A 51898-nucleotide genomic window follows, 5' to 3' on the forward strand; every position below is an offset into this window, starting at 1 on the left:
GTAATGGTAAATGACTTGATGTGGAATTGTTAGTGAGCCCAGAAGCTTGTGTCCTCTCCATCTCCTCCTACATCCCATCTGCAGTGCGTGTCCACAGTGTTGGTGAGTGCAGGAGCTGCGGGGGTGAAGAGGAATTATTGTGGAAAAATGATAAGAAAACTTGTGATGTAACGGTCTGAGTTGCACCTCTGCTGTCCAGGCCAAGACACAGAGTGAGAAGAGAGGAATTCTAGTGTAGGGGTATACAGTACAGTATATTCTGTGACATCAGAAGGTGGCCTGAGGTGTTTTAATCTGGTAAAACCTTGGCAGACTACTGAGGGTACCTCATGCCAGGAGAGGTGAGGGGAACAATGGAGAGGAGCACTGAGGAGTATTTTTAGGGTGGTCTGTTATCTGAGGAGCAGGGTCACATCGCTGAGGGGAGAACACGGTCCAGGCTCTCCGCCAAGACACGAGATAAGGAGGAGTGGAACAATGAAAGTCCTCACACACATACACGCACACACACTTGTACCACCACAAAGACAGTCTCAGAAGCACAGGAAGCCAAGCGCAAACTCCACTCATACACATCGTCTCAGAGATACACTAATGGCCCGTTTGCACTATAAGCAGCACAGTTACAATATGTTGAGTATGCTTCCATATGTGTGTAACCCATACCATTTTGATGAGGATCTGGATAAAGGTGTAGCTACAGAAATCAATTTTCACTTATCGCTGTTTTGAGTCAAAATGGGTTTTTGCTCCTTCCGCTGAATGCCAATGAAGTCCGTCTATTCCTGTCGACTAACTTCACCCTTATGTACTGTTTATTTTTCATGCCCACATAGTATATTCCAGGTCAATTTTGACCCGAACCAAAAATATCCTCATAATAATTGTCTATATCAAATTATTTGTCAATTTACAATGCCTAGAAAATATATCAAATAGCTTTGTTTTTACGATCATCTTTAATTTATATGATAACATGTCACCTCATTTTAAATATAAAATAAAAATTTTAAAATATAAAAATGAAAACACAGATAAATACGTTGTCTAGCATGCACGTAAAATATAAAATGTATTTTTATATGCATACAATACATACAATAAATAATGATAAATGCATAAATTAGACCAATGAGGACACTGAATGAGTTGATTTTCCCTCTATTAACTGGACATCGCTTTACCTTTAAATCTATGTTAGCTTTTCCATTTTAAAAGTTAATAGTATTAAGTCGGTTTAAAATATTTATAGTATATTGAAGGTAAAAAAAACAACATTTTTTAAAATCCTGATTTTAGTGGTACCCCACGGAGGCATTTGCATTTATTGACTAATGGGCAATATATGCTCCATATCTGCTTCAGGTCGGCTTCCTCCGACAATCCAAAACAAACTACTACTACAAAAAAAAAAAACATGCAGGTTCGGTAATTGATTTTTTTGTATTAGGTTAAATTCTTTGGAGGACTGCAATATGCAAAATTGCCTTGGATGTCATATTAGTTGCGTGTCAGCATCCACATTGTGAAAATGAAACAAGTCAGATCCAACTTAATGGTTCCAAACTGTACCGTTGTGAACCTAACTGAATCTAGGGACACTTCACTGATCAGTCAATTAGTCCTAATTCTTCATCTTTAATAGGAAAAATGTGGTCTAGTTTCCAATTGAGAGAAGGCCTTTTTTCATTCCAGAATAACTGTGCCTCAGTGTATAAAGCAAGGTCCATTAAGGCATCCTTGAATTACTTAGGTACTTTATGTAAGAACTTGATCAACACCCTGAACCAGAGATTGTGGCCCAACATCAGTGACCTCTCTGACCTCACAAATGTTTGTCTGCATACATGGACAAAACGTCACACAGGCACACTCCAAAATCATGTAGAAAGTCTTCCAGAAGAGTGAAAGTTGAAAAAGGTAACAACTCCATAGCTTCTTTAATTTTCACTTCCGGTATGCCAGCTGTCCTCATACTTTTGTTCTTAAGATGTACAGATCTACACAGGTGACTTAAGAGTGTTTTCCCCTCACTTGACTGTTTATCTTGACTGTGCGCTTTGTCCCTCTGTTGTTTCCCTCGGAAGACGGAAATGGCAGCTGAACAGATGGAGGGAGATGGGAGAGAATATCTATTCACTCTGACTCCGTGTTTATCGAATCATGCACACAGACGCACACACAAATGCACGCACACACACACAGAAATCCTGTACTATATATTTTTTCTAAAATATATGACTTTTTACCTTGAAAATATACGTTAATCTCAAATATATGATTTATTTTGTTGAAAATTATGACTGTTCTCATTAAATTACTACATTAATCTAAGAAATGTACATATTTTCTTCACAAAAATATGCAACTTTTTGTCGAAAAACATAAAAGCATTTTTCAAATTGTCCTGGTTTTTAACCATTCCACAAAATGAAAGACTGACTTGATCTCAGATTATCAAGTCTTGACACCAGGCAGGTGTGGTGAAGGACCCAACTGCAAAACACCGAACTACCAGAAAGGTTGGAAACGATTTGAATAATCAATTCAAGTTCAGTGATAGTTCAGTTCAAAGCCAGGATACAGAGTAGCTCATGTCACTGTCGAGAGGGTCAGGCTTGGAAGATTTGAGAGGGAATTTGTCTAGGGCCAAAGTGATGCAATGTTCCGTAATCCACAGATACCAGGTCAGGAAATGCTCAGATTTCACGATTGTCTTCATCCACGATTCAAAAGAGGAGGAACAGGGAATCTCACACAAACTTGATGTGACAGAGCTTCCGGTCGTAGACGGAAAGCTGAGTGGATTCACGGGGTAGCGTTGTATTGTCTTGCACAGATGACTGTCGGACACTCTGACACTGATTGTATGACACTGATTGTATCATCAACAAAGCCAAAGGGGTGTGTCACTGTGGCTAGTAGAACATAATTGGCTGATAGGTTGGGTGTCTGTCGTGACAACTGTGCATCCAACCTCCCATGCATTTACAGTGGCTATAAAAAGTTTACACACCCCTCTTCAAATGCCAGTTTTTGTGAAAAAAAAAGATTAAAAAAATTATTTCAAAACTTTTTTCCACCATTAATGTGAATTACCAGAACAACTCAATTGAATTTTAAAAATAATAATTTCAAGAGGGAAAGCAAAAATAAAGAACTAAAATAATGTGCTTGCACAAGTGTGCACACCCTCTTATATCTGGGATGTGGCTTTGTTCAAAATGTACCCAGCACATTCAAACAGATATTAAATGGGAGTCAGTCACACACACCTGTCACCATTTAAAGTGCCTCTGACTAACCCCGAATAAAGATCAATTGTTCTAGTAGGATTTTACTGAAATCTTTTTTCTTCCTCTTTTTTTTTTTTTTTTTTTTTTTTTTTTTTGCTTTCTGAAGGTTTTGTGCCAACAATGACTGATATTGGGAACTATTCATAATTCCCTCTATATTCCCCAGTGCACGCTAAAGAAAAACAATCCCAAAGCACGAAGCTGCCACCATCATGGTTCACTGTCGCTATGGCATTCTTTTGTTGATGAGCAGTGTGGTATTTTCGCCAAACACACTTTTTGGAATTATGGCCATAAAGTTCAACATTGGTTTAATTGGATCACAACAAATTCTCCCAAACACATATGGAAAAGTGGTTCACTGTTATTTGGGACAACTCAAGTGCTAGAATCTGATATAATGTCTTAGCTCGACTAAACTGAACTGATCTAAACGTACTAAGTGAAACCAGCCAGTGACTTCAACAAAGAGTAACGCAATATGGCACCGTGCTGCCTGCTGACTTTAACAAGAAATGCAAAAATATTTAAATTCCTCTCTATAGTATTTTCTTTTTAGAAATTGCACATGATGATTCTCTTCCCACTAATCAACCACCAACTGTGTGTCGAGCTGCCATCTTTATCTACATTGGCACGGTAAAGTACCGATTGTCTATTTCCATACCACCTGCCTTTAAAATTGTATAGCATTCCAAAGTGAAACATACTGTCCTGCTTGGTGGGAATGAAGCTGTAAACATGTTTAGCTCCTGCAGTTATGGAAGCCCATGTTGGACTGCAAGCTAAGAGAAAGCTGAAATCACTCCAGGAATATCTTAGGGAGGCTTTGAGGGAAGATCCTTTCCAAACGCCCAACAACACCCCCACCCTCACTACCATCACCACCAGCAGCCGTACTCCACCGACTCCTACCCAACCAATCAGCTCCTCACTGGCAATGCGCTGTCCCCGGTCTCTCTTCCCAGCCTCCTTTGTTCGTCTCTCTAGCCGCCCACGCACCTAGCGTCCCTTGGGCTTTTTTCTCACACACATTTACGCATTTACCTTTGGAAACTGTTTTATTTCCTCCAGTCCCCCCTCTCGTCTTGATCTCTATCGTATTAGACACTGGGCAATGCTGCGTGTGTCCATGTTAACATGTAAAATATACAAGCACACACCATCTGTGTGAGACCCACAATACAGATGTGTGGGCAGCAGCCATCTGGGAACCCGAATTGAACAAAAGATGTGCGTGTGTAGACGTGTTTGTACGATGGCGTGCCAAGGGCCCTCTGTGGACCCCCCTTTCCTTCAGAGACCTGTGAATCTCAAAGGAGAGTGTGAAAAACATCCCTACAGTCATCAATCAAAACTTTGGTGACACAAATGACCAGAAACAACGGCTCGCCCCAGTACCACCCACCCACGCCGCCACGCCACAGGGGCTTCGCCTTGTGCCGCCCGACGCCATTGGCCAGACGTTCCCAGCCGAAATCACGTTCCCTGCTTTGGCTAATTGGGCCTTTGTGATTGCGCGGTCGATCGTGCCGTTGGGGAAGGAAAAAAAACGTGAAAATGGTCTTATGGCAAGTAGGGGGAAGAGTGGCATATCGAATGCGGGAGTTCCTTTCTTTTTATTTCGGCTTCTCAAAGCACCAGATGCTCTTCCTGGGCCCCTTAGGATGCCTTACGCAGTATCGACATGGTTTCGGCGGAGCAACTGTAACGACAAAAACAAAGATGGAGACCGGCACATGCATGCAAATGCAAACACACGCACACGCCAACCGTGATATACTGTACTTTGAAATCACCCTCACAAATATTTTCTGTGCCTTTTTAACAGTTGTTACCATAACGCAACTACATTTTGCAAGACAACAAACTTGTAGGTCATGGGTACAAACAAAAGGCCCGCACGCCAAATCTGGCCCTCGACGTGATTTTATGTGGTTTGTGAAAGCTCCCTTGTTAACAAAAAATGAAAAGATTGTTTTGAATGTTGTTTTCTTACTGGACCTGATGTGAACCGAACCGTGAGCTTAAAACCAAGGTACGTTGTTATTGTTGTTTTGACTTTTGTCTTGTTGCCCCGGCAAGTCACTCCCGTGACTTTTGTCACAGTTTTTACGCCGGATGCCCTTCCTGACACAATCCACCAATTTTTTATCCTAGCTATGCTAGCTGTCTCCTGACTGTACGTACCGAACTGCAATTTTTGGTGAACTATTACGCCCCTCGCAACCATAACAATGATGTGGCCTGTGGTGAGAACAAGTACCAGCAGTACCTCAGGACTGGCGGCGAAGAACAAGGGCAGGGGCGCAAAGTGACGCTCTATCTGGTTATCAAAAATGTTATGTCTGATAAGAGAACAACTGTGTGCTAACGAGAACTTTATTCATCATCATTCATCAAGTTGTACGATACAACACACACTAACATTGCGACACATGGTTTAGGACACAGATGTCTGTTATTCTGTACGGCTGTATGGACGCTACATGCGTGTGTATATATATTTGACCAAAAATTTGTCCTATTGCAAGTATGTCCTCAAATACAATAAAAGCACAAGTGAAATAGAAACAGCAATGCCCATTTTTTTAGAGCCTGTCTACAATGTCCCATTTTGCAACACACGAGGCAATGGAACATAAGATGAGACCAGCTAGTTTGTTGAAGTGAAACTACCGTGCTACAGGACTACTACTAATTACAACAATGACATCAAAGATTAATCGACTTCGACTCAAATTTCATCACATTATAGTCGACTACAAAAAAATGTTGACTCATTCAACCCCCCCTGCCCCTGCTCTCTTAACTCGACCCCTGTGTTTGCAGTTTACCGTACAAGATCGGAATGACCAAAAAAAAAAAAACACACACGCACACAATTCGGTGTTATTTAACATTTACTTTATCATGCTGTGATTTCACAAGAGTGATTGTTCTCCACTCAGTTCGAGGGAGGGATGGTGGAGGAGGACAGGTCACGAGGCTGTTCTTTGTTTTGCTTCGTCGTGTTTTCAAGCACAATTCAAGTCTTTTTTTTACTTTCTTGTCCAAATGCTCTCACTTGTGGTAATATTATTCCACGATGGGCCCTTATTTTACGCCCTTTACTGGTATAGAGACAAAACAATTCAAGCTAGTCAATGATGATTTGATTGACACCCATAACGCTTCCATGTACAAGGATCACCAAGAGGTGGCGCTGTAGTTATGTGTCCTGGTCCTCCAGCAACATTCGGGGTGCTTTGGAGGTAACTATTTTGTCACCTCAAACCAGTATGATGCATTTTTTTGTGATTTCATAAAAAGCTTCATCGTGTGATTTTTATTATTCTTTTTTATTTTTTGTGTGTGTCTGCCGTTTTAGCGGTTTTCATCCATGAAAAGCTGCATAAAAAATAAAGGACGTGTAAGAAATAGGGCGAATTAAATATTTATCTTGGATTTTTTTTTTCCAGCTTGGAGGTTTTTAGGGTTGTAAACTAAATATAGAGCGAGGGAAAACATTGATAGATTTTTACCCATTTACATATAGATTACCATACAAATAAGGACCTTTTTTTAACATGGCTTTTTCTTTTCATCTTTCAAACTAAAATGCATGATGATTCCTTTTAGTGTTTGCTTATAGTGCATGCATATTATTTGGCTCGTGCAGTTTGAATGCCCACAAGGCGAAGCACGCGAGTGTGAGACCGCCCCACTACCCCGTGCATCCAACTCACTCCCACCACACACGCACCACACACACACACATACACACACACACACGCACACAAACCCTTGGCTTCTTCATTAACACACACTTTTCCCACCGGGATGGATCCTCCGCAGCCAGCGCGCACAGCCAGCGGCCAACACGCACGCTTCCCCCCGTCACACATGGCTGCGCATGTAAGGCGAACATTCACGGCGTTTATGTGGATAATAGCTACAGTTTCAAGTTCCAGGACGAGGATTTTTCCGGCCAATGAAGGTAAGGAGTCCGTGGGACTGGAACTGTCTTTGCGCGGTGAGACTCGGCTGCGTGCGCTCTGTGTGCGCCCTTGGATGGTTCGGGTTTAAAAGTTGACGTATTGGGACATGTCCTCCTTGCTTCCTTGCGTGGTGACGCATCTCTTAAGCACTTTGAAATTTGTCATGTAAATGGATTTTTTTGTCTTAAATTGTTTTGCACGAAACAACTATAGCTAATGTAACCTCTAGTTTGAAATGATCAATTATTTCAAGCATATGGACCAACGTTTTGGGACCTTTTATTCCAACAATCAATCTGGGATTCGTTTAGATGTCAGCAAATCTGTTTTTTGTTTTATCTTATCAAGACATTTTGGGGCGTTTTGTGGTACCAATGCTTGGGAATAGCCTTTTTGTACACGGTCCACAGACGCAGGGTGAGGTGGGTTTGGTTCGGAAGAACTTGACTCAACCCCATCAACCATCTCTGTGATGAACAAGAACAGAAATGCTGAGCCATCCAGGCCCTCACTCATGCCCAATATCAGTGACCTCTGACCTTACACACTCCAACTTGTAGAAAGTCTTCCCACAAGTATGGTTATAATTTTGAAATGCTGCCTCTGTTCTCAGCCAGGTGTCCCAATACTTTTGCATATAAGTTTGAGTTATTTCTCCGTACAGTGGAGCCTTGAGACACAAGTGACTCGACTTGTGAATTATTATTTTTTTCGATAGGAGCCATCGTTTATCCTTAATTTGCGAGCAAATATTTGAGATATGAACAATGTACGGTCGCAGTGAAATCAACTCACTTGACCACAAGCAGCAATTTGGCAGATAGTGAGCAATTCTTCAAAAAAAGAGGCTTCCAGTTGTTTAATGCCATTACCAGTTGGAGCTCACTGTCAAACTAAACATGAAACAAAGAGAATTACATGTTATTTAGATCAACCACACAGCTTCGCTGCGGGAACGTCCTCTTAGCTTAATGCCAAAAAACAGTGCAAAATGCCATAGATGGGCTAAGATCAATGTGAGGGTGTTATAATGCAACAGGCAATGCATATTTGAACATAAACTGTGCATCAATACATAATACAAAAATACTCAAAGGCATATATTCTTTATCCTCTGTGATAAATGACTAATATTACTACAGCTCACTGAGTCACTTACAGTAATTGTAAAAATCTTCTTCGTTTGTGTCTGCATGACTGTGTTATACTGCTCCCGGTGGCCAAGTCACACACAGCAGAAGGAGCCGCAATGAATTAATCATGATGCGCCAACAGTTTAATTCATTTCCATTCATTTCAAAGAGTAAAGATGATTTGAGTACAAGTGTTTTGAGTTACAAGCGTGTTCACAGAATGAATTAAATCTAAAATATTAGAATTATATAATTATATTGAAATTTAAATCCACATTAGAAGCTGAAACAGTGTTTATGCTTCCTGTTAATTCCCACATTTGTTTCTGATTTAGTGGATGCACAAGTATTTGGCAAAACAACTACTAGTTTTTTGTTTTGTTTTGCACCGATCAATTTTTTTTTATTGAAGCATTGTTAACTGTGTATGTGTCATTTTAGTGACCCTGTTGGATACCAGGACAGTGCCAGGAGAGCTGAAATGGGCAGCGAGTCCCTCAGAAGGAGGGGTGAGTGGGAGCTCTCGATTTTTCTTTTTCATTTTTTATCAGATGCACTGTAGACAACCTGCTGTCTTTTTGGATAAGGCGCACAGACATGCAATCACGAGGTCTGGAAACTTTAAATATTCCTCCCGCAGATTTGAAAATGAGCTGTCCACCCAGCCTGAGTGCTAATACGGGGTAGTTGGCATTGTGTTTGGCACACGATGTGGCATAAAGCAGCCTGCTGGTGGGTGTCATTTCTTTAGACATTTTTTAACTGCTGTGTATTAGCCAGAATTAATCGTTAAAAAAAATCTAAAAGTTCTCTACTTTCACTGTGCACTGACTCTCACCCCGTTGTTGGTTTAAGAGTTATTGGTGAACTTGACACCAGATTCTTGGCTCTCTATACGTTCATTCTCTCACAGACCGCTTGATTGACGGGGTCCTGGTCCGCACACAGCAAGCTTTTGATTACAGGCGCCACCCTCTCCCCCGCTCCCCCTCACCCCTTCTGACACTTTCTGCATCTTCTTGCTTCACATCCACATCACAGGGGATCTCTCTGCAGGGGCAAAGCTGTTTTTTTCCCCTTGGCAGCTGTGATTTTCATTCAGCTAACAAAGAGTCTAAATGAGTGGAGACGCGGCGGCATCGCACCTCATTTTTCTTTACAGCCCGGCCTCCGAACACCCACACATAAAAAACATGCATGCCACACGAGAAGCGTGCTCATGCCCTTCTTCATACACGCACACGCTTGCGTTGCACATTAACCCTCTGAAGCATGGCCCGGTCATCAAATTTTCATCTCTTGAAACTCAACTATTTATTGGACCTTTTGACGAGAACAAGTACAACACATCGAAATGGGCTTTTTTTGGGGGGGGGGGGGTGATAATATAGTGAACAGCAAATGTTTTAGGTTATGATATACAGAAACCAATCTATCACATAATAGTTGAATCAGGAAAATTTGTTTTGTATTTATTCATAAACATGTTACTTCACATAGACCACAAACACACCGACACAATGGAATCCAATACAGTGGGTGTAGGCCAGAAAATTGGTATCGTATGTGTACTTAATATGTTTGTCTGAATTGTCGTGTGTTGTTTTTTTGGGTTTGGAGTTTGCATGTTCTCCTAGTGCCTGCGTGGGTTTTCTCCGGGCACTCTGGTTTCCTCCCACATCCCAAAAACATGCATTAATTGGAGACTCTAAATTGCCCGTAGGCATGACTGTGAGTGTGAATGGTTGTTTGTTTCTATGTGCCCTGCGATTGGCTGGCAGCCAGTTCAGGGTGTACCCCGCCTCCTGCCCGATGACACCTGGGATAGGATCCAGCACGCCCGCGACCCTAGTGAGGAGAAGCGGCTCAGATAATGGATGGATGGATGTTTTTTTGGGTGCACAGGTTTTTTTCTTGGGCAGGTGGGCTAGTGGTTAATGTCAAAGTTCTGAGGTTCAAGGTTGGAATCTTGGCTCTGGCCTTCGTGACTGGAGTTTGTATGTTCTCCGCGTGCTTGAGCGGGTTTTCTGCAGATAATCCACCTTCCTCTCCCATTCCAAAAACATCCAAGTTAGGTTCATTGAAAACCCTAAATTGTCCATTGTTGTCAATATGGTCTGGTCCAAATCCGGGTGCCCCCTAAAAATTGGGAAACCATTTGGGCAGCCGTGGCCCAATGGTTAAGCGCCTACCACTGTGGGGGACCTAGGTTCAAGACCCCGACCGGACCATCCGCCAACATAACCCGGACTCACGGCTGTGGTATCCTTGAGCAAGACACTGATACCCCGAACTGCTCCCCGGGCGCTTCAGCTGCCCCCTGCTGCAGTGTGTTCCGCTAACAAGTGTGTGTGTTCACTGTGATGGGTAAAATGCAGAGAAAAAATTTCGTGTGCATCCATGCATGTTCATGACAATAAAGGTGATTCTTCTTCTTCTTCTTTTTTCCATGGCAGTGTCGTAACTGGCCAGAGGAGTTATGTTATAGTGGAGGGTTACATGAATGTAGACCTTAGCTAACATCTTGTTCTTCAGGCCAAAAACAACAACGTCGAGACTGAATCAACAGTACCTCTGTTGGCTTCAGTGCCACTTTTATAAAGTGTAATTACTGTATATTCTGTAGTATTTGCGTGTTGGAAATGTGCCTTTAATGAGTCGGATTGGCCAGTTAGTCTGCGTGTGAGTGTCGAGGCGGGAATTGTGGCCAACAGCAACTCCTTGCGAGTGTTCACATTTCTTACTTGCCTGTCTGACTGTTTGTCACAGCCAGTAAACGGCCGAAAGTGCATCGGCTCCTGTGGCTGTCCTTGCCCACATGCAGGGGCATTACATTACCTTAATTGCTGATTTTGTTTTTTCAAATGTCAAATGGCTCACAAATTGGGGCACTCATATGTCAAGGTACCACTGTACTTTGGTCCATAGTGGTCATTGATCAAGCCACTCACTCTGGTCTTAAGTCAAGTCCTTACAGACCAACCTACTGGCACCCTATCATACTAACAAACTGTGCCGATACTGTAATTGAGAGGTCCATAAGTATGTCATATAGTTATGCATTCAACTGTGTCATTTGGTAGAATGACCCCACCCAACACACGCAATGTCTAATCATCAATTCACTAATAGATGTGCGGCGCTAAAGGCCGTTATTAGTTAACTGACAAGATCAGCCCTGACGGCATATCGATGAAAGTTCATTGCACACATGTTCACACGCACACAACCATTTCCCATTCCGGCCTTCCCACCAGCGCACACGCTCATTCCGTCATTCACGCACACTCCCCTCCCGTTGTCCCTCATTGGACATGGCACATTTAAATTTGTGTGTCTCTCAGTTGTAGGGAGAGACCAGATTATTATTCAGCGGCAATAAAAAGCCAATTTGGAGTTGGGAGGCTTGGGGGTCATTTGGCGGGGGGGGTCACAGTACAAGGCAAGTGGCTGCTTCTATTGAGATGGATGGTGCAGTGAAGGCTGAGCCTGCTTCACTTGCATGGAAATGTGATTGTAAAAAAAAAAAAAAAAAAAACCTTGAGTGGTAACAAATGGGATACCGCAGCAGAATGGTGATGCAACAATGAATGGCTGCCGTCAATTAACCATGCAGCATGTGAAATGTGCAGAGGTTATCAATTCTCTCTGTCTTGGGCTTTTGTCTGCTAGGACCAAAACCAATAGTTAACTTTTTTTATTTGACTGTCAATTAGTTTTTGTCTGCAGGTTAGTATGTATTTATGCAAGTAGAGTTCAATAAGTACAATAGACCATATAACATTACATTAAATGTTTTGTTAAAATTACTTTAATGAATTTTCCAATTGTGCAGTATTGTAAAATATTTTGTCAAACTATTTATTTAAACGCTTTTAGGGCGATGGTGTCTGAAATTGCATAACAAAAGACAATTTAATGCTCATGAGGTTTATTTTTAACCACATTTTATTGATTTTCTCCTGGGTTTTATTTTCTGGCAGCGCCATTTCAAAGCATCCACACTTGGCAGCATTTGAGTTTTTGGATTAAATGCACTGACTAATAATAACTTTAGTAGTTTAGGATATACTTCTTCAATTTGGAGGCGGTGCTGCAGGACTTTACTTTCGAAGAAATATATTTTAATTTGACACTATTATTTATATATTTTAACTTTGTTATTCTTATTTTATTCTTCATCTAACATCCTCAGAGACTCATGTGTATGTGTGTATATGAATTTGCAGTGGGAAGAAGTGAGTATCATGGATGAGAAGAACATCCCCATCAGGACGTACCAGGTGTGTAACGTCTTACAACCCAATCAGAACAACTGGCTGAGGACGGACTGGATCCCCAGGTCCGGAGCTCAGCGGGTTTATGTGGAGGTCAAGTTTACACTGAGAGACTGCAACAGCCTGCCTGGGGTCACCGGCACCTGCAAGGTATGAGGTCTCAGAATAATTGCAAAAATATTGTTTCATTGTCATCTTCAAATAATTACGTGGAAGACATTACAGTGTTTCCCCGCCATCTCACAGTCCGTCATTCGCGTCCCCGCTATATGGCAGATTTTAAGCGATTGTTTTTTTCTGTACTTTTGTCGTAACGCGGACCCCTGCTATCCGCGGGGAACAGGCACCGCAAATAGTGAAAATCGGTGAATAATTGACACTCTCTTACAAAAACATAAGCAAGGGTTTCTGTGAATAACAGAGAATAAATTAAGTTAAAAGAAAAAGGCCGAACTGCGAATACACGAGGGTCCACTGGAGACTTGTTGGCATGACTTAACAATCTGACCAGGCCCTGCCTCTTCAAGCCACTTACATGTATCTAACGCAGACAGTATAATACATACAGTATTTTGTACATGTTTTATGCCTGTATTTAGTGTCTTTTCGAAGATGTTTGTTTAAAGCATGTGGGAAGGGTAAAACTATCCCCCCAAAATTGTACATTGTCTCTCTATATCCTGAATTTTCATCCATTACGGATGGATTTGGATACTATCCCCAACGATAGATGCAAGCATGTATGGGATTTCTTCAGATATTTATTATATTTTACGACAGCTGGATTTCTCAGTTGGGCTCATTATCATATAAAGAGGGGAATTGAGCAGCAGCAGAGATAAATAGATGTCTCTCTTCTTTAAATCCCTTTTGTCTTGCAGGAGACGTTCAATCTGTACTACCACGAGTCCAACGAAGACAGGGAGAACTTCATCAAAGAGAGCAGTTTCATTAAGGTGGACACCGTGGCGGCAGACGAGAGCTTCACTCAGGTAACGAGCGACATCTTCATCCTGCCGCCTACGCTCACCGTAATTCGCTCTTATCTCAAAGAAAACCCTCCTGAGGCACTTAGCTGTAATGTTTTTATTTGCGGTACAAGCACTTTTATCTTAGCCGGACCATGCAGGAATATTTCTTCGTCCTTGCTAATTACCTCTCCCAAGGGGGTTTATGTTTTCATTAGCATTTGATTATTTGTTAGTAAGCGGGATTACAGGATACTGTGTCACTGATTTCCATGAACTTGCATTAAATGATTCACTTTTGGCTGAGGATAGAGATGTACTGTAGGTGTTTGCTTTTTTTAATCAAAAAGACAGCAGCAGCAATGTGTAAATCCTCTTTCCGTGTGTCTAGGTGGACGTTGGAGACCGCATCATGAAACTCAACACTGAGGTGCGGGACGTGAAGGTGACGAACAGGAAGGGCTTCTACTTGGCCTTCCAGGATGTTGGGGCCTGCATCGCCTTAGTGTCCGTGCGGGTTTTCTTCAAAACCTGCCCCCTGACTATTCGTAACCTGGCAACCTTCCCGGACACGGTGACAGGGGCTGACACTTCGTCCTTAGTGGAGGTCAGGGGTTCCTGTGTCGACCAATCAGAGGAGAAAGAAGAGCCAAAAATGTACTGCGGGGCTGATGGAGAGTGGCTGGTTCCCATTGGTGGATGTCTTTGTAACCCAGGATACGAAGAAAAGGGCAGTTCATGTAAAGGTAAGCAGCTTGTTTGTTGTTATTATTATGGTCTGACTCATCCTAGTGACAGTGGTGAGGCTTTAGTAGCAAACATGGGGCATGAATTAAGCTGTTCTTTACACAGTAAACTGAGGTGAAAGCTGGCAAGTGCATTGGTGAATAAGTCTGTTATCTATAGCTGAACCACTAAGAACAGCAATGAACATTCCACTCTGCTTTCTCCAACTTGGATTAAACAACATATTTGAACAGAAGTCGCCAAAATAGTCACATTCTGTACTTAAGTAGAGGCACATACAGTACACATATTTAATTCAAATGCCAACTTTAGCCTAGCATGAAAAGTGTAAACCGCTAGCTTGGCACCATGATGGCATAATTAACACAATCAATCCATGTTAACAAAACATACAGTAGGTTGCTGACATGACCAACACATGGTTCTCCACATACTGTATCTCCCCATAATATTTGATTTTAACACACAAAGAAGATGTATAATTAAATGTCTTATATTAACTGTGCAAACACATGGCAACGCTTCTTTTCCCATCCCTGACGAGATGTGGTGGAAACAGTTTTCCAGCTGTACCGTCATATTTAGTGCACAAACATGGCAACCAATGTTACCATAAGCCTGGTGAGATGACTTTTAAAATTAATTAGATCGGATTTCATCCTTTGATTTGAACACTATTTTAAATAAATTGGCTAGCAAACCAACAGTTTCCCTGCTGTAGCGTCATATTTATTGCAGAAACATAGCAGCAAATATTTTCTACATTTCCAAATTAATCATAAGGCATAAGGAGAATGTGAATTTAGCAAATAATTGTGAACATGTTGCGATGGGTTTTGTTTAGGATAAGAAATGAAAGCAGGTCATGAATATTGCATCACTAACTGTTGGCACACAATTTCTTGGCAAAAGTATTTTCTATTTTACTATTTTCCAGTTTACTGTTGAATCCATGGCACTTGTTAGTTTTTTACAGTGTATGTCAATGTTATGTCAATATACATGTATATTTAATAGGTCTTTAATGGGTCACTTGAGGAAGAATTAAAGTACATTTATCATGTCTCGAGCTGAAATAGTTTGGTAAATGGTGTTCCATTTCCTGCACACTAGAAGTTGTTAGGTCTCATTGTGAATCGCCATCTGGACAAAAATTGCTTGGAAAAAAAACGCCTTTCTGTCACTTGTAAGTGTGGTCCGAACTTTACAGTAGCAAATATGCAAGCTGTTCACACCTCTCACCAACATACTCGAGGCGTGGATGACGTGGAAGGGAACGGCGTGGCGGTGAGGGACAACACGAACGTGCATGTTTGTGTGCATGAAGCATTTAACAAAAGTCTTATGTGGAGACACTGATACAACATGGCGTCGCTCCTCTTAGTCACTCCCACCCAGATGGACAGAGACCGGTAGGGGGACATGGGGGAGCCTCTCACTGATCTGCTCCCTCCATTTTTATTTATGGAGCCTATCCCAGAAGGCTAATTGTATAACAAACAGAGCCATAATTCAAAGTTTAAAAGAAGAGAGAAAGAGTAAGAGAAAAACAAGGACATTGCAGAATGGTGCCAGTTGGCAATACATGGACTGGAAAACTGCGTTCTTTTTTTCCCCCTCTCTTCTCAATAAGATGAGCTGTTGCCAAATTTCTCTGTGTGACAAATGTTCTTAAAGACCTTCACCCCGCTTATCCTGTTTGTTTCCACTGAAAGGAGGGAGGAGGTTTGCAGGGTGGATCCTGAGGTCTGAAAGATGTTTCTCCTCTACAAGATTTAGGGGAGACCCTTGACTCTGTTGAACCTGGAGCAGATGTGAAGTGCCATCTATCTGTCGGCCATGCTCTCTCTTCCTGCCTCTCCTCTCGCCGCCTGTCAGCTAGCTGGCCAGCCTCAGCTCGCCTGGCTGGAAATCCATCAAAGTGCGTGTGAATAGCAAATGCCGCCGCAGTGAAGTCTGACCCCGCAGCGTCGGACGGGTACCTTCTACCATTTTAAGTTTGCAGTGCTGCGGAGAGGGAACGAGGGGAGGGGACACTGGAGAGGAGATTTAGACGTTCTCTTTTCCCACCCGTCGTCAAGGTCAAAAGGTTTCTGGATTTTTTTTTTTCACTCTCACGCCTGCGTTTTGTCAGTGAGGAGACAGGCTAAAAGACACCTGCTTCTTCAAGTGTACTTCAAGCAGAGCGTGTTGTGGCACACATATCCGCAAGTTCTTTCACAGGCTGCAAGGAGCTTTGTCTGAGCAAATTGAACTGGAGTGCATAGTGGTTTGTTTTGTAATTTCCCCATTGATATACGCAATTTAACTGAGAGCCAACTTCTAAAAAACTGTTTGACATTTTGTTGACACTGCAATTCTGTTTTGAACATGCAAAGTGGAGCAAAAGACACTATTATTGTTTGTGGGGAGTCCAAACTTTTTCCACCAAAAGATGCACTTTGTTATTCTTCACATATATTATGAAACATTCTAAAATCACTCCATTGTAGGTCAAGACACGTTCGGCTTTATGCTGCAGGCCATTATTTTGTGTTTCACATCACAGCCATTATTCTTCAGATGATTGCGCATGCCTTGTCAGAGCACCACCACTCAGTATTGAATGTAAGAATAACAATTTTATGGCTACAAAAAAAAAAACAAGTTTAAAAAAAACTTTCTGAATGCAGCATCTCTTGTTAGATGATTGGGATGTTAAAATGTTAAAGGAACTATATGCTGTATCCATAAGCCCCTATTGTAGCTAATTTGAATTGATGGATTTCAAAAGGTGAATATGAGAAAAGAGATTAACATTTCAGCTCTTATTTATCTGGATCTGATACATAACTATGCAGATAGCACATTTGTTTGACTCAACCCATGCTTCATGTAAGCTAAAGTACTGGCTCATGTGACTGACAGGTGTGCTTTGTTGCCCCGGTGTGTTTAGTGTCCAACCTAACATTGATTATTCCAACAATAAATAGCGCTAAATGTCTATAAGATCAATTTTAGATTTGGTCTTTGCCTGGTTAGAGGTGAGATAAGATGGGAAATCAATCAGAGCCATTACACAAACATTGGCCATAGCCAATATAATCATTCGGATTGGACATGCCCTGAAGAAGAAATAAACCACTGGTGTACCAAGTAACATGTTGAATAGGTTGATCAAGGCAAAACAACAGAAACAGCAAAAATAAAAAATAATAAAAGCTGTAAAAAAGAACCTAAAACAACACAGAGAGAGTACAGAGGCCAGGAGTGAAGGAATCGCAATCTACCGTTTACAGAAGACTCTGAACAGAGGATTCAAACTACTCATTAGCAGAAAGTATATGAAGGCCAGGTTGGAGTTTGCCAAAATGTACAGAGAAAAAGGTTTTGGGATTACTGAGACCAACATTAGCCTTTACCAAAGTGATGGAAAGGCTAATGTTAGGAGGGGAAAAAAGGATCTGCTCATGTTCTGAACATACAAGCGCAACACATTGGAGGCAATCTAATGGCTTGGGTTCGCATGGCTTCTTCTGGGACTGGCTCCGTAATGTTAATTGATGATGTAATAAAATGAACTCGAAAATCTACAGAATAATGTTGTATGTCAATTTAAAGAAATATGTGGCCAACCTAATTAGGAGATCCTTTGTCTTGCTGGACGATAATGACCCAAAACAAATAAGGAGTCCATCAGAGGCAAGAAGTGGAAGGTTTTAGACTGACCGAGTCAATCTCCAGACTCAAGCCTTGTCGAGCCCCCATTTTCCCTACTAAAGATATTGAAGGCACTAACCCTCAAACAAGCGATGACTGAAAAGAGGCTGCAACAAAAGCCTGGAAAAGCATCACAAAAGAAGAGTGCAAGTTGGATGCATGTAAATATTAAATAAGTAATTCTAATATAAATAAGTCTTATTATTCATCAATTTAAAATCTATTTGTTCCAATTGATGGAAATTTATCTGTGTGTATTATTGCATACTGTATATTATCTTCAGGTCAATTTGACAGTATTCTAAGCCAACGTTCCTACTGACAGCCGAAGCAAACAAAGAGCTATGGTGTATTAACCAGGGTTGGATACTTGATGGAATGTATACTCTGCTACTTGTACTATGCATACGATTTTTATGCTAACCCAACTAGCAGTTCTAAACCTTCTATTCCCAGACTAGTTCTGATTACCGAAACAAGAGGAGACTCAGCCAGTTCGGTGAAATGCTAAATGCTTGTTTTCACTATTGAATCAGAGTGACGTGGATAATAAGAGAAGCTGTGGAAAGGAAGAAGGGATTAGATGTTGAATGGCGAGATAGGGATATTGAAAAAGGGCCAGTGACAGCAGAAGGCAGAGCTGCCCCTCCCCCGCCAGAGGGGGTCGTCATCGGGTGCAAAGGAGACGAGTAGAGAAACACAAGAGGGCAGGAACTCCCCCTCTTTTTTTTACACCCCCAGTTAAGACTGAGGTCATGACTGAGCCCGATGAAGACGTCAAACACTCGTGACTGACAGCCGTGCACACAATCCCAAACAGGCAGAGTGCAGGGTCACGACCGAGGGAGATGAAGTCGTCAAAAGTTTGACAGCTGCGATCCGTCTGGAAAGATCGGAAACGAGGGCGGAGAGACGCGAGGCGAGCGCAAGAGAAACAACAGGGAGAATTTGAAATGGGAATAGCTGGAGAATGAAAGCGGAGCCTCCTGCTTTTTGTCTCACTCTGATGTCCCGTCCCCCTCCTTGCTTTTGGCTTTCTGATGCTGCCCGGGGCCGCTCACTGCCTGGGAGGCTTGGAATGCCTCTTTGTGTACAGTCTCTGCATTCCCAATCCCCACCATCGAGACAGATTTCATGCTTGTGCTTCTTTCCAGCGCACCTGCAGTGTCTCATCAGTAGAGAGAAAATGGAGTGAGACGACAGAAAGACAGACAGAAAAAAAGAGGTTGTGTGAAAGAGGCTTCCAGCAAAGTAGCCGCATCACTACGCCATAGCAGAAGCGAAAATAAGCCGTCTTTCACTTTTTACACAGAACCCAGTGGCAGTTTGCTTTCACACAGTGACACAGCATCCCAAAATCAGACTAGAATTAGATATGTGACTACGCTTGTCAGATAGCGATATTGCTTTCAACACAACCGTGCTGGACAAGTGTGAAAATTTACACCCCTGTCCTGGCATTGCGACATTCCCTCTGCTAAAAGCCAGATCTTCCATTGCGGATCTGACACACCTATTTTGTGGGATTTGTAGTCTAGTGGAAAACGGGCTTGAGAGAGCGGATGAGCCAAAGAATGCTGTATTGAGAGTTCCCCTTTAATTATTGTATTGCATTTTGGCCACGAAATGGTTTTGGATTGCTGATTTGGTGTCTGGAACACTGCCCAGCGATGCCTACAGAAGTCTGTGTGTGTGTGTGTCTGTAGGAGGAGAAGAGTGTGTATTTAGTGTATATGTGTGGGCATACTGTATGGTAGGTGCCAACGTTGGGAAAGAGACCAGAATGGCACAAGTGATTGTTAATGCAGGGAGGGGGGTGTAAGATTTTGCATTCCTACACCACAATCAAATGTGTGTGTTCTCGTGCCCCTCTCTCAAGGCCTTTTTATACCCTGGCGCTCGCGCTGCCGACAGCGCCCGCATTGCATCACGTGACCGACGCATAGGGCCGCGCGGCCCCTGTGCGGCACTTGACACGCACATGGCACAAATTATCGCCGCAGAGATCATATCTCGTGATTGGTCCGTTTTAGTCACATGCTGTGATGACTCAGCTTTCCCCTTGGTTCCACATACGACCTACGCCGTTGCCTTCTTGAGCGATTTTGCAGTATAATTAAACGTATCATCTGGTCATCTAGGTCCATTTTGTTCTAGCTGACACTGTTCCACGGTCGCCATTGTTGTTGCTTTGTTCCTTGTTCCGGAAAGGAAAGTAAAAACGGCCACCGGAAATGGCCATAAAATGCAGAGGAAACTCCACCCTGTGGTGTCCTAGCCGACACCAGCCGTAGCGACACCCCCGACTTGGAGGAGAACTGCAGGACATTTCCAAAACAGCACGCGTGGGTTGCCCTCAGGGATAAAGGCAAACTGCGCGCGGGGTCGCCGCAGTGACGTCAGCGCGGTCGCCGCCTGAGTATAAAGAAGCATTTCAGGTTAACGTAGAGGAGCTTTACCAGCCCCACCAGTCGGGCCTTCTGTAGCCCTCTGGCATCGGAACAAGCTGCACTCTCTCTGTCTCTCATTATCCTTTCTTTCTCCTTCCCAACTCCCTGATCCACGGTCATGGGGGGTGGCGGGTGCTACTGGAGGGTTGATCTTTGTGTGACAGAGAGGAGGGAGTCTAGGGTTTGCGGGGTCTTTGTTGTAGAGCCCCCCTTTCACATGCTAATGTTCGCACTGTTGGCTTTGGGCAGCACATGTATTTTGCTTCAAACTACCAGTTTTTAAATTTAGCCAACTTACTCTGGCATGATCACCAGGGGTTGTAGGAGTCACATTTTCAGGGTCTTACTTAAATGAAGGCGCACAGTATACGGAAATTATAAGAATCACATCCTTCCTCCTACATTCTGTAGGTTGTAATTAACAGGGCATGACCCCTGTGATGAGCAGTGAGCCTCCTTCTCAAGTGAGGGTCTATCAGTGCGTCCATCCATCCATCAATCTGTCCCTCCCACCTCTCATCCATCCATCACACAGACAGGTGTCAGACAGAGAACAGCGTGAGCTACTTCCTGCACCTAAACCGTCCGCTGGGTGGGGACAAGAGTTTGTTGACAGATGATATGGGTTCAACCGAAGCACACACACACACACACACACACACATGCTTTCACGCATACAGTGCGCCGAAAAGGCCCTTAGTCAGATTTACAACGAGCAACATTTGCATTTTAGAAGGATGAAGAATGCATATGTAAATGTCGACAATGCTGATAGTAATCAAAGGGCACCTTCTCCTACTTGTCTTCATCCCTTCGTCCCTCCCCCGCTTTCTGTCTTTCTCCTCACTTTTTTTTTGTTTTTATCTTGAAAATCTTTGCTTCGTTCTATATTTTCTCAGAGCAAGGTGCCTCAGTCTGTAGACAGCATTGTTCCACCACTTGTCCCAAGCATGTGATGACTGTTTCGCTCATGTGTATCTGGAATACATGAGGAATGCATTAACGTCAAACCTTTGCATCTACTGTATATAAACACTAGAGAAAAGTAAAAATGCTGAGTTGTAGACCCCATGGCCTCTGTATGTACCATACACAAAACAATCAGGTTCCAATAGAAAGTTTTCCCATAACATCACTCACCTTACGCTTATTGAGCGTTTGAATAGACAAATTTGATAGCCAAATTCAAAAAATTGTGAATTACTGGTCAGTGTTTGGCTGCAACAATACATGTGGGAGGGATGAGGTCTCATTTTACTGTTTACCGGCACCAATTTTGAAACAGGGCGAGAAGACAAAACGTTTGTCAATGAAAAGATGGAGATTGACCATATACCTAGTCCATTCATCCATGTTTGTTCTGAACACTTCATTGAAGGTAAGCCTTAATAACACTTAGCAACTTCAGAAAACACGTTACATACTGTTCATACAGTAATCTTTCACTATATCACGGTCCGCTTGTTGCGGATTCAGTGCATTGCATGAAAACAAATATAAAACCTGTTGTTTTGTTTTTTTCCAAGTTCCCTGAAGGGATACACTTATTGGCTTTGAAGATCATTTGTACTGGTACATTACTTGGACAAACGTCATGGGCCCACACCTCCTAATCAATCAGTAAGAGGTTGGGCTGCCAGACCCTTTAGTTGACCCCTGATTACTTTTCTGGAACAAATGTTCTTCTGGATTAATGGACAAAAAAATCCACAGACACACTCCAAAGTCAGTCTTCCAAGTGTGAGAGCTTTTATGCTGTAGCAGCAACCTGAATATCTTCTTCTATTTTAAACCAGGTGTCAATCATCTGTTTAGGTTGTTTCTCTACAGCAGGTTTTAAGGTGTCTCATATATATTTTGTGTATGCTCTCAAGTGTTAAGGGTACAAAAGCAGATCCTAGTGATAAGCCCCAATAGGCCTAATGGAACAATGATGTACTTTGTGTTGATACTACATCAGTTCAGCATGCGGGTTGTACACTCACTCTCAGGAGCATAAAGGTTCACATTGGGTTAATGAAATCCACATGAGTACTCCCCCCCCACATACACACACTCCAACACTTTGAAATTGCCGCAAAGGTCACAAAAAAGCCAACAGACAACAGGGAGAAAGGGAGACATGAGAGGGCGCTGAAGGAAGTTTACGGTTTCAAATGCATTTCTTTCTTTCTTGTCCTCACTCATTCTGTCTGACCTCAGTGCTAGAGAAAGGGATGTGTGATTGGAAATAGACAAAGACGCTGCGCTGCCCCCCCCCCGGCGGAGCCTCGTTGAGTCCTGTAATCAACCCTCAAATCCTCGGCAGCTCCGAAACTTTCCTCGTCTGTTCACCCATTTCTTTTCCTCATTGTGCTGTTTACTTTTTTTTTTTTTATCTTTATTGTTTTATTGGATTTATGTTAATGAATTTACAGAACAGCTTTGCGTGCGGGCTCGTTTACATTGGCATCCATATAAGCTATAAAAGCTGGCTTCCTCGTTGTCTGGTGCACGATCATATCCACTTTTGAGTTCTCAGCGATTCAAGGCATGATAAAAGGAGGTCGTGTAGGAAATCTGCAGGAAGTGAATAAGGAGGTTGTGAAAAGTCTGAAAGGGAGGGCAAGCCAGTGTGTGAAAGGGTAAATCCATGGAGGCTCACACAGATGGGACAGGATGGTCGGTGTGAGTCAAGACTTCCTCGCTCTCATCCACTCACGAGTGTCATAAAGCACACGCGCACTCCCGCGCACATTCTTCCTTCATCTCTTCCCTCTATCATTGGGATGTCTCCATCTCTGGAGTTGTGAGATGGTTGAGCACCAGGAAAGATGAATATGATGTGATGATGAAAAAGGTGAATGATTGCAATGGAGAGAAATTGAGGATTTTCCCTCAGGAATTCAAAAGAGAATAAAATTGTCCCTTGCTCTCCAATCTCATTGGCTTCACCAGTGGATGTGAAGATGGATAATTATGCTCTCATTTACTGCATTGTTGCCCTGTCAATGCACAAACCCCTCAGTGCACAGCAGGGATAGACCCTCCCCTCTTTATGCATTTCTTCTCTCCTGTAAATGTCACTTATGCTTGTGTGGATTGTCAGTAGTGCATTTGCGGCTTAATGCATTTCATTGGAGTGTTCACTGAAAGTCAAAATGTCGCTCGTTGTTATCTTTAGAAAACTCTCTCGAGGTTGTCTTTAAGAGTCAGTTGTGCAAAGACTTTTCCTGCTGTCAATTATCTTATTGTCTGGCCTTTCTGACTGGTCAATATGGAAGACAAAGGGAACTGTATGACGGGTCAAGGGTCACTTGGCCTGAGTCACTCGTGATTATATTGCTTGCAGGGTGGGCTGTCATTGCTCCACCAGGCTTATAAAGACACACAAGCGATATATTACAGGTGTCGTGTGGAGATGTCCTCTCAAGGGCAAAGACAAACCGAACCAAGAAGCGGTAAACAAGGCCGACTGTTGCGTTACTTCACATCTGTCTTTGTCATCCGAAGGTTTCTCCTGAACAGTGCAAAAATCACCATTTTCTATGGCATTAAAGGGAATAGACTATTTCTACACCCCTTTCACACATCAATAAGAAATTTTATACCATATTGCTAACAAAATTAGGACGGATAAAATGAAGCATGTCCACGCTTTACTTCCTCTTCTGACTTCCTGAGAGATTATTGTTTTATGAAACAATGCTTTTTTGCTTTTAAATACAAATCAGATTTTTTCCTCGCGCAAATGTTGAGAGACAAAAGACCTACTGTACTACAAATTCTATTTAGTGTGGATCTCTCAGCCACACAGATGCGAATTAGAAAAGTGGTTCCACTCCACGACCCAAACTTCCAAAAATACATCTATGAATTTTGTATTTCCGTAACATCTATACAAGGTGTGTCAGAAAAGTTCCAGGACTGGTGTCGCAAAAGATAAATTCTAAATTTAAACTTTTGCCCTTCAATTGTGGGCTGGATGACCAACCGAGAAGACACAATAGTTCTGGCAGGACAACGTGCCTGCTCACAATGCCCTGAGCATCTGACACTTCCTGGCCAAGAAGAACATGGCCATGCTAGAGCTACCTTCCTATTCATCCAACCTGGCTACGTGTGGGGACCCGTTTGGAAGGCATGGATGGAATCAATATGACGGCGCTGCGGAGAATCCTGGAAGAATTCTTCCAGGTGTGCATGAAGGCGTGACAGAGAAGACTGGGAAAGTGCTTTAGACTTCAGGGGGATTACTCCTAATAGAAAATCGTGTAGTTTCTAGTTTGGATTTGATACATATCTTGTTGTGACACCAGTCCTGAAACTTTTCTGATGCACCTTGTTCACATAAATTATTAATAAACATCACATAAAAGATGAGGCTTTACTCCAACAAACATGAATCAGTGGCCAAGAAACATTGTGCCTGGATGTCAACTAGCAAAACAAATTACTGTACATAATTTTATTTTGGCTGAAAGGCTTATGTACTCTAATGTACCCCATAGCGCTATATTTGGCCTCCAAGGTTACTTGTGTACTGGTATTTTCCCATGTTAAAGTTTCATAGGTAAAAAAGAAGTGCCCTTTCGAAGCAACTTAGTGTTTTATAAATATTCTTTAAACCCCTCTTCTAAAAACCATTTGCTGCGTTTATGTTTTCATGCTTCCAGAGTGAGCAAGTAGCTCGCCGGCGGTCTTCTCTCTCTGCTTGATTTAGCTGGCGCATTGCTGTCTTTCCTCGAGTATTAACAGCTTTACTGATGATCAGTGATGATTAGCTCCAGGAAACTGCTGGCACATCAGTGCTGCTTTAGTTTGGGATGCAAGCAAAATGCTACACTGGTCGCCAAAGCCTCCACAGTACAGATTACATTTTTACAATTTTTGGTCATTAACTTTTACTTGTTCTCTGGATTGTTTTTGTAACAGAGACATCCTGTAATTCAAAAACGTGTGAATGGATTTGAACTTTGGTATGACCCAAGGACAAATCGATTTCCATTAGATTATGATGTGACTTGTGTTTGTCTGTGTCTCTCTGCAGCGTGTTCTGCTGGTTTCTATAAGTCCTGGTCATCTGATGCAGGATGCTCAAAGTGTCCTCCACACAGCTACTCACTTCGAGAAGGGGCAACGGTTTGTGACTGCCATTCCGGATACTTCCGAGCAGACAGCGACCCTCCCTCCATGGCTTGTTCCCGTAAGAACACACATTGGTCCACTTGTTGCATTAATGGTAAACATGCCGAGACAATGCCTTATCGTTATAACTCAGACAACATGTTTCTTGCCAAGAGAAGCAAACTCAATGCATCCTCTCCTCCTCCCTCAGACCCAACAGAGGCAGACACGCACTTGTCTAAATGGCACTCTTGTTTCGTGATCCTATTACTTATGACTGAACCACCATCCACATCCTGTTAGGCAGCTCGAACTCTGACGAGAATAAATGTTCTCTTTCTCCTTGTCTGCTTATCTAAGCCTCTCAGTGAAGTCCTGTGTTGGAGACCTGAGTCGTAAAACTTAATTATGGCTATATGGAGCATGTGGTCTTCTTGGCTTGAGAAAAAAACATGACAACTGTTGTTCAGGAAAACACTTAAACTCAAAAAATGTCAGCCCATCAAAAAAAAAACAACATCCGAACAGAATGAATTTCAGCATTCTTGAGAACACCTATCCTCTCATTTATCCAACATCCATTACTCATGTAAACAAATAATGTAAAAACAAACTCCATCTGTTCTGGGACACGCTCAAATTTGTAAACAATTTTCCCATAATGATGGAAATAAATATATACATATATATATATATATATGTTCAATGTTTGAACCTTTATTACCTGTCAGAAGATATTTTAATAAACATTTATATTTTAACATCCATTCATTCATACAAGTGTACAAATAAGTCGTATAGTTAGAGCCGTAGTAGACACTCAACTTTACAAATGTGAAGGTGATTTGTGTCACAGAGGCACCTCGGGCATCTCATTTGTTAATTATCCCACAGGTATAAAAAGAAATCAAACACTTTTGTAGTGAACCACAACCAATAAAACACTCAACCTTAATGTTAATAACAAGTGACAATACATATGGTGACACTGGAGTCTGATTGCTTTGAATGTGAGTCTTTGTGTATATTCTTCTTTTATGTTCTTTGTTCTCTCTTGGTTGTTGTGGCTGGTATTTGTTTTGAAAAGTATCAGAAAAAGACAATATTTCTCTGATCTTGCGATATATTGGCGTCTTGAATGACATAATAGACAGCAGTTGCAAACCCAAAGTTTTAACCACTTTGTTTATTTCGAATTTCGAACCTTAGGAGCGTTCAACTTGCATGTAAAACTTTTATTTTGTCATTTCTCCTCTTCATCAGAGCCTCCATCAGCTCCACAGCAGCTGATTTCAGTAGTGAACGAGACCTCAGTAGTTCTGGAGTGGAGCCCTCCACGCCGGCTGGGAGGTCGAAGCGACATCAGCTACAGCCTGGAGTGTCTCGTTTGTCAAACCGGGGGCTACACTCAGACAGATGATAAACTCATCCCCAGGAATTTTAGCGTTTCCCAGCCTGATGCTCAGCACAGCAGCCAGGACATGCAGTCAGACCAAGGGATTGTGGGACCTGAAGTCCAGATGGGGAAAAGCGTCTATCAGAGAGATCCGGCCAGAGTGCCCTCAGGCTCTCAGCTGTGCCAACCTTGCAGCTCAGACGTGCTCTTCTCTCCAGATCAGACTGGCCTGAGGGGCACGCGGGTGGTGGTGAGCGAGCTCAGAGCTCACACTCACTATACGTTCATCGTACAAGCACGCAACGGGGTCTCCCAGCGAGGTTCTGCTGGGGCCGCCCAGAGTGTGTCTGTCTCCGTAACCACCAATCAAGCTGGTAAGAACTGTTTGATTGTCACAAATGTGTGAGATTTTTGATAATTGCGAGATCAAAAAATGAGTTCCAGTGGAGCCCTCCAGATAGACTTTCCCTGGCTTTCCCTGTGTTGACGCTTGCGCTAGAAGTTGGGTGTTGTGGTTTTTTTCAGTGGTGGTAGTAGCAGGCCTTCTGCTATCTTTGTCACGAACAGATTCTGTTTTGAAAGACTTGGCATGGATAGCATAAATTGTACTACATATTTGAGCAGTGTTTTGGCCATAAAACTTCTCAAACTGGCATTGAGCTGCAGTCTGGGACAGAGAAACCTATTGACAGGCGACAATTTTGCAACACTGCTCCAACGTCAATTGGACAAGGGAATGATATGCTTACAAAAACTGTAAAGCCTAAGCTGGTAGCCTCGCACCTGACCAAATGATTTCTGAAACGAACATAGAAAAAAAAGGAAGTCTAGACATTTGTCCTTGGCCATATTGTGCTTCACTTTTTGCGGCTTCACTGGTTCACAAATTGTTTTTTTAATTTTATATTGAAGATTTCTTGCCATATCACGGGATTTTGCTGTGATTATTTTTCCGCATGCACTGTTAAAAAAATGCAAACAGTTGCCTCACATTCTCTCAAAGAGAAACTTGCTTTAGCGTAATCTCACCATCATTGTTGCCATAGTTATTACGCTGTCCTCCTACGCTAAACAATGGCTGAATTAATTATAGGGGTCTTCTCAAGCAGATGTCAGAAAGCATTCTGGGAAATGTTCATCAATGACTTAAATACTAATAGAGAACGCTGCGTACATACTAACGTCACATACAAAGCTAAATAGTTACAGGAAGCCATAAATGTATATAAGAATGACTTCTTCCTTGTGTTCTTTGTTAACCACTTAAAAAAAGCCATCCAGATCAGATTTTATGGTGTGTTTCATTATAGTTGTGAGGGTGTTTGCCAAGACTCTGTGGCGTTTCCCACACATGCCCTCCATTAGTGTTCTTGCTCCAAGTCTCAACTGTCTTGGCTTTCAGACTGTGCGTTGGCATTTTGAAAAGTGGCACACCTGCTCAGTTGGAGGTGCCCCGGGGAAATAAGTTAGCTGCGAGTGCACAACATGAGCGTGTGGCTGGGATGTGTCAAGTCCAACCTGCATAGCCATATGGCGCCACGTCATGACTCACAGCTGAAGGGAGCCGTGGAAAATGGAGCGATGGGGAGCTATAGAGTGAGCGAAGTGTTTTGCCCCACTGGAATAGGACAGAATAAGATTTAGGTTAGCTCTCTTGAGCACTGGGTCAATGGAATTATGGAGAAAGGTTCACCTACATTACTTATACAGTAAAATATAATTTAATTGCACTGTTCACAATATTAGCTATACCTACACAGTTGAATGAGAGCCACCACAGTGGTTGTATTTTAAAAGTCTTCTTCTCTTATGCTACAAACAAACGGCGAGTGCAGCGGGCCCAAGACAACAAGTCAGACTTGTTGCCCAAGACTTGTAAAGACAACATTTGTTTTGTATCTCATTAGATTGCGTCAGTGTACTTAATGATTGTTATTTCACAAAGTCATGCTGTTAAGATTTAGATCTCTCGGTGTCTTTCAGCTCCCTCTCCAGTGTCATCCGTTCAAGCCACTGATGTCACCAGGCATACTTTGTCATTGTCATGGCAAGAGCCCGATCAACCCAACGGGGTCATCCTGGAATATGAGGTCAAGTTCTATGAGAAGGTGAGCATCCGGCAGTTTAATGGACCCCAGACAGTTCTCTGGAACGCCAATATTTTGTTAGCTGGACTTTTTGTCAGGCATTCAAAGGAGGCCGCTTTTGTCCGATCTAATCAGGATCAGAGGGAGAGGTCCTACCGCATAATGAGGACCTTCTCTCGAAGCGTGGAAGTCACGGGACTCAACCCGCTCACCGTCTACGTGTTTCACGTGCGGGCTCGCACCGCCGCCGGATACGGAGAGTTCAGCACTCCGTTTGAATTTGGCACTAATTCAGGTACAGAAACAACAACTTTTGTCAGTTTTGGTGCATCACAGCTATGTTTTTAGTGAGGAATAATGAATTAGCCTACGTGTTGTTCCATGTTAGATCCCTTCCCTCTGATTGGAGAAGGCGTCAACTCTGCCTTCCTGTTGCTGTCCGTGAGCGGGGTGGGAATTCTGTTGCTTATATCTGCAGCCATTTTCATCTTTAGTCGCAGGTACACACACACACTCACAAGCCAAAACATCCTACAGTATATACAATGAGATGTCGTAGCTTGAGCCAAGAGAATAATTGCTGCTGTTGCTTCAAGTGATGCTGTCAAAGTGGAATCATATACACTTATCTCACCTTTCAGACATCCCCATTTCATTAAAAAAAAAAGTTGAGATTTTCCACTGAACTTCATATTCAAGGTATTCAGTAGATTTTGCGCCGTTAAAAATGGATATTGGTCAAGTTCCCACACTTTTATTTATTTATTTTTTAAATGTAAATTAAGTTCAAGCAGACAATGTATATGCAAAAAGCAAAATGTGTGAGCTTGCTGACAGGGTGGACATTTTTGGATAATGTTAGCTTTTAATGAGCACATGGTGGACCTTCTCGTAGCATTTAGCTTGTACTACTTAACAACTATATTTCAAATCAAGGTTTTTATATCTATTGATATTTACCCATAACAGAGCGGACAAGTTAAGCTTGACAACATCCAACTACACACATATGATGAAAATTACAAAACATTAGTATAAATATTTATCCTGCAACTATCCACTGTTTCAGCCTCGATTAAAAAAAAAAAAAAAAAAAAAAAGACAAAATGCTAGTCGTACTGTCACTGAAAACGTCCGAGGGTTTCTTAAAGGGGAAGTTACCCCATAATGACATGGTGGACAGCAATTTCAGGAACACACACAAGATTATAAAAAGTTAAAGTAATATAAAAAGTATAAGTAGCGTAAGTATAGTATAAAATGAAATAAACACATTTTAACAGACTTGTCATCTTAATGATATGTGTGCAGATGTTTGGCCACTTATTTTTATGAAAAGCCAAACATCTGACCTCAGAGTTTGATAATCTGCTACATTTTCATGATTACTGACTGAGTGATTGTGATGAGAACAGCAAAGCCACTTTATAGTGATATTGACCCATGTGTATTATTCCAATATGCATTGGTGTAGAGCTGTACTGCATCATACCAAGTGGTGTTTGTAATATTTTGGTTCCCAGTAGTTCGGCACCATGAGAAGGGGAGAATATTAGAAACAGCTCTTATTATGATGCAATGCAGTTTGGATTTTTTTGCAGCCTCGTCATCCACAACTTCGGCTAAAGAAACAAAATTCCAGACGCTCCTCTTCTATCTATCTATCTATCTATCTATCTATCTATCTATCTATCTATCTATCTATCTATCTATCTATCTATCTATCTATCTATCTATCTATCTATCTATCTATCTATCTATCTATCTATCCATCTATCTATCCATCTATCTATCTATCTATCTATCTATCTATCTATCTATCTATCTATCTATCTATCTATCTATCTATCTATCTATCTCTTTGACAGTCAATCAAAAATCTGCACTATTACCCCTGCCAAGGAGAATGGCTTTAATCGTTCTGTGTGTTTTAGGATTATTGACCTGATTGCCACAAAAGGTGTGTCAGGGTTCATGGAAGAACCATTCCTTCATTTCATCTGAATTATGTATATATAATTATAACTGTAAAAATTGAAAACCAAAATACCATATTTTCCTTTTGAAGGGTGGATTTTTGAATCAGCGCTTGCACCAGCTCTCATTAGGTGGTGCAGGTGTGCCCCGTGTAGTGCCCATTGAGTGTATACTTAATGCATAATGCATTTGCCTTAAACAGCGCTACTATTATTGAGAGACGCCCACGGTACCAATGCTATTGTGCAGCTAAATAAAGTGTGTGTGTGTGTGCGTGTGTTACCTGCAGTTTTTTAAAGGGGATTAGAGTGGAGACAGCGATAATCCCTTTGTCCCTGACTTGTCATCACTGTCTCCACTTCTTTGTATGTGTATGTGTGTGCGTGTGTGCGCGTGTGTGTGTGTGTGTGTCAGCTTCCGCTCTCGCTCATACATACACACACGCGCACACAAAGCTGTAGCAGGTGCCCACAGATGCACATTAAACACACCTGTTCCTGTTCATCCACAAAGGTTTTTTTGGACACTTTCTTTGTTTAGTGGAAAACACCTTTTATCTCAGTCTACCTGATGTCAACCCCCTTCCTCCCAGTTCTCCTCCTCCTCCTCCCCCTATTTCCCAAACGCTTTCATGTGCTCACGCCCGCGTCCTTTCTGCTCTCTCTTGTCATTGTCATCACTTTCCCGGGAAAAAAAAATCTGAACGTGTCAAGGCTAACACGAAAGAAGGACAATGTTGTTTTCATTGTACTGTATGTGTGCTAAATATAACTATCGTTTGTGATCAGGAGGAGCAAATACAGTGAAACCAAGCAAGACTCAGAGGAGGAGAAACATCTTAATCCAGGTAGACTTCACACGCAAATACACAAATTGATGCTATGCACAACTTCAAATGGTTATCCGAGTAAGACATTTACATAACATGTAGCTTTTACAAAACTTTCCTCACTCATCGTCCTCAGCATCCCTTCTAGGGTTGCAAAATTCTGTGAATTTTCAAAGTTGGAAACTTTCCGCGGGAGTTAACAAGAATTTATGGGAATACACTAATACTTACTAAAAAGTAAAACAAATAATATTGGTTCTAAATAAGAAACTTCAATATATTTGGAGAAAATATATTTTATCATAATCCTGACTAAAACAAACAGATTTCTTGCAAGTACAGTGGTACGTTCACTTACAAGTGCCCCAATTTACTGGTTCTTTGCGTTACGAGACGCGGGTGAGCTGTAGCCTATCCCAGCTGACTTTAGGCGAGAGGCCAGGTACATCATGGACAGGTTGCCAGTCAATCGGAATTGTTCTTGTTTAGCAACATTTCAGCTGCATGCGTCACATGCGCGGATCCGTAACGAAGTACTGACCCCATGAGGGAAAATACAATCAGCACAGTCTTTTCTATATAATTCTAATTTATGGAGATGCATCTGTATATGCCATTTATCCATCGCTAACGCTAAAATGTGTATCCAGCAAAAACTCAATAAAGCTCTGCTTACCTTTTGACTTTGGAATACAGTGTTACCATGAATTACGAGCGCCTCAACGTGCATGTTTTTTTATTTGCGAGCTATCGCTTGTTCATTTAAAAAAGTATTTTTTTTTTGCTTCTTGTTATGTGTCTAAATTTAAGGTGCAAGCATGCGTCAGATATGCCACTGCCCAAGTTAAGAGAAAAAAAATTGGAGCAATTTAAATACTGCATAATAATCTTTCCCACACTCCTGTTAACCGCCACCTCCCATATTATTATACTGTAAATACTTTCTATACACTTAAACACCTTTTAAACTCTTAAACATACAGTAATGCACAGTAGTACTGTACACTATCCATCCATCCATCCATCCATTTTCTTTACCGCTTATCCTCACCAGGGTCGCGGGCGACGGGAGCCTATCCCACCTATCTTCGGGCGGGAGGCGGGGTACACCCTGAACCGGTCGCCAGCCATTCGCAGGGCACATAGAAACAAACAACCATTCGCACTCACATTCACACCTACGGGCAATTTAGAGTCTTCAATCAAGCTACCATGCATGTTTTTGGGATGTGGGCGGAAACCAGAGTGCCCAGAGAAAACCCATCCAGGCACGGAACATGCAAACTCCACACAGTTGGGGCCGGGATTGGAACTCCGGTCCTCAGAACTGTGAGGCAGATGTGCTAACCAGTCGGCCACTGTGCCGGCTACTGTATACTATGTACATTTTATTCCTTGTAGTATGTGTTTGAATTATTATTAGCATTGCTATATATTAATATATTACTAGGAAGCATTTATTTTACCACAAACAAATACAGCATACACTCAAAATCTCGCAATATATTGAATATGAATATGGAATTTTTTTTTTGCAACTTACTGACTCTGGAATAGGTGAACCGCAATATAGCGAGGGAACACTGTAATTCCAAAATTCCCAAGTTTAAATTTCCTTTGAAATTTACCAGAAACGTTCCTGAAAATTACTGGAAATTTTCCACCCCTTTCCCTCATTTCCTCTCCACCACGGCAGGAGTGAAGATCTACGTGGATCCGTTTACCTACGAGGACCCAGATCAGGCCATCCATGAGTTTGCTAAGGAGATTGACGTGAGCTGCATTCACATCGAGAGAGTTATCGGCATGGGTGAGCCCGCTAATACTGCACATGCACACACACATAAACGGACACCCACGAGCTTACTTGGCACTGACCTTGCCGTTTGCCGTGTAGGAGAGTTTGGCGAGGTGTGCAGCGGGCGCTTACGCGTGCAAGGAAAGCGAGAAGTGTACGTGGCCATTAAAAGTCTGAAGGCGGGATACACGGACAAACAAAGGCGAGACTTCCTGTCCGAGGCCTCAATCATGGGGCAGTTTGACCACCCCAACATCATCAGGCTGGAGGGAGTTGTCACCAGATGTGAGTTGATGTACCACCGCGATGTTATAATGGAAAATAGATTGTGCAATTGACCCTGCTACTGGCCTGATTTTAGTAAAATATTCCTACAGACTTGAGGCCCCGCTCCTAGCTTGCTGCGCCATCCAACCGGTGGTCGTTGATTTCAGCGAGGCATTCATGTTGTTATTTCCAAAACAAATGATTGGCAATTAATCAACTTCAAGCTATAATTGTCATTGTGCTGCCTAGTCATCGACTAGTTGTTTCAACCACTTATAGCAACCATCAATAATATACAAAAACGCCATGTGACAGCACACAACTGTGTCACATTGCCTGGAGCAGTTCAGAATTAATATTTATCTAATAACTTGAGAAAAGCATGAAAAAAAAGACAACACCTTACTCACCAGATATGATGATTTTTAAATGTGTGCAGATTGCTATAGATGTGTTTTGCTCGTCGAACTTGGTTGTAAACAGGTTTTGCTCTGACCAACCAATCAGAGGACGAATCTGAAATCTGATTGGTTATAGAAACAATCACATCGGAAATGTAGATTGAATTACATCGGCCACCGCTACTGAGTCTGACCGCCCCGGGCATATTCGATTGACATGGCAGCCCATAGAAGCTGAAATCTGATTGGATCAAGAAATCTAACATCCACATACGCATAGTGGAAGCCGTGCAGCCAAAAGAAATGCTATGAAAAGAAGAGAAAAGAATTTGGGGAATAATGTAGGTCAGAGGTTGTGATGGTGTTTAGGCCCTGATCGTCCACCACTGATCTCTAACTCTTGTGTTTAGGTAAACCACTAATGATCATTACGGAATACATGGAAAATGGATCTCTGGATGCTTTTCTTCGGGTACATTTTACTCTCTTTATGTTGTCCTGTTTGTATCAGAGCAAGCTAAAATTTGACCTTGAAAAGTTCATCCTATTGCTCGATTGGTTTTTGTCACCGTTTAGAAACACGACGGCCAGTTCACGGTGATCCAGCTGGTCGGGATGCTGCGTGGCATTGCCTCAGGCATGAAGTACTTGTCAGACATGAGCTACGTTCACCGAGACCTCGCCGCACGAAACATCCTGGTCAACAGCAACCTTGTGTGTAAGGTGTCTGACTTTGGCCTCAGTCGGGTTCTGGAGGACGACCAGGAAGCTGCATACACCACAAGGGTAAGAACATATACACTCCGTCCACTCATTTCCGAGTGTTTTCCACTACCCCTATCATCACAAAATTGAAACTGAAACTATGGAGGCTATTCCAAATGACTTTGTGCAAGAGGTTGGGTGAATCACAGGGCACATACAGACAAATTAACATGCACACTCATATTCACGCTGATGGGAAATTTTGTCTTCAATTAAATTAGTATGCATGACTTTGGAGAGATTGAAACCTAGAACCACTGATTTCTAACTACATGCCCTATTGTGCTGCCCAGATCATATACCATTAACACAAAAGCCTTTTTTATGGCATTTATTCTTCCATAATTTCTCTGTACGTACAGTATATGTAGGTGTATGTCTGATATACAAATGTTTATTTCTGCACCTCGCTTTATGAAATTTGGCAATGAAAAAATCAGTTCCGCTGAAATCTGCTCTGGTTTTGTGTTGGCATCGCACACTCGATGTCTTGGAGGATGCCAAAAAGGAAGCCAAATCTGCAAATAAGAGAAAGAAAGGCGAGCAAGACCAACATATCATTGGAATTGGGCACGCATTGACTTGAATATTTATGAAAAAGGACCCTGCATTAAGCTAAACGCATTCTTAGTTTTGTTACTGCATTAGCAATCTTGCACCTCTATTGAATGTCATTATTACTATTTATCACTATAGTTTATTATGTGCATAGATTTCATTACACGTGCGGTTTTCACCTCTCTGGTTTGTACCCTCCATGTCTCATAAACAGTCATAAGTTCAAAGAGCGATATTATTTATTTATTTGTTTTTGTTTATCCGCGCGCTTGTCATGGACAAACAGCGCTGTGGACTGTGCTACTCACGTCTTATACTGACTTATACTTTGCAAAGAATAAATACATTTGTTACATAATTCTTAGAGCGTGTTCATATAACCTAGCACATACGGCTTTTTCCCTACCGTATACAACAGTAATCCCCATCTGACCTGAAAAAGTACTACCAAAACATCTCTGCTTGGCAGCTACAGTAGTTGTCACAAAAAAAATGGTTCATGATTGATTGATGAATGATTACACTGAACCTGTGTGACTTTCATAATTTCAGGAAGCCCTTGGCACTTACCTCTCCCCTGGCGGGAAGATCCCCATCAGGTGGACAGCTCCGGAAGCCATCGCCTACAGGAAGTTCACCCCAGCCAGTGATGTGTGGAGTTACGGCATCGTCATGTGGGAGGTGATTTCGTACGGCGAGAGGCCCTACTGGGACATGAACAACCAGGATGTGAGTATTTATATCTTCTCTGACCCACAAGTCATCTTACTATCAGAAGAATGAGCAAAGTCCTTGAAAAAGTGCACCATAGCAGTACATGGGGGCGATTGTGTCTTGTTTACTTACCCTCAAATGTACGGCTTTTGTACTACTAATATATTCTCGATAAGTCTACAGTAGTTTAGCTTGTACACCTTAGGGACATAAATACACTCACACGGCAGCTTTATTTCTGACACTGTAAGATAAATGTCATATCAAAGACTTTTTAAAAATTAATAATTACTCAAAAGCTTTAAAGTTCCATATTACAAGCCAGTGTAACATCAAGAGACGTTTGAAGCCGTTATTCTAAGATGTAAACAAAGTATGCCTCGCCGCCATGAAAGAGTGATTCATTGTTTTTTCCCCCAAGTTTATTTTTGATGGTGATATGCAAATGAGCCATTCCATTGCACCCATATATTGATGTAACTAAATATTTGGATACAAGTGACCCGACTAATGAGTTCTTCGAGATGAACAAAAACGGTGGAGCGACACATGTAGAAAGACAATACAGTAGAGCAATACTCACGTGCATATATTCTTTATCCTCTGTGAAAAAAAATGTAATATTACTGCAGTTTACTGCATGTAGTTTTGAAAGTCTTCTTCATTTTTGTCTTCACGACTGTCTTACACTGCCCCACATGGCCAAGTTGCACTCACCAGAACGAGTCGCAATGAATTATTCATGATGCAGAAACTGTTTAATTATTTACATTCTGTTTAATTACGTTATTACTACATTTTATAAATTGCAATATGATAGTGCTATTTTCCTTAAATATATATATATATATATATATATATATATATAAATTTTTTTTTTTTTTTGCATTTGAATGTGAGAAATGACTTGAGATATGAGTGTTTTGTGTAACAGCATGGTCACGGAAAAAATAAACTCGTATTCCGAGACACCACTCCAGTTTACATTCTAAAAGTGACATTACGTTGGTGGTTTAAACTATTCGATACAAGTAATGCAGCATTGAGACAGAAGATGTATACTAATTTGGAGGCTCATTAGCAGGTTAATCTTATTACCCTTCTAAAATGACAAAAATTAGTATCCATGGTTAAAGACGACAACAATGTATGCCACTGGACATTATTTAAATGTTTCCAATCTATTATGTGCATTTACCATAAACATAGATTGTACAAAAGAGCAATTCTGTTGAGAACTTTACATTTAATGTATGACTAAGTGCCATCACTTAACATAATAAAGGTGAGGTTGTCGATATCACTTTGGCTCAGGTTGAGATGTCAAGTAGAGTTTGAATACAATAAGCAGACACGAAACGCAGAGACAGTGCTCAGGTTTCAAGCCCCAGATGTTTTCTGAAAAGCCCTGAATCAGCATTTCGATCAATTGTATTTTTACTCATGGAGGCGGGACTTCGTCACCAACTGAACTACACTTTAACTAGCATGCTGATCCATGCATGTGGCGCATGCAGAGGCCACATACGGTCACGTTTTACGAGCCTTCTAATAGTGCTCACTCGACGATTGCTGTGACAAAACACGATTTGTGTGCAACTGGTGTCTGTTCAAACGTTTATTCCTGTCGAGATTAATTATGCCAACTTCAATGAGGCCCCTTGATGTAGAATAATACATGAAACAGGCTCAGCGTCTCAGATATTTCAAGAGAGGACTTCTGAAGGCAAACAAAGCAGAGTGTGTGTGTTTAACCTTTGCCCCTTCGCAGAGATTTTGTTGCTTTTGCTTTCAAATCAGGGAGGCCAATGAATCTTGACAGCCCACAGGCCCAGAACCACAATTCAATGCAAACATGCTTTTACACATGATAAGGTTAAAGAGGTCACTTCGGAGATTCAAAGCAATTCTAAATTCATAGGTGGAGCCTTTTGCATTTAACAAAAAAAATTATTATAAAACTTCAATAAAATCCTCTTCAATATACAGTACTTTCATTCAATATTGTTTATTACCTACTAATTGCTGTGAATAGCAAAAAAAAAAGTAATTGAGTAATTGACGAGCTCCTCAAAATGTTTATAAGCGCCTGTATTAATAGTTTAACCCGTACATACTGTATTACACTAACTATGATGCCAAAACAGATGATTATCATTTCAAACACATTTTTAAATATTACCCCTAAAAGTAAATTGCTTACAAATTATAAGATTTAGTAAAAGTATACCAACAAAGACCTGTGGTGAAGATTTCCACTAACAATCCAGGCTAAATTTAGCCCCTTCCCAACATACAAAGCTTGTGTCACTTCAACTTACTTCCTTGACACCATTTCCTTATCGCACAGGGATTTGGCGGCATCTTAGCATGTTTCAGAAAGAGCACAAAAAAAGGGAATAGGCTATTTTTTTTTTTTTATGACTAGCTGGGTATAGGTTCCACAGGGAAAAAAATATGAATAGGGGAATTTGTGACAAGTTAACTGCAAATATGCAAGGGATTACTCTACCTCAGTTTTTGGCAATAGCTTTTTTGTACAAGATCGTACTCAATTTTTTTGAGAACAGGCTCCTCTTTCATTTGGTAATGGGAAAAAACTGCTTTGGTAGTTAGAAACTGCGTGCTTGCAGGTTGGCCCACCGCTGCAACTCGCAGGTTGCCGATCAGAAATTCATCATCCATTTTGCAGAGCATAATTTGCAGTCGGCTATAAAAGTGATGTCATTTGTGTTGACCTTAAAGTATTTCCACATGGCTTACATGGCACATGCCCAGAAGGTACATATGAGACTAGTCATGTGGTATCGGTGTCGCAGTATCGGAACATTTTTAGGAATACGGCTACAGATGTACAGTTTCAGCACCAACACCGAGATTGAACCTCCACCTGTGTCCTTCCTGTAGGTGATTAAAGCAATCGAGGAGGGCTACCGCCTGCCTGCTCCCATGGACTGTCCTGTGGTCCTGCACCAGCTAATGTTGGACTGCTGGGAACAAGACCGAGCCGAGAGACCCACTTTCAGTCAGATCCTCAACATGCTGGACAAGCTTATTCGGAACCCTGGGACTCTGCGCAAAACTGGAGGGGAAAGGTGCAGTATACACTGTACAATAAAATTATGCTGAGAAAAAATATGTCATTCTTTAACAGATCCAAATAAATACCCACAAATGCACATTCAAGTGTGATTTTACACACCAATTTCAGTGGGTTCTCTGTGTGCTCACAGACCTGCAGTGCTGGAGTCAGGAGGGTGTCCGGAGGTGTGTGTGTCAGTCCTACCAGAGGTGTGTGTGACCAAGTGGTCGCTGTGTGAATGGCTGCAGTCAATTGGTTTGGAGAGGTACGCAGAGACCCTTGTGGCAGGGGGATACTCCAGCCTTGACAACCTACTGGCACTCACACATCAGTAAGTACACAGTTTGTGTTGATTCTAGTATGACATCTTAAGGCCTCTTCATACTCCAAAAACGCCCGCATTGCGTCACGTGACCGACGAATTGCCCCGCGCAGCCCCTGTGCGCACACACGGCAAAAATAGTTGCTGCGCGTCGAACGCCGCGGAGATCATCTCTCGTGATTGGTCCGTTTTAGTCACATGCCGTGATGACGTACTCAGCGTGCCCCTTGGTTCCACATACCATCTACGCTGCCGCCTTCTTGATCGATGTTGCTGCATAATTAAACGTATCATCTGGTCATCTAGGTCCATTTTGTTCTAGCAGACACTGTTCCACGGTCGCCATTGTTGTTGCTTTGTTCCTTGTTACTGAAAGGAAAGTAAAAACGGCTACCGGAAATGACCCAAAAAATGCAGAGGAAACTCCACCCTGTGGTGTCCTAGCCAATACCAGCAGTAGCGACACGCTCAACTTGGGGTGAACTGCAGTACATTTTCAAAACTGCGCGCGTGGGTTGCGCTCGAGTGTAAAGGCCAACTACGCGCCGGATACCCACAGTGATGTCAGCGCGGCCGCAGTCCGCGCGAGTATAAGGAAGCCTTTCCACATACAGCAGCACTTTTAACTCTGCTGTAAACTTCAGCTTTACAGGTGCCACTTGTGCTTTGCAGGCTGTGTGGCGCCACAGTACTGCATTTGAGTTCTACACATGCCCATGTCAAAGACATATCACTTCAACATATTTCCTTGACACCAATTACTTCCTCTCCATTACCCTTTTTTTTTTTTTTTTTTTTTAAATTAAACTAAAGTAACTTCCTCTGTTTTTCTGTTTGAGTGTTTTGGTGCAAAACAACCCTGTCTTTTCTCTGCTGTGACTACCTAAGTGGTCAGTGGCCTCTAATATTTTTTTCTCATGGCTTGTGTTTTCTCCCCTCTCTCCCCACAGGGAAATGGACAGACTGGGAATCCTCACACCATCTCACCAGGACATACTAGTTGCCAGTGCACAGCAAGAAATGTTGTCTCGGATGCAGCACATGCAACATACAATGGTTCCAGTCTGAGTCACAGGACGGACACCTGCGTGCAGAAGAATTCCATTTACCTCATTCATGCACTTTAGGGGGACTTTTCACCAGTGGACCAGTAAAAGGAGTGGAATGGAAGTATGTGAGAAGTGCGAAAGCAGCACTTTTGTCAACTTCAATCCTGTGGCATTTTCTAAAAACACAATAAGGACGTGGCCACAGGTTTCTGCTGAGACTAAAGCCCCATCCTCTTACTCACTTCTGTTTTGCATTATTTTATTATCTGTTTTGGGAAAGCTGACATGAAAGCAGAATGGTTTCCAGTTTTGTTTTGGACTTTTTTCGCTGCTTTGGCTTGACTTGAAGAAAAGTGCGTGCGTGTGTGTATGTGTGTGTGTGTGCGCGTGTGCATCTGTGTACAATGTAAATTCATACATAATCGACTCCCCTGTGTCTAAACATCACACATCTTTGAACATTCTTGATATGCAAAGCGAAATTGGGAGTAGTCAAGACGAATATGTCATCACTAGTTACAGAGTAACGGACTGAATCTTTTACTTTTGTTTTCATAGTTCTTGGTTGAATTGTATTATTTAGACATTTACATTAGAATGTCATGACAGTCACGACTGTTTTTCATTAGCAACATGAATATTTTGTTTATTTATGGTCTTTTTTATGTAGTTTCTACTGTACGTATATTGTAAATTAGAAGCACTGAGGAAAAACTGAATTGATTGCCATATCGCATTACAATAAATGCCAAAATTCATCCATGTACTTTGTACAATATTGACTGCATATATTTCCTTCTGGTGTGTGCAACTTAGCCACTGAAGGGCAGTATAAGACAGTCATGTAGACACAAATGAAGAAAGGTCTCACAACTAAGTGACTTAGTAAGCTGCAGCAATATTAATCGTTTTTCGCATAGGATAAAGAATGCCTGTGAGTATTGTTATAATTGTCTGTGTACATGTGTTGCTTCACCTTTTGCGTTTAAATAGCCGTTGCTTAAAGCCTTGTTATACCGCCACATACATGCTATGTGTTGGCCTGTCTACAGCATTTTCCATTGTGTTAGCATTAAACTAGCAACTCTACGGTATCGTTATGTGTTGTTTTAAATACACGTTATTCTCTTTTAGTTTTAGTTTAATAGTAAACTTCCACTGGGAGAGAGGCCTTAAAATAGCTTGAAGCCTCTTTTTTGAAGAATTGTTCACTTCTGCCAAATTGCTGCTTGGTTTTAAACTGTAGTGATTTGAGTTTGCTGTCACCATATGGCACACTTGTAAAAAAAAAAAAATAATAATCATCATAATAATAATAAAGAAAAATAAACAATTCTTAAAAAAACAAGTCAAAGCAAAAAAATCGGCTGAATGACAGCTCCTTTCACAAAAAAAACTGGGAAGTTGTGTGTATGTCGGTTTTTACGTTGCAATACTATGAAAGTCCATCCAGGAAAATCCATCAATTTTCTATACTACATGTACTTATTGGGGTTATGTGTGAGTTTAAATTATTACATGGTTATCATTGCAAGCATGCCAGTAGGATACAGTCACAAAATATTTGCAAAACAACATTAAAATAATCTAATTGCTATACAATCATGCTGCTAACAAAACAAAACAATTCCTCCTACAGTAGCTTTACAATGATGATGCAAGATTGTTTTACAATAACCATAATAATAGTCAGTTTGGATTTTTGTACAAAACAGACAATTATAATATTTGTTTCTTTCATTTGGCAGAATAATGCATTTCTTCTTAACATCGCGACTGTGCCAGTAACAAGGAAAAAAACTGAAGAAGAAAGGCGAGTCGAAAGCTGTTAGGGGAACCGTACTCGTGGTTGTCTGCTGTGTGAATGAGAGGACGGACGGACAGAAAGACAGGATGGAGGGAGATCTTGCAATCAGGAGAAGAAAAAGCTGTGAGCTGTCTTCATGTGGTATCACGCTTTTGCCCGGATAAATTGGACCGAGTTCACTGTGCAAACTTGTCCAATCAGCACACATCTGTCCTCAAATACCATACCATGCACACACACTGGGGAGCTGATTGGAGGATGCTTTTGATACATAAAGGAAGGGATGACACAATCTGGATTCTGGCAAATATGCCAATGTTTTTCCAACCTAATGAGAGTTGGCTGCACACACACACACACATGCAAATACGCAGACACACGCCCCCCCCCCCCCCACCCTCTCTCTCCCAATGACTCCAGAAATGAAATGCTGATGGTGGTTAATGAGGCAGATGCCACTAAGTAAGAGAGAGAGAATGAGTCCGTTTGGCTCGAGGCACGGAAACTTGCTGCTCCTCAACAATAATGAGCTAGTGATGTCACATGACCAGGCCACCTTTTGCGATGGTGCATCGCATACTAAGCTTGTCTCTTAAATGTTACGCTAATGGTAGACTAAGGTGGCAAAAGCACTCACACTCTGTACTTCGAGACCCTATAAAGTGAAATCATAGATTTGTTTCTAAATGCATTAAATGTCTTTGAAGATAATTGCCTAAAACTTGCACTAATGCCTAAATCAGACTACAGGATTTTAGCCACGTTATTGGCCCAATTTGATATCGCGAGCAACTTCCCAGATCGAGCCTGACATATTTCGTCAGGAACGACAAAACTTCTTGTAGTTTAACATAATCTACAACTCCCCGACAGCACACCTTGATTTCGACCAATAGGATTGTGAATTGTGATAGGTGCATCGCCTCCCATGCTCGCCGTTGTCATTTCATTCACGTGCACAAACCAATGTTTACTGAAGCTTAAGAGCATGATTCGACAGAACACCGGTATTTTTACGTACACACGTTAGTGCTAGCACTAGCTTGCTAGGATAAATGACATTTTGTTGCCTTCTTGTGAGCTGTATCGTATTAACAGCACGTGAACATACATCAAGCCCTTCTTGAATGGACAGCCCAAAACGTCCTCTCCCAAGCACCACGTGCCATGGCACATTTTTTCCCTCTGTTTTTTTTTTCCTCCAAGCCGCAGTGATCCATTTTTTGACAACAACTTGTTGTCGCCATAGTAACGGTTGCATTCGGTTGCAATAAAAGGTATCGCGTTTTCTAGTCACACCTCCCCGACAGTGTTTGATTTGACAAGATAAAGCCCAGTAATCGTAAAAGACAGTATACGGAGGTATACATGTCGTGTAGTGTTACCACTGCCTATCCAAGAAAGCAACATTTTTTGGCAGCAGTCTGACATAGTGCAATTGTGAAAGACAGACCAAATTTGTCTTGTAGTCTTATCCAGGCATAAGACTGAGAACTATGTAGTACTGACTCATGGAGATATAGGGCCCTATTTTCATAAACTGCATAAATCCAGTACGGCAGGCAGCCCAACTTTGCGACAGAGGCGGGTTAGACCCTTTGAATGTGGTGCAAGTGACAGTCTCGACGGAGACATCTCTGTGTGGAAGAGGACGATGCGTAATCGCAGCGATACGTGCGTCAATGTGAGCAAATGAGCTGGTGATAACAACTGGCGAATTAAATTTGTCCGCACAGCTCAGTATCTGTCTGACGAATTGGCAAGCACGTGCAACGAGCCTTGCCCTTGCGGGAAAATCAGGATCCGCCGGCATTTGCGCCATGCCGCAGGTGTGCTCTCTAGGAAAATAGAGCCCCATGAACAAAAATAATTAACGCTCTCCAAATAGGCGCAGCCGCAACTTCGAAACAAAAACAGAACTGTTTTTACCTCAGTGCATAGATCATTCACACACATTGAAACATTTTGCTGCACCGATCGGAACTCATTGCTGACGAAAACAGAAGCACCTACCGAAGCACAAACACAGTGTGATTCTGTTCCCTCATCTCAGCTCCCTCAAATCTTGTAGACTTTTTAAAACTTTCCTTAGTTAGATCATTTTCATTTGCACTGACTGTGACAAATCAGGCTTGCATGTGTTCCAAATTGCGCTAAAAGGAATCGATCAAAAGGATAACAGCACGGGCCCGAGTCCACATTGACCGATGGTCGAGTGAGCAGTAGTAATGTTAACCCCAAAAGACACTGAGAGGGCAGATCAAATTGAATCTTTCTGTCTCTATGTCTCGGTGGGAGGCCTTTGTGGGTTTTTGTCCCCAGATTAGGGCTCGTATGGATCCGGCTAATCCTGCCTTCTCTTCCATGTGGGAGTGGCAGCGGGGCATCTTTGCTGCACAGCCAGCCGTAATTTAATGGCTGTGAGACTGAGTTTTGCACACGGGCACGCTCGCTCGCACACAACCGCAGACACCCAACACAAAGTCGAGATTTGTTTCAGGATTAAAGGCATCACCCTCAAAGACGGACACATGGCCGCAGGCATTCCCGCGGCAACCCTGACGAGACTGTGCTGTGTGTGTATTTCTCGAAAAATACCGTCAAGAAACACTTCGTCAGGGAATGTAGCGTATGCTGCACGGGCTGGAGATCCACACACACATGAACATGCACACGCACGCACGCACACACAGCTGTCCAGGATGGCAGGCCATGTCTCTCTCATTATGCTGGCCAGGCACACAAGTCTTGGCTCGCTCTTCCCTGCTGCTCCTGCTGTGGACAGGTAGCATCTGACACGCATTAGGCTGCTCATAATGACTTCTTCTGCTGCAGTCATTATTACCCACTTGGAGAAAAACAACCCCGGGGTGCCGTTTTTCTTTTCTGTTTTTTTGCAGTGACATGCATTTTAAAGCTGATGTTCTTGACACTTTTGCCGTAAAAGCATGAAACAGATGGACGGACATACAGATACACTTGTATTAATAATATAGAAACAACCAACAACAACAACAACAAAGTAGGTGGAAAATGGCAATGAATATGATCTAATCATGACGAATCATGGTAATATTTGTACGATTAGTGCAAAGTGGGAAGTAGAATATTATTGATCGTGATGGACAGTAGAACGACAATGATCTATTATAATACACCCAATATGTACAGTGTATGAAACTGTTGATATGCACAATGTGCATGCATAATAGTTCTATTGGACATTTAAACTCGAAAGAAATGACAGACCTTAAAAGAAAACAAAATGTAAACTTGCAAACAAAAAAAACAAAAAAAGCTGGTCAAGTCCAGTTTGCCATTTTCAGCTTCACACGATGGATCTTCAAATTAAATTGACAAAGTCCGTGTGATGTGAAGATGTCAATGAGGAGATCTTTAAACAATATGGGTTGTGAACGCTGGGCCTCTGACAAGCAATGGATTGTTTGCCTGTGGATCCCAAAAGGAATACCACTGCGATTAACGTTAATCCTACAAGTCCGAGGGCAAACAGTGCAGATGGCAGCTTGGGATCTCCAACATCGACACCAGGTGCTTCCTCACAAGCTCTTTTAGTAATGACACTCTGTGTATCCAGAATAATGGTTATACTGTAATACATCTTACAAGGACCACAGAAGGTTTTACACCCCAATGGGCTTCAATCTGACATATTGTATGTATATTTTAAATTATGCTATGGATCTTCTTTGGACAGGAGGTTACAGGAGGACAAATACGTCAAGACAATCTGACGTATACTACGTCAGATACTACTACATGACTGATATTTTGTTGTCAATTATAATGTGATGAAAGTCCAGTTAAAGTCGAAAAATCGATGATGTTATTGATATATTTTCAGCACAATACAGCGGTCCCCAACCTTTTTTTGCATGATGGACAGTTTTACGAAAAGACATATTTCAACAGATCGGCATAGAAACAAATAAAAACAAATGATTCAAAATATAACTCACCATTATGCTGAATGGCGGTCTCATGTTGTCTTGCATAGCGTAGTGTGCTGTAAGATGGGATATCCTAGCCAGGCTCCAAAAAATTAAGCATCGCTCTGTTTCACTTATGATATTTTCTGGGATTTGAGGATAGATTTACATATTTTTCAAGCGGGCTCAATTTTGGTAAAATATTTCCATACACTTATGGCATAGTATGGCCGTCTGCTTTACTGCGACACAACTGTCGTAATGTTGGTGCATGTTGTTGTGATATGAATAAAGTTCTCGTTATCAAACAGTTGTTGCACGTGCATTATGAAACAGAACATTTTGCCGACTAAGACGGAGCTTCACTTCGCGCCGACGCCCTCGTTCACCGCCGCCAGTCCCGCGGTCGTGCTAGTATTAAGTATTTTAAGAATAGCTGCGATCGGAATAGCCGAAGCTTGCGAGGCAAACCCCTGTTTTGATCCAACATCATATTATTTTCATATTCTATGACCCACACAGACATAAGAAGCCTTGTGAAATGGACAATTTGCTGCTCCGACGGCAGCAGACAGCAAGTCCTCTGTAAATTGCCCAATTGGAACACGAGATGCCCAAAACCCGTGATTAGCGATTAGTCGACCTCAAGCCTTAAATGTCCATGCAGAGACGTGAACACTAGTGATCGACTAGTCAGCTAATCGGTTTAACCTCTAGTGAGCACATACTGTAAAACTCATATACTAACATCTTCCAACTAGTACTTTAATAGGCCTATACCACACCGTATATTACTGTAGTTGTTTCTCCGCCTATCTTTGCAAGATTAGTCTCAAAGACGTGGGTTGTGTAGTTGCTTGAGGGTCGCTTACGTAAAATTACATTCGAATAGCCACAACAGTGCAGTGTATGCTGTGATGCCTCCAAAAGTGCCTGTTCTTAACCTGAATTCAGATGCGCAACGTCACTAGAAAATCTTGATAGATTTGGTTGACAGCCACTTTTCAGTTAAATGCGTGAGAATATTAACAAGAGTGGATGACATGCTGCAATGCCTCTAAAATGGAAATGTTTAACATGAAATGAGATATACAGTTCTTATTGCATTCAATTATTATTTGAATACATTTGATATACAAATATGTGTCATAATGGATCCTTTCCTTATCATCTGTCCGTGCTAAAACAATCAAATATCATTAGAGACATCTGCAGCTAAAGCTTGCACAGTCATCTATTTGGGTAGTCTTTAAAAAACATAATCACTACAACTTCAATCCTAAATAAAAAGCCTTTTGTTTTCCACAAAATCAACCGATAATATATGTAGGCACTAGTCTGTTGTCAAAGTTCTTACAGCCAAATAAGGCCTAAAAGTGAATGAACTGATCATTTTGAGTAAATACCAATCATGAACTCATGTAGAATTCATTTAAATCACAACAATGTTCATGGAAAGTAATGCACTCTTGTTGGGAGTCAATTAGACCCCTGTGGAAAAATGTGCAAACACAACATTGACACATTATCACCTCATGTGCTTGTCAATGGTGACAAAGCATCTCTCCTGTTTACACATCCGCAGGAGCGGTAGCAACACTAGCAGTCATTTGGAATCATGTTCCTGGCCACGCAAATCCAATATTTACTCTCATTGCACCTCTATTTTGACCTCCACCAACTTGTACCTGCATAAATACAGCACTGCGCCTGCCAGCTTCAGCTACAGGGATTTTATCAGAGAAAAACATGGGAAAGTAAAATATGTGGATGAATAAAAAGAAAAGTTATGGCCTGAAAGAGCCTCAACTTTTCTACAGCGCTGAGGGGCAGGCAGGCCAACTTATCAATGAAACATTGCGCTTGAAAGGTACAAATTGTAAAATTCAAATTCATTTTAGGCTGGACAAGTTAGCGAGCCTATTGTCTACTCTCCAAATAATGCTTTGTTCCCCATAAGGTGAGAGGTCAGGGGAGCGTGGAGGTTTTCAGGGGGAGGTGGTGGCTGTGAAAAACGAGATGATGCGCATGCCCTGCAGGGTTCCGAAGCTTAGCAGCGTGAGGGCTCAGACACCCCCATGGAGGAAATCAATGATCTAATTTTTTGTGTCTCTCCCCGTGACTTGTGGCCATCGGCGGGTGTTGGAATGTAAAGTGGGTCTTCAACAACAATACGTAAAAATCTGACTTTAAAGTAACAGTTTTTTTGTCATTAACATCATGATCCCAGCTAACCTCCTGTAGGGATTTGTAATGATGGTGGACCAGCCAGAAAACCTTTCTTGAGTGCTAATATTTAGAGCTGTGTGTCGTGGCTTACATATGAAACTTGGAAAATCTGGCACAAACAAAAATATTCCTGATGTAAGACATTAAATTAGTTGAACCGCCATCTCATGCAAATTTCCCATTGCCTTTTGTATTTTCCTGGCACAACTTGATCAAATGGTGTCAAATACAGTGGTGCCTTGAGATACAAGTTGAATTATTTCCAAGACCAAGATCGCAACCCAAAACACTCGTATCGCAAATCATCTTTCCCGTTTGAAATGTGTTATTTTAATAAGAAAAATAGCTCTCCATTATGTCGTATTGTAAAAAAAAACAAAAAACAAAAAAATAAAACATACAGCAATGACATAATTAAATAGAATGTTAAGAATTAGACATGTTTGCGTCAATTCAATGGATATTGTGCTGATCCCGGTGTGCACGCCATAACAATCTGGGGGCAGTATAATAGAGACACATGAAGAAGAGTTTCACAACTCAGTAACCTGCAGCAATATTAATCATTCTTCGCTGAGGATAAACAATATATGCCTGTGAGTGTTGTTATATATCTGTATACATGTGTTGCTTCACCGTTTGTGTTCAAATATCTGTCGCTTATAACACAGATGATTTCTTAGCCAGTCTCTGGCATTTTGGATGGTTTGTTAGCATCAAGTTAATCTGACTTTACTAAGGCAAAGCTGGGTAGTTGTTTTAAATACAAATGGAATTCTTTTTGTCTTTATGTTTACTTTGACAACAAATTTCAACTGGGAGTGCCAATAAACAGCTTGAAGGCTCTTTTTTGGAAGAATTCTTCACTTTTTGTCAAACCGCTGCTTGTAAAGTGAGTTGAGTTCATTACCAACATATAGTGCGTGTATGTCAACATTTGTCTCACAAGTCAAAGCAAAACATCGGTCGAATGACTGCTCGTAGGGCTCAGATTCGATATACGTGTTGACAGTAATGAGTGGCTTGCGAATCAGAAGGGAATGGTTACTCCTTGTACTATTCCGAAATATAATGTCATATTTGAAACTAATGAAAAATCCAATTTGATTATTTATTTATTGATCATTTATTTCTGTTGAACTCGAAAGAACATATGCTGGCGTGTTTTGGCTGCTGCTTCTCCCTCAGAAGAAGGTTTTATTTTTAGTTTAAAATGGCTTACTTTAACCAGGATTCCTTGCCGTATCATCGGCAAAGGTAGAACCCCGAGTTGTTGTTTTTTTAGCCAGATTGATAGCTAGCCGGCTAGATCTAACCCATCATCTGCCGCGCTATGTTGGATCTCGCGCAACTTTCTCACCTTCATTCTGCCACGGTTGCCATCAGTCGTGAACATCCGTGCCGCTGCTCAGGTTCGGCTATCGCACGCCTCCTTCCGTGAAGATCATCGTCTCAGTGGAGGGCTGCGGTTATTTGCATCTGTGATCCATGATCAACTGCAAGAACAAACTACTGTATAACTGCACACACATAAGCCATAAAACACATATACACACATAAACACAGGCTAAAAATTTGGAAATATTTGTTATTTTTTTTAAGTAAATGTTGCATGGCAGCAGTTGCAGTTTTTGTCAGAATAAAGTATAAGTAATATGATATTTGTCTGAAAATTCTGATTCGATGATTGCTTTTCCACGCCCACTCACACCCCAATTCGAGTCACCACCCATTCGTGTCCAGCCCTAACGGCTTGTATCTCGAAAAAACTGGTAATTCAGGTCACTGGTATCTCAAGGCACCGCTGTATTGTTAAAAGGTGCGGGGTGTATGTTCTGAACTCCTGTTATCATATCAGTGTCGTGGTGAGCAGAATTCACGTTGTGCCATGGCGAGTCTTCAGGCTCAGTGCAGCAAGAATTCCACACAATGAGTCAATTCTTATCAATTAATGAATCAATCGTTACTGTCTACCCATCCCCAATGCAGATACTTTCCCCATCTTGGTGCTGATCATGCTGAATGCTTAAATGTGTGCCCGAAGCGCTCAAAGTGAACTTAAACCAATCACAGCGAGACACAGACCACTGAGGGAGGGCCGGCACACATTATTAAACGCAATTACCTTCTATCTGCACAGCTTCACTGGTGTTGTTTTAGGATCGGGTTGTTGAGAAAATGATCCTGAGATTGTGTAGAAGCACCGCAGAGGGGGAAGTGGGTCATTATCAAAGAATATAACTCACATACCATCACTGCTGTTTGGACTGAAATGTAATCCTTTCTGTGTCTGTGTGTGTGGATCTATGCACATAGGATATGTGCCGCTCTGTGTGTTTAGCGCATTCATCCATATCATGGACGTTCAATATTTAGGCAAAGCGGCTCAGCTGTATTTGCTAAACCTCTTCAAAAGCACACGCCTGCATGTATTTTCCGCGGCGCTGCGAGCGGAAGTGACAAGGTGACGCTTGGCTGGAGACAAAAGACGAGGTGCATACCGGCATGTTTCCTTTGTCCTTCATAAGCCCTCCACCATCTCATTAATGGATGGATAGATGATCAATAGCAGCAAACCAGTAGAGGGGGATTAGGATTAGAAATCGATGGCGTTGTTTTCTTCGGCCTGCCGGAGATAAACAGTGCCTTAAGACACTGACAGACTTTTGAGGACTATTCATATATGTGTGTGAGAAAGACAAAGTTCATGGTTTACCTTCTCTGTTTTAACACACACACACACACACACACACATCTGTTTGCATCTTAAAAGAGACGTTTTATCCCCCCCGTGAGCTGTAGGAGGAGGGGGTTGATTCTACTGTGGCATGCAAACACAATTCTTGCACACTTAGCCAAGCACAATGTGAATGTATGTAAGTGGGAGATCAGATCAGAGAGCCACCGACTGCAGGTTCACGCCAAGTTATCTTCCGACTCTCTGAGAATAGCTGGAGATGACTGAAGAGGAGGCAAAGAGCAGAGAAATAGTGATTTCAAAAATGTGAGTG

The 51898-nt window shown here is 41.8% G+C and overlaps 1 protein-coding gene across 1 annotated transcript; it reads left to right on the top strand.

Annotated features, from left to right (window-relative positions):
* Positions 1–7074: 7074 nt before the first annotated feature.
* LOC133489197 (ephrin type-A receptor 4-like) lies at positions 7075–41990 on the top strand. Its single transcript, XM_061798055.1, has 19 exons — positions 7075–7275; positions 8851–8918; positions 12639–12836; positions 13568–13678; positions 14046–14400; positions 25580–25735; positions 26920–27426; positions 29036–29160; positions 29275–29434; positions 29528–29639; positions 31905–31963; positions 33642–33755; positions 33843–34028; positions 34822–34883; positions 34988–35197; positions 36287–36463; positions 39356–39543; positions 39682–39861; positions 40803–41990. Exons 1-19 carry the CDS (start codon positions 7119–7121, stop codon positions 40918–40920), a joined length of 3243 nt encoding a protein of 1080 aa, XP_061654039.1. The 5' UTR covers positions 7075–7118; the 3' UTR covers positions 40921–41990.
* The last annotated feature ends 9908 nt before the right edge of the window (positions 41991–51898 follow it).

Source organism: Phyllopteryx taeniolatus, chromosome 14 (assembly GCF_024500385.1).
Source record: "Phyllopteryx taeniolatus isolate TA_2022b chromosome 14, UOR_Ptae_1.2, whole genome shotgun sequence".
NCBI lineage: Eukaryota > Metazoa > Chordata > Actinopteri > Syngnathiformes > Syngnathidae > Phyllopteryx > Phyllopteryx taeniolatus.

Coding starts and splice junctions, on each gene's coding strand:
- LOC133489197 (XM_061798055.1), top strand. CDS start 7,119: ATGGATCCTCCGCAGCCAGCGCGCACAGCCAGCGGCCAACACGCACGC. Junction 31,964..33,641: donor GGAGAAACATCTTAATCCAG/GTAGACTTCACA, acceptor CCACCACGGCAG/GAGTGAAGATCTACGTGGAT. Junction 39,544..39,681: donor CGCAAAACTGGAGGGGAAAG/GTGCAGTATACA, acceptor GTGTGCTCACAG/ACCTGCAGTGCTGGAGTCAG.